This window comes from Hibiscus syriacus, unplaced genomic scaffold (genome assembly GCF_006381635.1).
Source record: "Hibiscus syriacus cultivar Baekdansim isolate YM2019G1 unplaced genomic scaffold, ASM638163v2 tig00117002_pilon, whole genome shotgun sequence".
Lineage (NCBI taxonomy): Eukaryota > Viridiplantae > Streptophyta > Magnoliopsida > Malvales > Malvaceae > Hibiscus > Hibiscus syriacus.
Genome location: NW_024063518.1, coordinates 403,057 through 475,145, shown reverse-complemented (window position 1 = coordinate 475,145; position 72,089 = coordinate 403,057). Strand labels below are relative to the sequence as shown.

Here is a 72,089-nt window from a genome sequence, read left to right as displayed (position 1 = left end):
AACATATATCCAAAGTGCATATGCTCACGTATATCATATCATATAGCTTAGATCATTCTCAGGTATTCATGTAAACATACATATCATATCTTATTCACATATGATCATATATACTTCATATAACACATAGAAACACCTAGAACACTTTCACGTAACTTATATAAATTTTCAGAGTCCTTTCATATTACTTGATAACATATCATATATGTATATAAACTTATCACATCATCTACCTTATACTCCATTCTTTGTATTCCCTTAGATTATATCATTATGTCGTATTTCTAAACATATCATTCAATAGTATTTTATTTATGTATTAATTTAATCTATTTATTTAATTCAATTTCATATATTCATTATAATCTTTTCATATAGCTCCATATATATATTTAGCATATAACCTATCTTACAAATACATATTGTCCCTTTAAATTCAAGTTTCCTAATTGATATACTATTCCCATTTCATTATATAATTCAATCTTATTTAGTTCCCTTAACTCTCATTAAATCAAAAAGCTCTATTATATTAATTCTCATAATGGATCATAACACTATGTACTTATCCAACTCATGTTTCCATTATGCATGTACTGTTACCCATGTTTACCTAGTTCCTTCACTTCTCATGAACTCACTTTCATATTTTCCTATTATTACATATTTTATCTCATAAACATGTATTCACATAGTCTTATATTTCATTATCATAGACTTATATTGTTCTCCTATGACTCTTCATAAACATCTTTCCATTTCATACATCTCTTGCCTTATCTTCTATATTCCTATAATTTCATAACTTATTTTATATTCTCTCATTAACACTTAATAATGTTTTTACATAAACCACATAACACATACAAAAATATCAATTCATATAATCAAACATACATACACTTCATATTATTAACATACTTATAATCAAGACTTAATGAACTATTATTAAAGGAAATATACTTATCACAAGTCCAATTTCCATATAATCGTATACAAATAAGATGCACTCACCTTGGCCTCACTAAGTTCCAATCACTTTATGATTTCATTTCTTCAATCGAATCTTAATTTGATGATCGTTCCAGAACTTGTTCAAGTTCGGTATCTACATAATCATACATTGATACATATTAATATCCAATTGATATATTCTAATCTATCATTTCTTAGACCAAAAGAAATATCTATTTCAATTTCCCCTTGAAGTGCATCGATGCATTCTATAGTGCATCGATGCATTCTTTAACATGTGCATCGATGCATACCCATGCATCGATACACCAATTACATTCGATGTTTTTATTTTAAGGGGATGCATCGATGCACTCCTTATGCATCGATGCACCAATTGCAATCGATGTTCATTTATTTGAGAGTGCATCGATGCACATTGAATATGCATCGATGCACACAACCCATAAATTCCATTTGAGCCCAAAAATTCTTACTTTGACCTCAAATTCTACTTATTAACCCCTCCTTATGCCTTAAAAACTCATCTATACATATGTAAACCTTCTTATAACACTATAACACTTAATCCTCATAATTCACCACAATTCTTGAATCAAAGAATTTCATCAAATTTTCCATGTGTTCTTAATTCATTCTATCACCTCTAACTTCTTAATTAACCCTTTGTCAAGTCAAATTTAACTTCAAATTCTGTTAACTCCTTCTATTTCAATAATTCACTTAAACACTCTTTTTTCTAAATCTCTTATAACTTGTTCATTTTGGAGTTTTAGGTCACCATAACTCTTCCCTTACTCTTTCTTATCACTCAAGAATCAAAATAAACCATAAGATTGAAGAAACAAGCAAATTAAATCCAACTCACCTTATACATGAAGACACGGGAAAAAGAAGAAACTGAACCCATCTCTCCAGAAGTTTCTTTCCCATTTACACGTGGTTATCTCTTTTATAAAGAGATAATAAAAATCTTTCTTTGCAAAGACCAATTTACCCTTACTTCCTTATATAATTACCAAATAGTCTTCAAAATATTCCTAATTAAGTCTCTGAACTTTCAGATCTTTTGAAATTAGACTTCAAATTTTCAAAACTTCCATTTTAGTCACTTACTCTAGTTTTGGGATGTTATAAATCTCCCATCCTTTTAAGAAAATTCGCCCTCGAATTTTCATTGCACATACCAATAAGAACATACCTTTTAATGTTCTCATGTTACCTCGTTTACTTAACCTTTCATTCCTTTAGTTCTTCAACTTCCTTTTTCCTTTATACATTCATTTACTGTCACTTATCATATAAATAATAACCAGTAACTTCATTCCATTTCTATCTTTTTTTTTTCTCCTTCGATTTTTCATTTTCCTTCGACCTTTCTAAAATCCATATAATGTCACTCATTACAGTAACATCCATTTTCATCACTCAACATCATAAATTCATCTCTAACTGCCTTACAATAATAACCAAATTCGTTTTCCATCATCATTTAACCAAAAACACGACCTTAAATCTTCTTCAAATGTAATTAAACATATACTTTACGGAATCAAACAATCTTTTCACATCACCTTGCACATTTTCTTACTTCTATATCAAAATTATCATCTACGCTTCCATATAACCTTTATTGTTTATGATCCTTTAACTCAATCCCTTTCATTTCTTTACTCCATTATTCCTTTATTTATTCCTTATACACAAATCATACTTTTCTTTTCATGTTCACATACTCTTGTCCTATCACCTACATCATCTCTGTGTATCAATCTTCATTGCATACTCATAACTTTGATAACCCATTTACTTATACAGAACTTCATTATTTACTTTTTATACTTGTGTTTTCCTTCCTTAAGGTTTTATACAAATACTTATCTTATTCTCGACATCATAGCTATCTGATCATAATACACAACTATTTCAGATTCACATCATAATTAATTATCAACTTATCTTTTCCTCCAATCTTATAACTCTATCACTTTTACTCTGATAGCTAGTTAATAACATATGTTCAATCTAGGGCACAAGCCCTAGTCAACTAATCATATATCATTTCTAATCGAAATTATCTCAAAATTCGTTTACTTAACTTGTCGATTTCACCTCTATTCTCATACATCCTGAAATTTCCGTTGTTCAAACTCAACATTATGGCTTCCTTTGTCTTATAACTAATATAGATATACACATTCTCAAACTCTTCTTATCAATCCTCAGCTTTACTCAATATACAACTGTATCCAGATCCATTTCATATTTGGTTATCATATGACAACATCTTATAATCTTATACTTCCAGTACATTCCCATCACATATTCTTGTTAGCCAACGCTAACTTTCTCCTTCTATAGTACAACATTATGGATCTTCTAGCGTCCTTATGGTGACACTTGTTCACCATATTCTATCTTATCCACGTAATAACGAACTTCTCAATTTAATTTCTCCACTTTGGAACAATGAACACCTTCTAGCATTATCTTCATATCATTTATCTAAAGGTCTGTAACAACATAACCTTCCTCAAACTTACCCTTGAGCTCGGTGCTCATAACTCTTTAACTATTTCGATACATTCATTCAACATCATGAATCATTCTCTAATTATACAGGCATTCCCTGAGGTGTTTGCTCTTCTTCCTACCTGGCCAGGCAGGTAAATTGCTATTACCTTCAGGTGTATCGACTTCTATTTTACTTTGGAAATTCTCATGATCAAATATCTATTATAACATAACAATTTAACTTTATTAACAAGACAGTACACTCATTACACTATCAGATCAAAAAAAATTTCCACTTTGTGTTGGCATGTATACTTTTTAAAACACTTTTGACTTCATTTTAAACCTAAAATCGACTAAACCATAGCTCTGATACCATTAAATGTAACACCCCAACCCGTACCTGACCCGAATACGAGTTCGAGGTGTCACATTGACCGTTCAAAACTTTTATTTTGACAAAATCTAAAATTCAGTTAGACATTTCCAATAAAATCCAAATAATTTCTATTTTATAAAACATATGGTTTTACAAATTAGTCAGAGCGTATCCAGTACAAATCTTTTATCTTACATGCCAACTACATTTCATATGACAAAATACATATAATTTAAACATATTTTTGATATGAATTGTGGAAAGGAGAATCTGACATGTCTTGCTCCTCTAAACTTCTCTTCTTGCTTTCCGGAACCTACATGTGAAACACTCACACGCTAAGTCTATGACTTAGTGAGACATTAAACACATGAAAGTAAATCTAACTACTTAATCATGCGTGAACATCATATCATCCTATCCCACAAAAATATAGCATTTCATGTAATCAAATGTACACATATACACATCATTCATTCTTTCATCATTAACCTTACTTTACTATAAATATGATTATTATTTATATCTTGTATTCATATCCTTTCGTACTTAAAATTTTAACCAACATGACTCATTTAACCATGCAATACACATATCATCATTCTAATCATATGATACAATTCATAGCACAAAAGCATACAAGTCACATGTAATATATGTTTGTTGTTATTTCTTTATTAGCCCATGTACACATGTGAGAACTATAAATATGTGAGTCTATAGAGGTTGTGCACTAATTCTGTCACCACAGCTCGTATAAATGCACCGAAGTGCTACGTAGAATTGCACCGAAGTGCCGCGTAGAATTACACCGAAGTGCCATATAAATGTCCCTAAGGACCACGTAGAAATAATTCCTTAAGAATCATATACATATACAAATGATCAAGTATGTGTCTCAAAAGACATCACACATGTTCCAAGAATACATATATGTCCCGAAGGACCGCGTAGACCCTCGACTCTTGGCATGCCAACTATACATCTAGCTCTCAAGACACATAACATGGGCATTTCATTTATGTCATTTCACATATTCATATATATACATAGTTCACTTACGCGTAGACATTTTCATATGATTCACATTTACATGTCACATAGCTTATATACTTTCTCACATAGTCACATAGATCCATGTCATATAACATATATTCAAAGTGTATATGCTCACGTATATTATATCATATAGCTTAGATCATTTCTCAGGTATTCATGTAAACATACATATCATATCGTATTCACATATGATCATATATACTTCATATACACATAGAAACACCTAGAACACTTTCACATAGCTTATATAGATTTTCAGAGTCCTTTCATATTACTTGATAACATATATCATATGTATATAACTTATATCACATCATCTACCTTATACTCCATTTCTTTGTATTCCCTTAGATTATATCAATTATGTCGTATTTCTAAACATATATCATTTAATAGTATTTTTATTTATGTATTAATTTAATCTATTTACTTAATTCAATTTCATATATACATTATAATCTTTTCATATTGCTCCATATATATATTTAGCATATTACTTATCTTACAAATACGTAGTGTCCCTTTATATTCAAGTTTCCTAATTGATATACTATTCCCATTTCATTCTATAATTCAATCTTATTTAGTTCCCTTAACTCTCATTAAATCAAAAAGCTCTATTATACTAATTCTCATAATGGATCATAATACTATGTACTTATCCAACTCATGTTTCCATTATGCATGTACTGTTACCCATGCTTACCTAGTTCCTATCACTTCTCATGAACTCACTTTCATCATATTTTCCTATTATTACATATTTTATCTCATAACCATGTATTCACATAGTCTTATATTTCATTATCATATGACTTATATTTGTTCTCCTATGACTCTTCATAAACATCTATTTCCATTTCCATACATCTCTTGCCTTATCTTCTATATTCCTATAATTTCATAACTTTTTATATTCTCTCATTAACACTTAATAGTATTTTTACATAAACCACATAGCACATACAAAACATATCAATTCATATAATCAAACATACATACACTTCATATTATTAACATACTTATAATCAAGACTTAATGAGCTATTATTATAGGAAATAGACTTATCACAAGTCCAATTTCCATATAATCTTCTACAAATAAGATGCACTCACCTTGGCCTCATTAAGTTCCAATTCACTTTTATGATTTCCTTTCTTTCAATCGAATCTTAATTTGATGATCTTTCCAGAACTTGTTCGAGTTCGGTATCTACATAATCATACATTGATATATATCAGTATCTAATTGATATATTCTAATCTATCATTTATTAGACCAAAAGAAATGTCTATTTCAATTTCCCCTTGAAGTGCATCGATGCATTCTTTAACATGTGCATCGTGCACTACCCATGCAGCGATACACCAATTACATTCGATGTTTTTATTTTAAGGGGATGTATCGATGCACTTCTTATGCATCGATGCACCAATTGCAATCGATGTTCATTTATTTGAGAGTGCATTGATGCACATTGAATATGCATCGATGGACACAACCCAGAAATTCCATTTGAGCCCGAAAATTCTTACTTTGACCTCAAATTCTACTTATTAACCCCTCCTTATGCCTTAAAACTCATCTATACATATGTAAACCTTCTTATAACACTATAATACTTAACTATCCCTCATAATTCACCACAATTCTTGAATCAAAGAATTTCATCAAATTTTCCATGTGTTCTTAATTCAATTCTATCACCTCTAACTTCTTAATTAACCCTTTGACAAGCCAAATTTAACTTCAAATTCTGTTAACTCCTTCTATTTCAATAATTCACTTAAACACTCTTTTTTCTAAATCTCTTATAACTTGTTCATTTTGGAGTTTTAGGTCACCATAACTCTTCCCTTACTCTTTCTTATCACTCAAGAATCAAAAGAAACCATAAGATTGAAGAAACAAGCAAATTAAATCCAACTCACCTTATACATGAAGACACAGGAAGAAGAAGAAACTGAACCCATCTCTCCAGAATTTTCTTTCCCATTTACACGTGGTTATCTCTTTTATAAAGAGATAATAAAAATCTCTCTTTGCAAAGACCAATTTCCCTTACTTCCTTACATATTTACCAAATAGTCTTCAAAATATTCCTAATTAAGTCTCTGAACTTTCAGATCTTTCGAAATTAGACTTCAAATTTTCAAAACTTCCATTTTAGTCACTTGCTCTAGTTTTGGGATGTTACAGTCAGGGTTAGAAATCAAGTTTTTTATTTCACCAAAATCCTCTTGTATTTTCGTTTTTCATATTAGTGAAATTCTTCTCCTCTCCCGTGATTTTTCCCTTTTGGGCTTTCCACGTAAATCTTGGTTTTTTTCCGATCATGTTTATTTGTTTGCCGATAATCATCGTTATGATATTATAACAAATTTGTATAAGAGCTTCAGGTTCAAGATTTTGGCAACAATGAAGTATGATATTTCGTTGTTGGATCGAAACACCAGGTTCTCGCTATAGCAGGTGAAGATTCGGGATTTTCTTGCACAGTTAGATCTCGACGATGCAATAGAAGGATTTGATGAGAAGCCGATAACACAATGGACGAATGAGGAAAACGTAAGGATCGTAAAGCTCTTTCTCTGGTTCGTTTACACTTATCAAATCTAATTTTACAGGATGTGTTGAAAGAAAAAACAGTTGCATCTTTTTGTTCAAAATTGAAGCAATATTGCATGCATAAATCATTGACCAGTAAGTTGCACCTAAAACAACTTCTTTATTCTCTCAAGTTGGCGGAAGGTTCGTCTCTTGAAGAGCACCTAACCGCATTCAAGGAAAATGTCTCTGATCTAGAGACTTTAGAAGTGAAGTATGATCAAGAAGACTTATGATTGATCCTCCTATGTTCGTTGCCTCTTTCCTACGCGTCTTTCAGAGATATAATCTTGTACAGTCATGAAACACTCACTTTTGAAGAAGTTTACAAGGGCTTGCACTCGTTTGACAAGATGAAACATCTTGTATCTGGTTCCGATCCCTAGGCAAATTGTCTCATGATGCAATCGACTAGCTCAGATAGTGGAAGAAAAGGCGAGCGTTCTTCTTATAATATTGGAAGGGGTAGATCAAAATCTTCCAAGCAAGGTACAACTTGTCACTATTGTAAAAAGAAAGGTCATGTTAAATTGGAGTGTTACAATTGCAAAATAAAATCATAAAGAAGATAAAGAGCAAAACTATGGGAAATATGGTGAGGTCGGTATAGTAAAGGAGTATGATGACGGAGAGCTCCTAGTTGCGGCTGACGACAACTTTATAACAAGTGATGAGTGGATATTTGACTATGGTAGTAGTTTTCATATGAGTTCTAATCGTGACTGGTTTGTGACGTATGAAGTTGTATCTACATGTGATGTATTTTTGGGAAATAATGTCTCTTGTAAAGTCACAAATATTGATACAATCAAGATTAAGATGTTCGATGGGATTGTTCGAACACTTGGTAATGTGAGACATGTTCCAAATTTAAGTAGAAATCTAATTTTGTTAGGTACTATAGATTCAAAAGGGTACAAATTCTCCAGTGAATGTGGAGTTATGAAAATTTGCAAGGACTCTATTGTCGTGTTAAAAGGGAGAGAAAGACTACCAGTTTTATGTTCTACATGGTTTAACAGTTTTAAATAATGCAGTTGGTGTTTCATCCACCGTGTAAAATAACGTTGTTAAACAAAATAACCGTGGTCAGAAAGGTTATGTGAAGCAGAAAATAGTTTAATTTCGTGAACATAATGAATTTGAAGATATAACTATTGTTGATGATTGGGATCATGTTGTGCATGATATTACTTGTGGTGAAACATTTGTGAGCAAAGTTAGCACTTATGATAACCATGTTGATGTGAAGACTAAATCCAAGCCTAGAAAAAGTTTGGATTCGGTCGGTGTCCATTACTGAAGATTACCCATTTGAGGGGTGTTGTGGAAGAGATGTAGAAATTGTTCGTTGACGTGAATAATTATTTTTTTGTTGAGTTTGAGTGTCACATCGAATTTAGAATTTTTATTTCGAAACCTTTGCACTTTTAGAATCCGTGTTAAGGTTGAGATTTGTTAGAGTTTGACTCGAATTCAAAGTGGTACAAATTAATTATATATATTATTGAGAAAGTAGGAACCCAGTTTGATTAAAAGTAGAAACTTTATTAAAATAGATTTATACTTTATTTAGTTTTCCTTTATAATCAAGTATCTATCCCTATAAATAGATACTAAGGGTCAGGGTTAGAAATCAAATTTTTTCTTTCACCAAAATCCTTTTATATTTCTTCCTTTATATTAGTGAAATTATTCTCATTTGCCCGTAATTTTTTCCTTTTGGGTTTCTACGTAAATCTTGGTGTTCTTTGTTTTTCCTTTTCGATCATGTTTATTTGTTTGTCGATAATCATCGTTATGATATTATAACATATGTTTTGAAGTTTGAACAAAGCTGGAACCACATTGGTTTGATGATAGCATAGAGGTGTGATACTGAATTTTCATCGCTTCTGTTTTGGTATGGCTTTGAAATTCTTTGCATGGTCGGTTATACAGCATTTGAAGCCCCAGTTTTGGCATAAGGTATTACGCACTCGTATAAGCCCCAGTTTTGGCATAAGGTATTACGCACTCATATATATATCGGTTTATGTCGGTGAACTTTTGTCTGAACATTAATTATCCTTTCCTCGATGAACTGATGAACTCAAGTCCAGCTGGAAACAAAAATACCACGAGATGTGGAGCGCGATAAAATAATTTCTCTCTCCAAGCTAGGAGGTTAAAGAGCTGTATTAATAGCTGCTTTAAGTCTTGGCTATTTTATATTAATTTTGATTTCGTATATATTATTAATTTTACAATTTTTTTTAATTTTAATATTTTTATTAAAAAAATATTCTTAACGATATTCAAAATTATAATAAAGTTCGTAAATTAAACATATAATAATTCTATATCATTGACACAATAAATTAGCTACTTGAAATCATACAAGAACAATACAAGGAAAATGTTAAAATTCATATAAAAAAACTCGAGTAAAGACATATACGAACAAATATGAATTCCTTGAAAAACAAACCATAACGTGGATTAAACTACTACAAGACTATTGACAACCGTAAATTAAAATCGAATATCGTAAGAAAAACTATTTACAAATGTAAAATGCGTATCTAATTTTTAAACTGGGTGTCCAAAGCAAGGAATATCAACATGATAATAAATAAGCGTCATCTTGATCAGTTGAGGCGATGTTAAATTCAACCTTAAAAAATTAAATAAAAACAATTACCAAACAACTGATAAAGAAGACTAAAACATACCAAAAGACATAAAATTATGTTATAAACACAAATACATATATGTATATTTATTATTAAAAATAGATTCGTAGTTTAAGTAAAACAAGTATGGACACATAATTTTAGATGAAAAGTGCAATTATAATGTTTTCACCGTCATGAAAGAAACACGAATACGTCAAAAATCTATTTACACAAACTCGGTTTGTTTATTGCTCTATGGGCCTAAGTGGCAGAGGAACAATTGATTGGTCTAGATCGAATATAACAAAACTGTGATAACTAGAAGACTTAATAGAATGGGCCTATGTGGCTAAGGAACAAGCCAATGGGTTAGATGTATTGTTAAGAACGTATTTTAGTAAGTTAAAGGACATAAATCAATATGATATATGTATATTATTATTAAAAATAGATTCGTAGTTTAAGTAAAACAAGTATGGACACATTTAGATGAAAGGCAATTATAATGTTTCACCGTCATGAAAGAAACACGAATACGTCAAAATCTATTTACACAAACTCGGTTTGTTATTGCTCTATGGGCCTAAGTGGCAGAGGAACAATTGATTGGTCTAGATCGATATAACAAAACTTGTGATAAACTAGAAGACTTAATAGAATGGGCCTATGTGGCTAAGGAACAAGCCAATGGGTTAGATGTATTGTTAAGAACGTATTTTAGTAAGTTAAAGGACATAAATCATATGATTTTATTTGTTATATGAAGATTGAGGAGCTTGGTCCAGTGCGATTGATATATGACTAGGAGACTAGTTTTAACATACAGTTTAGTATACACATGGTTTAAGGTGATGAAAGTATCTTAAACTGTAGAGAGATGCTCAAATAAGATCCCAAACGTTTAAACAAAAATCAACATCAATGGACCCTCCCCTCTTTTTTTTTTTCATATCATCACATGTTTCCCACTAACTTTAATTTTGTAGGCCACAACTCAGATATGACATTACTTACAGATTATCAGGCGATTAAGAAGTATTTAATGCTAATAATGATAGTAAGCTTGTTTTTGTGTGAAAACCAATATCATAGACATCAAATCAAACCATCAATACCCCACTTTTAAGGGATCACTTGAAATTCTTTCTTGGTGTTTGATGAGCTTTTGAAAAATTAATGGTTAATCACAAATGAATCTTTACTTTGTTTATGTGGAAGGGAACTTGAACTGTGACGTGAATGTTTTCTTGAAATAAAATTAAGTAAATAGCTGAGTTGGTGAGTTTGGAATTTGCTGAGATGCATATAATGTGGCAAAGTGAAGTGGGCGCTTGTCTAAAGTGGTTGCAAATTTAAATGTCAACGGCTCAATGATTACTAAGGGTTGGTTAGGATTATTATCGTTTCTAACCCTCGACACCATCCGAAATATGCACATATTTAAGAGTGTCATATTTGGACCATTAACGCCATCTATAAATTTTTTTAAAAAACAATTTTAAAAATTTTAAAACTTAAATAAAAATCGATTTATAACAAAACGTACAAATCAAACAGTTTATAACAATTAATATCTACAAGTTAACTGATATACAAATACTAATGATGAATGGATTGAGTCTGTACTCAGTTTAAATGATGGATCTAAAAAGCTAAGATGCAACTGAAGGAAAAATTCCCTGGAACCCAAAACCCAAAAAGTGAAGGGCTAGGGGTAGTGTATATAATTCCTCATAAAAAAAAACATCATTAGTTATTTCTGATTTCCAATCTCTCTTTTGAGTTAGCCAAGGCAAAAGAAGAAAACACGCTTCTCTTTCGCTGCACACATTTCGGAAACACTCGGTTTATAGACTATAAGGAGCGATGAACAGCATACGTTGCTGCATCTCTTGCATTCTTCCTTGTGGAGCGCTGGATGTGGTTCGAATAGTACACTCAAATGGCCACGTTGAAGAGATCAGCGGCTCCATCATGGCCGGCGAGATCATGAAGGCTCACCCTAAGCACGTCCTCAAGATACCCTCCTCTCCTTCCCACCATGTCATGGTCCCTAATATTGTCGTCGTCCCGCCTGACGCAATGCTCCAACGCGGCAAGATTATTTCCTCCTCCCTCTTCCCCCTACACCCCCATAAATATTCCTCCACAAACATGAACAATAGAAGCCAAGACCACACACGACAGTAACGGCCACAGAGGCCGCCAGCATCGACAGAGCCGGAGTTTGTGCACGCCGACAAAATGACAAAACACGGTTTCGGTGGAGAATCTTTCGACAACTGATCGAAGAAGAGGGAGAGTTGGGGTGTGGAGACCACACTTAAAAAGCATCTCCGAGACCCCAAGTGATGCTGGTTGATCATCTCCAACTACGCTGTGTCGTACTTCTGTTATAATTATTAGTTTGTATTACGAATTTGTTGTTTTCAGTTTTCACGTATGTTAATATGATTCACTTTTTTTGTTTTTTGGGGGAGGTGGGGGTAAATCATCCATAGGATTTTTCATTGACTTGTTTTACTCTTCATTTTATGTATATTTAAGCGTAGTAAGAATGCAAATGTAAGAAAGGAAAAAAAAACTTGTTTCGGGATCTTGGGTTTGGTTTACCGAGTTATGTTTATCAATTATATGAGAGGCAGAAAGAAATTAAATTTGGTATGAAATGACTTAGGCTTTGATTATGAGATGATATCGAAATGATGCTCCATGTCATATTCCTTGATGGTTAGTTGATTCTTAATCAATTATTATAATATTTTAGAAATTGTGAGATATAATTAACGTATTTAGGTATATAAAAAGTATATACATGATATTCGATTATAAGGGTTACTTTACTCGGTTTGGGATTAGTAAAAGTTATAAAATAATTCTTCGATTATACACTGTTATTTTGTTAAGTATTCCGACTATTAAAGTTATAAAATGACCACTCAACTATTCATATGTTTCAAACTCGTTCTTTTTCGAGTGGCCGTCTAGGTTGTATGTTAAGTTGTTGACTGTAGTATGATAAAATATGATATCAAAATCATTTAAGTTACATTTTGTGTATCGACACTCCGTTTACATTATATCATTGAGTCAGTGGTTGAAAGCAATGCCACTGCTAGTAGATATCATTAAAATATAATTTTATCATATCACAATCAATATGTTAACGTCCATCTCAAATAGCCGTCAAAATTTAACAAAAAATGATAAGCTTGCGACATATGAATAGTGGAGTGACAATTCCATAATTTTTAATAGTCAAATGATTTAATATAATAACACCATATTATCAGAAAATTATTTTATAATTTTTAATAATCAAGAAATCAACAAAAAAAATGATATAATCGGGACCACTTGTATACTTTATTATTTATATAGCATTAATGAACATAATATCATTTTAACAACTAATTATAGAATTCTATATACTTTTAAAATAAATTATACATAAAGTTTTATACAGCGTAGTTAAACTAAAATATTTTTATAAAATTTATTAAAAATATGATTATTGATAGAGGTTAGAAATTTTATTATAAGGCATTTCGCGCTTCACTTATTTTTCAAATAAGTAACTTAATAATAACATTAATTATATTTTAAATAGAAATATTTAAATAAATATTTAATTTAATTTATAGTATTAGTAATATTAACACAATCATTATTTAGATATTTTTTTCATTAATCTGTGATAAGTATAAAGTAATATTTGTTTAAAAGTAATATTCAACCATACTAAACGCCGGTACTTCTAATATTTATGATGTTCAAACTTGAGATTTTAAGGAATAAAAGCAACTCTTTTATCTCGAAGTCGTTTGTGTGTAATTTTAGATGTTATACATGTGTGTGTATATATATATATATTAAATTTGAACTAAATAAATATATTAATGAAAAGAAATTGAATTTTACGTGTAAATTAGTTTTGTGGGATAAAAATAATGACAATGTAATTTATGGGTACTGTAGTAAATGACGATATATAAGTTGGGAGTTTTGTAGAAGATGCCTTATTTTATTTACCTAAAACAAAAGAAATCTTTCTGATAATATCGTACAAATGCTTCCAATAAGAAAGTGAAGTGAAATTTAATTCTTGCCAGAATTTCGTTATAGAAAATGAAACCCATGGATTGTATAAAGAGGTTTAGTCAATCTCACGTGTCATTTGTCATGAAAGGTGATACTTCGCATATTGACATGAAATATATATACGCGATGTTCCACAATCAAAATCAAATAATTTTACACGATCATATGCTTAATGTGCTGGAGCCCATAAATATTCATGTTCATCGAAACTACAGCCTTTTCGTTTAAAATAACTCAAAAAGTATAATTTCATGAATGAGAAAACAATGAATAAATTAATGAAATGAAAGTGGCTTGGGGGGTTGTGAGGAATAATAGTCCCCACAGAAATACTTTCAACCAAAGAATAATTATAATTGAAAGCATTTTCAGTTGCACTAAGAGAGTGGGTTAGGGATGGCATCTGTTGAACCGTTTTTTGTTCTCTTACAAAGACAAGAGAATCCTGTAAGCTAATAATATTAACAGTAGCGTTTGACCCTTTACATTGCTGCTGGAATTTCGTTCAGATAGCCAGCTTCATCATCACTCTCCTGTGCTCGGTAGCAATCAAGTTATCCCCCATTTCCTACAGCTTTATTCATATACGTACATGTGCTTGTGTGCTACTTAACCCTGATCTGCAGATTTCTTTTTCCTTTATGCCTTTTTGCAGTCCCACCATCTGAGGACAACAAAAAGGGGTGCAGAGTTGGATTAGGATAGATATCATATCATTGGACTGCCATCTTTCAATGGATGCCTTCACTTGGCATCTCAGAATTGCACTTCGTTTATCCACTACTGTTTCAGATTGTCTTTTTCAATTCCTTTCTCATTTATGGATGAAATCTCTTTTTTTCCTGTACGTTGTAAACCATGAAAGGAACTGTTTTAGGCTATCCAACTGCTTTAGTTTTCATGTTTTTTAAGCTTTTGAGATCATATTCATGACACCACAATGTTCAGTTTTGGATTATTTTTGCAATTTGAACGTAAGAAAATCTACCTTATCAAATGATTTTTTTCTCTTGCTTACATGTAATCCACACCTCTTTTTGAACAAAATGTAATCCACACTCACCCAGAGAAAAAGGGTTAAATATAGCACACTTGTTTCTTGAACAAAGGGGATTTTTATACTTTTAAAGTTGACAGAACATGTTGAAGGCCTCTGCAGCATGACAGCATAAGTGAATTCATGAGAGTGTTAGTAATTGTTAGTAATGGTCAATCCCGTGTTGAGTGAGTAAATATTGGGATTGGATATTTAAGACTTTTTCTCCACTTTCTGTTGAGTGATAGAGACCAAGGGGCTTCTCGAGCATTGTCGCCGTGCTGTTCATCCATCTCGTGGTTGGGTCGAGCTTCATGGCTCGTAGCAATACATGTCTTTGACATCCGCTCGGTCTATATTTTAGAAAAAATTCGTCTCAAAGGAAAGATTGTGAAGGAAATGGAACATTCTTCTGGTATTTAATAAGGTGCCCAGAGGTCTGTTGAATTCTATAATTTCATAGGGTAATAACTGTATTGATTTCTGAAATAATAAGTCAAACGTCAGTTTTTAATATTAATCAGAGAAACGTGGATGAACCTGGACTATTTTACAGCCTTGTTACAGAAATTTATTTATGGAGTTACAAATGGGTTGGATTTTACATAATGAATCTGACGTGCTGAGGCCAGGTTCATTGTGTTATTTCAACAGTTTCATATGATTAATATAAGGAGTTACAAAAGTTTAAATTTCTAGAATTAAATCATTTAATTCTGATTTTTCTTAGACGTTTTTACCCTGGACATCCATAAATAGAATGCTCATTTGGCTTCTCAACTCATCCCACAATCCACTCAACATCTCTAAACTATCTCAAAGCTTTCTAAGCTTCTGAGTCTTTTCAACGATCAGGAGCTACTACTAGCAGTCCACTTTGGTTCCGGGTGTACAAAATTTGGAGTGACTGTGCTAACCTTGGGGGACGATCAGCCTATTGGATAGATTACCACATTGGGGCGATTTTGTTTCTAAGGCATTGGTTTTTACCACGACACGGTTTTAGTTGATTCAAATTATTTATTTATTTTTCAGTCAGTGCTAATGGTGTGATTTTGCAGTCAATATTACCAATAATTTAGAAACGAGTTCATATACTGCAAATATGACATCACCTTTGAGAAAGCTGATTCCCGATCTTTCCAAGCTCAATGCACTCGATGGAAGAATTACCGGAGGTGGTCCTAGCAGATACTGATATTCTTCGACAGCTTGACTAGATTACGTTTTTCTCAAGCCATCACCTACCATTCCATTGACCACCTCAGTTACCAGAGACAATACCGATGCGGTCCAGTCTGATGTCGTCTTAGCTGCTGTTGTTGTGACTGCCACTACTATCGAGAAATACGAGAAGGACAATAAAACCGTGCGAGGACATCTTCTCACCACACGTCTAACAAATTGTTTGATATGTTCCTTAGAAAGAAAGAAGCCAAGGCGATATGGGACACTCTGGAGAAGAGTGGTGCTACGGTGTGTGCATAAAGAAATACCTTATCAGAGAATGGCTCAATTCCAAATGACGGATGATAAGCCCATAATGGATCAAATCCATGACTACGAGAATCTGGTGGCCGACATCTTTGCTAAAGGAATGCAATTTTGTGAAGTACTCCAAGCTAATGTCCTCATCGAAAAGCTACCCAAGTCCTGGTTTGACTGTAATTCTCTCAAGCATAAAAAAAGAAAATTTCACTTGAGGAACTGGTGGACCACATGAAAATAGAAGGCCAACCGTCTAAAGGATAAGGTTATTGTCATATGTCTTTTAAATCTAACTTGGTTGAATCTGGTGGTTCCTCAGGGTCTAAGTTCAATAAGACCGTCAAACGAGAATTCGAATAAAAGATGAAACCTCCGAAGGGCGCAAATTTCAAAAAACCAAGAAGGGCCAAAGTTGATGAAAGACGATCAAGTTCTATGTTTGCGGTCTAGTCGGTTACAATGCCTATCAATGGCAACACGCTCATTACCGCCAGAATGACAACAAGCCACATATGTATGTTGCAGAGAACGATGATGACATCATTACTGTAATGGTTTCTGAAATCAAACTGGAGAATAGTTCTGAGTGGGTGGTTGATATTGGCGCTTCCAAACACTTTTGTAATGAAGGATTTTTTCACCGAGTTCGAGGATGGGAACGGAGGTGAATGAGTGTACATAGGGAACTCCAACAGTTCTGAAGTGTCGGGCAAATGCAAGGTTTTACTCAAGATGACTTGTAGTAAAACTTTGGCCTTAAATAATGTTTTGTATATACCTGCCTTACGTAGAAATTTAATAAGAGGTGAGCTTCTGAATAGGGAGTCATTAAGTTAGTTTTTGAGGCACTAAACTTGTACTTTCCTGAAACGGTGATTATGTAGGGATATATTTTTTAAACAGGGGTTTATTTGTCATAGAAACTCAACTTAATGAGAATAAAACTATCACTTCTGCTTATATTGTTGAATCTGCTGATATGTGGCATGCTAGATTAGGACACGTTAACATTCATGCTTTAAAGAAATGATGAAAATGAATGTTCTGCCTAAAATAGACATAACTAGCTTTAACAAATGTGAAATTTGTATAGAAGCCAAGAATGCTAAACCTTACTTTAAGGTTGTTTTTAAGAGAAGACTAAATTGTTGGAACTTCATAATGATCTAGCTGACTTTAGAAACACTGAAAATAAGAGGAAACACTACTATATAACCTTTGTAGATGATTACTTGAGATACATAAAGATTTATCTCCTTAGAACTAAAGATGAGGCTGAAATTTCTTTCTTATTTATAAGGCAGAAGTTGAGAATCAATTAGATAAGAGAATCAAACGACTTAGATTTGATAGAGGTGAGGAATACAGATCAAATTTCTTGAAAGAGGTGTGGAATAATGTCATAATTCACAAAACTTCAACCCCTTATTTTCCTCAACAAAATGGTATAGCCGAAAGGAAAAATAGAACTTTAAAAGAGATGATGAACTCATTGTTGATAAGTTCTGGATTATCTGGTAACATGTGGGGGACGCCATTTATCGAAAAAATCATATTTTGAACCAAGTACCTCATAAGAAATTAGATTATACTCCATACGAGTTGTGGAAATGATACGCTCCAAATCTACAATACCTAAAAGTGTAGGGTGTTGGCTAACGTGGGATTTCCGGATTTAAGAAGTCCATCGGACCTAAAACCGTTGATGCAGTGTCCATAGGGTATGTTACAAACAGCGCCGCATACAAATTCATACTTCTATAAGACTATCTATTTGCGAGTGAGAGATGTCGTTTTCTTCGTGATTTTTCCCTTAAAGAAACCTAAACTGAATGAAGAAATATAAATAAAAACATTTCATCCACTTCTTCTAGTGTACCTGCTAGGTCTACTCAAGAAATTGAATCCGAACCTAGAATAAGTAAAAGACAAAGAACTGAAATCACTTTTGGACCAGATTTCATAACTTCATTTATTTCTAAGATAAATGATTTAGGCTCTCTTTCTAATCTTATAGCTCAAATATTTCTGTTAGATGTGGATCCTAAAACATATGAGGAAGCTATACGATCTATTGATGCTAGTTTTGGAAAAGGGCTATTAATGATGAACTAGAATCGATAATGTCTAATCATACTTGGAATTGGTTACTTGCCTAGGGGATTTAGAACTATCATCAACAAATGGGTTTTCCAGAAAAAAAAGGCCAGATGGCTTTATTCAAATGTACAAGGCAATGCTAGTTGCCAAAGGGTTCACTCAGAAATTCGGTATAAACTTCTTCGATACATACTCTCCCATAACGAAAATCTCAACGATCCGAGCATTATTTGCTTTAGCCTTCATTCACTAGTTGTAAGTACATCAAATGCATGTAAGATTGCATTTCTGAACTGAGACTTAGACGAGGAGATCTATATGGAGCAACCACTTGGTTTCGAGGTGTCTGTCATGGAAAGCAAAGTATACAGATTTAAAAATTCGCTTTATTGCCTCAAACAATCTCCTAAACAGTGGTATGAGAAATTTCACAGAACTATTCTTAGTTTTGATTTTGTTGTAAATAGTTCGGATGCATGCGTGTATTCAATTATATTTGGTGTTGATTGTATCATCATAAGTTTATATGTTGATGACATGTTGATTTTCAGTAACAACATTGAGTCCATATACAAAACAAAATATTTCTTGTCCACTAAGTTTGAGATGACGGATTTGGGAGAAGTCGATGTAATCTTAGGAGTCGAAGTTACCAAAACTGAAAAGGGGTTTTTTTGAGTCAAGCACATTATATTGAGAAAATGTTGAAGAAATTTGACAGTTTTGACGTCGTCCATGTTTGAACCCCTTATAACCCTAGAATACATATCTTTAAGAATAAAGTAAGTTGTGTTTCCCAAACTGAATATGCTAAAGTGATTGGGAGCCTAATGTTCTTGATGAACCATACTCAGCCTGATGTTGCCTATACTGTGAGAAGACTTAGTAGATATACACATAATCCAAGTGGTGAGCATTGGTTTGCTCTTAGACACTTACTCAAGTATCTTAAAGGTATAATAGATTGGAAACTTGAATTTGTTGGCTATCCTACGGTACTGAAAGGATATTGTGACGCCAATTGGGTTTTGAAAATGATGAGGTAAACTCTACGAGCGGGTATGTTTCACTTTGGGGAGCAACAATCTCGTGGAAATTTGTAAAGCATACTTGTATTGCTTGTTCTACATGGAGTCAGAGTTTATAGCTTTTGATCTAGTTGGGCAAGAAGTTAAGTGGCTCAGAAATTTGTTAACAGAAATTCCATTATGGGGAAGACCGACTCCTCATGTTTCCTTACTGTGTAATTCACAAGTTGCAATATATGGCAAAGAACCAAGCTTACAATGGTAAGAAAAGACACATTCGCATTAGGCATGAATTTGTTACACGCTTGATTAGAAATAGAGTACTCCTTAGAGTATGTGAAGTCGGAAAGGAACTTAGCAGACCGCTTACCAAAGGGTTAAGTCGGAAGCTGGTCCTAGATTCGTCAAGGGGGATAGGTCTAAAGCCCATTGGTTGAGGAATTCGTGGTGGATACCCAACTTAGCTATCTAAGTTCAATGTGAAACGAAACCATGGAAGACTCATAGTGTACATTTATCAATCTATCCATATGATGAATAATGTGCATGCCTAGGTTGAACTTAATTGCTCTTAATAAATTCATAGCCCAGACTTTGGGAGGTCTTAGTGAAAAAGACTTGATGAATTAATGATTTTGGCTAAAATATATTCTTAATAAGTCCATAACCTAGAGTTGAATGGGTAGTCCTAATTGATAAGGACAAGATGAACTTACTGCTAGAAAAAGGTTAAGTTTTATGAAAAACTCTTAATGAATTCAAATCCAAAGTTTGGACGGTCCTAGTGAGAAATACATATTGAATTCACAGACTAAAGAGATTGAATATTTATTCTTAATGACTTCTTATCCAGAGTTTGGGTGGTTCATTTATAATGAACTTGAAAAAAATCACCATACCCTCTGTGAGGTTGAGCTGTTGTATAAGTTCTTAATTATTTCATAGTCCTATTAAGAGTAGTTTATGAGATAAACTTGATGAAATAACCTACATAAGTGAGAAAGGTTAGCTACCTTTTATGATAAACGTTGGGCCATTTTTCTAGCACACTTACTAGAATCCTGAGGTAAGATGGCCAAATATATACTTTTGTATATATATATCTTACACATCGATGACTTAGGTAGATGAAGGGGTTAGTTGTGTGTTATAAGTTTACCCTTATCTTAGAAAGTTCAAGATTAGTTTCACTTTTCTAAGAGAATGATTGCTCATCATCACTAATCTCGCTATAGCTATTCTGGAAATATTGTTTTTGAGTTTCAAAAGAATTCTTTCGCATTAGTGGGAGAATGTTAGTAATGCTCAATCCCACATTGAGTATTCAAATACATTGGGATTGATATTTAAGGCTACCATTCTCCATTTTCTTGTTGAGTGATAGAGAACAAGAGGAATTCTGACGCGCCGCCGCCGCTGCCATCCGTCTCTTCTCGTCTCATCTCGGGGTCTAGGCTTCTGGCTCGTTGCAATACGTGTCTTCGACACACCGCACAAATTCTTTTTTTAGAGAAACATTTGGATGAACCTGGACTATTTCACAGCCTTGTTCAAGATAAGGAACAAGCTGTTAATGGGTCGGTTACAAGAGTTACAGAAATTTATTTATGGAGTTACAAATGGGCTGAATTTTAGACATGCTGAGGGCCAGGCTCATTTTGTTATTTCAACAGTTTCATATGATTATATCAGAGTTACTTCCGGGTGTACGAAATTTAGAACGACCATGTTAACCTGGGGATGATCCGTCTATTCTAGCGGTTACATACATCGGGACAAATTCGTTTTTAAGGCAGTGGTTTTTACCACGACACGGGTTTTGGTTGATTCTAATTATTATCAACAGAGAGAACCGTTTGAAATCTGAATGATTGAATTCCTATTCTATTCGGGCTGCACCAACACTTTATAATGTTTAAATATGGTGTCTACTTTAGTAGCGGTTTTTTTTACCATAACAACTAAAAGACATTAAGGATTAAACACGCAACATTTCAGGTCTTGCTGAAGCAGATCCAGTGCCGAAGCAGGTGGGGGAATCAAACACATCTTTTGCATCAGATGGCCCCTTGTCAGAGCAGCTAAATACTGCGTCACTGCATTAAGATTGCCAACCATATGCCAAATAGCCACCCATCAGATCGAGTCTGATTCTAATTCAGTTTCTACGGTAACCTAATATAATTATTTATAATAATTAATTCTGATATCATATAAATAATATTTAGAATTAAAGTAAGAATGGGAAACGGGTGGGTGGAATCGGATATCCCTTCTCTATCTTTATACCCACTAATATTTTCGTTTCTACCATCTACCCACCACCACGACAGTTAAAATTTTTAAAGCTACATCTGCCCACGTCAATATATTCTTAAATTCACCCCACACTCACTATCCAACTAGATACTACCTATCCAGTACATGCTTGTACCCATTTATACATGCCTAATAGAAACCTCACAAATTATATAAACAACATAAAACAAACATATTCACTGAGAACATATAAAATAAAGGCTTATATATAAATAAGTATCCAAAGTATACTCTATTTTTAAGTACCTAAAGTACTTTTTGATTAAAATAAATATCTAAAGTTATCTTTTTAATCAAATATGTACTTAAAGTATTTTGTGTCATAATAGGTACATAAACTTTTCAAATTTTTCATCTAAGTTCTAAAATTATTAACATGTGACATTAATTAAGAATACTTTAGGTACTTGGATGAATTTTTTTTGAATACTTTAGGTATCTATTTTGACAAAAAAAAAAATACTTTAAGTACTTAATTCGACCAAACATACTTCAGGTACTTAAATGAAAAATATGATATACTTTAAGTATTTATTTGTAATATAAGTCTAAATAAATCAAGGATTAATTGAGTTTATACCCTAACATTTAAATTACAAGTCATATCCTATAAAATCTTAAGATTTATAGATTAGTCTTTGAAATTATACCTAAATTCATAATGGTCCAAATTTATATGGTGGGGAAATTAATGGACAGACGGATGTAGGGTGGACGGATGGAGCAACAAAGGTTTTAAACCCATCACCTACCCACTAACCACGACATGTATGACTTTTTACATGTACACCCGCCCACTACCTATTAAACTTGTATTCATCCCTATCCTAATTAAAACAGATTGATGCGAATTCACAAAATTGTACATGTTTGTTGTCCCTAATTAAAAATTTATTTAAAACCTATATATTAAATCCCTGAACACTTTGCATAAAAATACAATACTTACGTAGCCGACAAATTTCCTCCCAAATTTGAGGGGTCAAAATACAGGATAAGGGCTACGTCGAAGATGCACAAGAAGGAGCCTGAAGTTATATTTTGAAGGGGCTAAGGCATAGATTAAACCCAAAAGACATGATAAAAGGACAATAATGGTAATTGGACCTCTTCAAGCTCCATGTTTCTATTTCCCCGTCAAACTACAAATATCGCGGGAGAAAAGATTAAAGATTAGTAGTACTTAGAATAAGCTAAGTGCAATATTGAAGCAGAAGAGAAAACCCAGTTCTGGTCTAATCCTGCTTTACTTGAAAGAAGACACAGAAACAAGAGATAGTTGATGTTTCTAATACCTTAATTAATTACTTGTACGTCCATTTCATGATCATACGTAATGGTAGAAATATAAAACATACGAAAGTATCGATGATATAATCGGAACTAAAAACCGATGGACCCACAGATTTTCTAAGACAGTGGCAGTACTTGTATAGTAGTAGTGCTAAAGTTAACCTCGTTCCTTTGGCTTCTCCCCTTAAATCTTTTCCCTCCACTCTGCCATATTTTGCTCGTTCTGAATGCCGATCATTCTGCACCAACCAACAAAACCCAGAAACGATAAACGTTAGTTCCTGTCATATATATTATAAGTAATATCAATTGTAAAATTTTAAAACTCCAATTTAAGTTAATAAAAAAGATGACACTTTTACTGTCATTGACCCCGTCTCTAACATATTAATCCTTGACAGAGCAGTCCCCAGGGAAATGGAACATAAATCATTAAACCTTGTAATTAACTAGTATTAAGCAACTAAAGCAAATTAGAAGAAATACGAAAAAAATAATCACAGAACAAGTATAATACTGTGATTATTTAATTTAGTTGCGATCTATACTTAACCAAGTATATGCAACTGTAACTAAGATTTAAGAGGTTATTAACTGGCAATCAAAAGATAAACTTTTCTTGATTGTTTAGAAGGATATATAGATGTAAAGAAAGGTTCGATATAAGAAGGGAAATCGAAGCATAAAGAAGAGCACTCTGCAGAACACCAATTCTTTTACACTTGTTTATTTTATGTAATTAGTAGGCATTTTAGAGTCTTTGTGTTGGAGGATGATTTCGGCTTATATACTCTTGTCAAAGGCCTACCAGGCTTATAAACTCTTGTCTATTACAGTATGTGTATTTAGTGTAAAACTCAAAAACTAATTATTTGTATTTCATTAAAAGTGAAATATTTTTAATTACAATTTTATTTATTTTTGAATCTAAAATTACGATTTATTCATATATTGTTAGTATAAATATGTACATGGTTAATAAACAAAATGATATTATATAATTCTAAATAGAATTATATATATTTTCGAAAAGTAGAGTTGTAGTTATATTTTATTTTATCTTTTATGTTAAAGAAAAAAATTATTTATCTTTTATGTTAAAGAAATCTATGTTCAAGCTAGGTTCTTAACAATTCTTTCAATAATGTCATTTTAAAAAATAATTATTTTCATAAATATAAAAGTATACTTTTAAAATTTTATGTCATCGTTCATAGGAACATTCAAGTTAGATGAATTAGAAGAACTGATAATATAGAGGCTTATGATCTTGCTCTGACTGCTTTATCTTTCAAGGATTTTAAGATATGAAAACTTTTTTTCTTCTATTTTATCCTTAATAAGTAAAAGTGCTCGAGTTTCTTTTAAAATAAAAATTGTAATTGTATTATCTCTGTAACACTCCAAATTCTAGACTAATAGTTTTGGGCTAACCCGGGAAGATTTAAATAAGCTCACCAGACTAGTAGAAAAGCTTGGACCAAATCAAGGATGAATTTGGGATGGGTTTAAGCCCAAATGATAGGAAGAGAGGTATTGTTAATAGTTGAATGAAAGAGGAAAGACCAAAAGGGCTATTATATCATTCTGGATTTCAAATTTCAGTAGCCAATTTTGGTATTGATACTCATAGGAGTATCGATACCAAGGGTGGAGTATCAATACTCTCCTTTAGGGTATCGTTACTGGATTATTTTTCAAAACATGGAAGTCAAATTTGGAACTCATAAGTATTGATACTCTAATTAATGGTATTGATATTACGTCTTTTCTTTACAGTTTCCAATAGATGTCAAGATCGATACCACAGGGTGAGTATCAATACCCAGAGGTCAATATTGATATTCAGAGGCTCAAAATTGGTATCGTCGTATATTTTTTTTATAAGAAATTCAAGGAATTTGATAGCGAGAATTGAGGGACCAAATAACACCAGTATTCCACCAAATAAAATTTCAAGTGAGAACCATGATAATATTCAATTACAGCTAGAAACGACATCAGTTAGGATGACATAAAACTAGTCTTATTTGATGTTCGGGAAATAGAAAAGACAGTTGAGTTACTCTAGCAGATGATGATCGTCTTATGATATAGAATATCTGGATATATATAATCAAGTGCGCGAGACACTTCTATGGCTAACTTGGGTGTGAAGTCTGAACACGCGAGGGGTGAGTTAGTTGGGTGTTGTTTCTGATACATAATTATGAATCTCACCCCAGGTAGGTTAGAGGGTGCGAGTCCCGAGATGTCGTAACCCTTCCAACTACATCATGATGTCTACCCTAGTGTAATGTGCAATATATGTATATACTTAATCCCTTTTATTTTTACTTGCTAGCATGAGTATTTAATGAACACTCTTAGTATGGTTTAATTGTTAGTGTAACACTAGGCTAATGAGCTCAGTGTTCAGAATTTGTTTCATGCCCAGGTTCTTAAGAGGAGCATCTGAGAGCTTATCGCGTAGACTCGTATTCCAGACAGTCCGAGAAGCAGCAGAGTATGTCTTGAGTCTATTTCTTTAGTGGGCATGTATTATTAACAGACCCTCTTACTTGAGTCGTAACTTTATTTTGAATACTCGAATGTATTATTTTGATATTTGTATTTTGGGAGCTCTCCTTTGTAAACTTAAATATTTATGTTGATTTACATTTTATGGTATGGTCTTTAAATGACGTCTAACAAAAGTTTTAAAGAATTTTTTTGACTTAGCCACTACAGTGTCTCGTGTGACATTTAATCAATCGACCTCATCTTATCGAATTAGGGTGTTACAATCTCTTCTACAAGTAAATAAAATTTGTTACAGAAATCAAATTATGATTTGAATTAAAATATTAATTAGTATTTTTATTAGTTTGAGGTAATTACAAAGTAGTTTCTATCCTAAAAACTCTCAATCATTTGAGAATGAACACTCAAACATCCCCTCAGAAGTTGTGTTCAAATTCGAGACTTACAATAATAATCTCTTAACCACTAAAGTATATTATTTCGTACATGTAAATAAGTATTTAATTACATGTTTGTTTACGCAATAAATGAAATGTAAGTTTATACATAAGTACTTGTATCTTTTAAGACTTTGTGAGTTTTAAAACTAAAATTTGATATTATCTTAAAATATAAGTCCCAAATCATTTTAATTTAATTATTTACTAAGACCTTACCATTATCTAAATTAAGCAATTTGGTCTTGGTTTCATCCTAGTTTTGTCCCAATGAGGATAATGAGGCCATCTCTAGCCCTCATCTCTACTATACAATATCTCTATATCTACTCTAAAGATAAAACAATAATTCATCTCCAACACTATCTCTACATATAATAACAAAAACAAAAAATCAGAAAAATTACCAAAAAAATGTAGTGCAGCTACAGTGCAACGCCAGTTATAACGTGTACTGTAGCTGTCGCCACAATGCAGCTGCAAAGTGACGATGGGCTGGAGCATAGGATCATCTCCAAAGTGGAGATCTTAGCCACTCTATGACCTGAAAAAGGTAGTTTCTTTTAAACCCATAATTTCCAGCTGTAAAATAGAAACAATGTTATTGCCAATACGATTAATCTCAGCTTTTTGTCCTTTCATCTTTTATCATTGTACAAAAGATTTCAAAGAACAACAAAAACTTTTACTCCTAAGAAAAATATGTGTACTTTTCATCTTCATTTATTTTATTTTATTTTTGTATGAAATTACTAATTATTAGTGTAAAAATTTATATGTTATCAATGAAACTCATAATATATTCATTCAAATTTTTTTTTAATAATATGTGAAAAATATATAATTTCTATACCATCACTACAATAAATAAATATTACATTTCTCAATCACTAGGGAATTTTCTACTTCTTTCTCTCTATTCGTTTTAATCATAACTTGGAACACCATTTCTTTTTCTTTTTTTTTCTTTTTTTTTTTTCTTTTCTAAATTATTGATAAGAATTATGTGAATAAATGCCTAAAATTTATTTTTATCTGATTTTGTTGAGAGTTTCATCATATTTTGTTTAAATAAATTTGAGGTGTCATTCTGCTCAAATTCATTATGTGAGTTCATATAACTAAAACGTTAACATCATATATAGTATTTTTGTGGTGTTTATTCTTAGTTTTAACATTATAATCATGTCCCTTGTACCTGAAAAAAAAATGCACAAAACATCTTTTGATGTAAACTAAACCCTGTAACTTTATGCATATAGGGCAATAAGTAAGGGATATGGTACCGATTGTGCTCCTCCCTCGAACCCCATTTTCGGATTATATGGTTGTATCTTTTCATATTGACGTTTCATTCCTTTTTCAAGATAGGGGACAAATATTAATCTAAATTTTAGAATAGATATGTAAAAAATACACACAATTATTGATGTTGATATTTTAATTCTAGTAAATTTTATAAATTCACATAATAACTTTTGAGAGATGATTCTTCATAAATTTTCTTTTAATAAAGTCGAATAAGACCTGAATCCAATGAGTGATTATGATAACTAAAAAAATTATTAACAAAAATTATGTTATGATTATGAGTGTTTTATATAAAAGAAACAAATTATTGTGCGTATTTGGAGTATAATGCTTGACATGATAATTATGACTCATTGGTTTGCACAATGATTCTAACTGAGCAAGAAAATGGTAGTATATGGTCCGTCCCTTAACAAACACTTTTTCATATAAGATGCTAAAATGATCCAAAAAACCTTTGTTAGGTTCCTCATCATCATATTTAATCTGCTCTAATTCCTAGGGACTCTGGTCTGCTATATATATATATATATACATACACGTATATCTTCTCTTTCCAAAGGCAATAACGAGGGGAAAAAAACTAGTTTTCCTAAGAAAAAAGTTGTTTCTTATTAATCTCCATACTAATCAGAGCAAAGAAAGAGCAGGGAAAAGAAAGGTGGCAGTACTAACATTATTCTCTCTGATATTCCTTACTGGGTTCAGTTAATCAGTTGAACCCAGAGTAGGTAATGGAGTAACTAGCTTTTTAGTGTTTAGAGCTCTTGCCTTTTGATGCACGTGTGTAATTACCCTCTCAACTCAACTTCCAATAGGTCAAGCTAGTTGGCATTCACAGGCATTTAATTTCTTATTAACACCAATCAACACCACTATTATCCCTGTTCATTTTCCTGCTTAACCATTTAAAATATTCCCACACCCAAAACTTGATTAACATCCAAATCCAGAAGTGTAATGAGGTTTCCAAAACCACTATTACAATCCGGACACAGAGGAAAGCCAAGAGATCTGTTATCATCTTCGGTACTTACGATTTTAGTGAGGTTGATTATTGCTTTGGGGTTTGCCTGTGTTTTACATGACTAAGTTTAAACCATCGACATAGCCGAAGTTATTTAAGAATTGAATTCAGAATTTATATTAAATATTAAAAACTTGATGATAAATCTTTTATCATTTTATTTATAATTTAATCGATTTAATGATCAAGATTAATTAATGATGTGTTCCACTAGATTATATATGTTATATATGTTGACGAGAAGTGTAATCCCTTGTAAAACACAATCTATCTACTCACCAATCATCAAACTTTTGATATGCATTATACTATCATTTAAAAAGTCTATAGGCAACGTGATGGCAATACCTTGCTACCACAATCTTTTGATATGCATTCTATTATCGTTAGTTTATAAAGACGCAATCAAAGAAGGGATACGATGACGTACCTAATGTTAAATAAATTATTTTAAACTATCATCTACTATTAGAGAAAATCTAGTGTCCGTATGAATTGGTTCCATTCCACCACTCAAATATTAATATTTAAACTAATTTTGACCATGTTTTCTACGATAAATCACTAAACATATTGATGTTGATAATGTAGCACTCCCATATATAATATCAACATGGACATTCATTTCATGGGGAGCACAGAATCAAACAGAACAGAAAAAGACCCAAAAATAAACAAGGGGAAAAGTAAAGAATTGGGAAATATTTTTGTACGATATTTATTTATTAATTTTGTGTGCATGATAGGGGGAGAGAGAAATAGAGAAAAGACAGAGAGAAGGGTAGGGGTAATTTTTCTCCTCCAATCGACGGCACGCAATAGTAAGAAATGATCGATGGGTAAAAATTTTGAGGTAAAATTACTTACCTCACTTCTGCAATACTGCAAAAGGCCTCCAAGGCCTGAGTTTTAGAATTAGGGTTTTGGGTGTAAAGCTTTTAGGGTTTTTTTACCATCGAAAGAAGATCCTATTACTTAAAATACTATCTTCTTTTCGGTTCTGAGTCGGTCTATAACACTAGTGGTTTCTAATAAACTAACCACTTCCAGTTATTCAAGCAATCTAGTTTTCTTGTTCTTGAAATGTTTTTTATGCAGAAATCTTGTATTTCTTTTTAGTTACTCACTTTTTAATGCAGCTCGCTAGATGGACTTGACTATATTTTGAGTGAAAAAGAGAAACAGAAATGAAGTTAAAATGAAAAGCTAATGATGTGTGTGTATGTATATATATATCGAAGTCAAAAGAAATACCATATATACGAAGAATCCAAAGATCCTAGCTAGGCAGCTAGCGAGGAAGGCTGTTGCTCGGAAGATGGCATAGGCTCATCGACGTTGGGTTTAATTTGAGTCCTCCTCTTCTTCTTCCTATATGGAATCCCTCTGGCCTTAGCTTGACAGTCCCTCACTTCACGCAAATAAACCCGAATTGTTCCGTTTCCAAAAGGGTTAGTCTCCGGTGACCCACCATGCTCTTCATAAGCAGCTCTGAGGCGTCCAATCAGTGCATCAAGGCTGCCCCAGGCTTGCCTTAGAGGACAAGTACATGGAGCAGGCGGGTCGGGTTGTCCGAAAAAGATGCAACCGTGTAGGTGAACCTTAGTCTTCCCGAACTGATCCAGATATCTGAGGAAATCAAAAACATGGTTGCAGTTGCACTGTGATAGTGCAACCGGGGGCCTCTGGTTCTTCAAATACTGCCCGAAAGTATTCCAGTCTCGCCGTTTCTGTGACTCGTAACGGCTCAGCGGAGCCGTCGTCTGAGGTTGATTGTGGCGGTTACTGGAGGATCGTGAGGACCCTTCAGCAGAATCGCTGGCTATATCACCCGACATGATTACTGAGAATTGATGTTCGTTCCAGATGAATTATTGGGTATTTTTGGCAAGAAATGATCATTAGAAATTGAAAAAGTAAAAGGTGGTAAAATAGGGATACATGAGCAGAGAGAAAGATGAAAATCACATCTTTGGGTCTAACTGAGGAGACATGTCATGGGTCCCTTATCGACATGCTTTAATCTATTCCCCTTTTTCTTCGTTAATTTTTCTCCCATTCTTTTGTGTTTCTTTTTTTCATCTATGAAGAAAAAATTACTAAATAACTTTTTAATATAACGTAGAATTACAATTATTGTAGACCGATGCTACTATCATCATCTCTACAATCAGTATCATCATTTTCATTCCATTTTTCCCACCAATATATATATGAAACCTTCACCAAATTTTAATTTTAATTTTTTCTTTCTTTCACTCATGTATATATGAAACCTTTTGGTAACTAGAGTTAGTCGGTGCAAGAAAAATTATTTATAAGCTGTAACTTGGTTTAACCACATTAAACTTTAATAGTAGTTTGATTTCAGTTTTTCTCAGATAAAAAATTAGAAGAGATAAAAACAATTAGCCCGATGGAAGAAGTCGGTGGTGTTTAGTGCGAAGAGCAGTTTAAGAGTGTGGAAGAAATTGCATGGTTGATTTGCTAACGAAAAATTATTACCACATTGCTATTCTATCCATCACCACTAATAAAATAGTAATTATGACTGATGTTTCCTTGATTTATAAATTTAGACGAGATAACCTTCAAGAGTGTGAGTCGGTGGACTTCATAAAAAAATATTATTTAAAAGGACCACTTTATATAATTTTTTTATGTAATATAATAATAATTGACCTTATAAATATTTTATGTTATGTAAAACAAGAAATTAATTAAAAATAATATATATACAAACTCTGTAAATTTTAAAAAATATGATTAATCTTTCAAAACTTTTGAAGTGGATCTCCTACTTTGATAACAGTTTTTTTTTTATATTACAAATTTTATTTATTAATCTCTAAGAAATATAATAAACTATTATTTTTATGCTACATTATGTTTATATTAATTTAATGATTTCATAATATTGATTTGTATAAGATTTCTAAGATCTTTTCTGGACAATAATATTGTGAATTTTATGCTTATTTGGATCTTATGTTATATATACTGGATTTTTATGGAATTAAAAAAATATTTAGGTGATTTTTATTTTTGTAAAAGAAAATTATTGAGTGTATGTTATTTTAAGTGATCTATATATTATTTTTAAGAGTGAAAGTGTGAAACTAGCGTTAGCGATATTCTTAAGAGAAAATCGCCTCAGTGACCAAAAAAAAGTTATAATATACGATTTTAACCAATTTTTTTTGGATTTGCCAAAATTACCAACAAAATCACAACGCGAAATAAAAATCGCAACGCGATCCCCAGAATCGCAAATCAGTTTCCAAAATCGCAACGCGATTCTTGAAAATCGCAATGCGATAGTACAAATTCGCATTGCGATTTTCCAAAATCGCAACGCGAATATGAAAATCGCAACGCGAACACATAAATCGCAACGTGTATCCGTATATCGCAACGCGTATCCGTAAATCGCAATGCGTATCCGTATATCGCAACGCGTATCCGTAAATCGCAACGATAATCCGTAAATCGCAACGAGAATCTGTAAATCGCAACGATAATCCGTAAATCGCAACGAGAATCTGTAAATCGCAACGATAATCCGTAAATCGCAACGAGAATCTGTAAATCACAACACTGAAATTTTGGGTATATAACACTGAAATCATAAACTAAATCCCTAAATCGCAACTCATTCCATCTCCATCTATCACTCTCTCCGGCGACATCCGTTCCTATATCCAACGACATCCTTCCCAATCCGGCAACAAGTTTTAGTTTCGCAGCTCGTCTGTTTAGTAAATTAATTTACAACCATGAAATCATCTAATGTTGATCATGTTTGGATAGATTTGTGTTTTGGAGGGTCATGGGATAATGTTCATGGTGTTTTACAATATATGCCTTTACCCATGAATCTTCAACTAAAATTGTCTTTACAAAAGTTAACTTATGAAACTCTAATGCTACGTGTTTCAAATAAATTGAATTTAGAGCCCCTAAGTGGATTTAGGCTATCTTATCAGAGAAATGGTAAAGTTTATTTGTTAACCGACAATGAAGATGTTGAACGATTCATTGCTTACATTAGTGTTTCACAAGATGATGTTACATTGTATGTTGTTGAACCTAGAAGTAGTATTGTTGGGTCAGTAGCGGATAGTAATCAACTAAGTTTTTCTCAAAACCCACAACCTTTCTCTAATCCAAATCCCAATCACTTTCAGCACCAAATTCCGGTTTTCGTATTGACCAGTTAGACGATGATGAGCCAACAGAAAAAATTGTGAGTACTAGTCAGTATTCGAAATTTGGTCTTGGTCAATATCCGGACTTTGATATTGGTCAATACACGGATTTTGATGATGTTTCAGAAGAAGAAACAGACCATGTGTGTAATGATTTTAATATTGGTCAATACCCGAATTTTGATGATGAAACACCCGTTGCCGAGGAAGATGTTGTTGATGATAATGAGGAGGAAGTTACGACTGTGAATGAACATGTTGAACATCCATTCTGTAATTCATATAATCCTGAAGAAGAAAAAGAAGAAGAAAAAGTCCCCGAAGAAAAGAAAATGCCACGGGAGTATAACTGGAATATGCCAGAATTACTTCAGTTACCGGAAGAAGAGTTGGCAAAGAAAGCAGTTGATTGTTACACAAAAGTTATTCGTGTCAAGAAAGATGATTGTTTTGATACAAAGGAAGACTTGAAGATAGCTTTGTATACGAAATGTGTGGAAGATGTCTATCAACTAAAAGTTAACAAATCAAGCAAAGATCGTTTCGAAACAAGGTGTATGATTGACAAAAACTGTACGTGGCGTATGATTGCAAAGAGAATAAAAGATTGCAAAATGTTTCAAGTTAGGACTTTTATTGATAAACATACATGTTCAAGAACCCAAGTTTTTCCTCACCATAGACAGGCAAACAAAAAGGTGTTGGGTGGTTTTCTGGCTGAGTTAATGTTTTTGAATGGCAGGGTATATCGGGGACATGAAATTATGACTGACATGAATGCTCGGTTCAAGATTAGTATATCATATTCTCAAGCTTGGAGAGCCAAATGTTATGCCTTGGAATTGTTGAGGGGGTCGCCAGAAGCATCGTTTGCCCAACTGCCGGCTTATTGTCACAATTTAAAGCTGAAAAATCCTGGGTCGGTAACTCATATCAAAACAGATAGAGATGGACGCTTTGAGTTGCTGTTTATCGCCATTGGTGCTACGGTTAGTAAATCAATATAATTTTGTTGACTCATTTTTGTTAGTTACATGCATTTCACATTTAAATGATTATATTTCTTGTGTATATTATTTTGTAGATTCGTTCGTTTATTACTTGCATGCGCCCAGTTATTATAGTTGACGGAGCACATTGAAAGGTCGATACCTTGGAGTAAACTTATTAGCAGTAGCCATGGATGCTAACAATGGGATATTGCCAATAGCTTACGGGGTTGGCAAATCTGAAACCTCTGATTCATGGACATGGTTTATGGGGCATCTTAGGGATTGCATAGGTCCTATTAGCAATCTGACAATCATATCCGATAAGGCAAACTCAATTGACAACGCTGTTAGAAGGTGTTTCCCAGATGCTTTTCATGGACTTTGTGGTGTTCATTTGTATAGAAATCTAAAATCAAGGTCTGCTGGTATAAAAAAGCACAAATGGACATACTGGAAGGCTGTAAAAGCTTATCGGGAAGTGGATTTCAATAAGCATATAAATTGTTTAAGACGTGTTTTGCCTCAGTGTGCTCAAACACTAGAAGATGTCGGGTTTGAAAGATGGTCAAGAGTACATCAACTTGGAGCAAGATATGGTTTCATGACGTCTAATAGTGCAGAATCAATCAACGCTCTAAGTCGTCATTCCCGGAAATTACCCATTACTATGTTAATGGAGTTTTTTCGAGCCTCTATTCAACAGTGGTACTACAAGAAAAGAAACCATGCAGGTATTATTTCTTTGAATTCGTAACTTATCATATTTATATATTTTACTAAGTATTGTTTATTTAAATTTACAGGAACATTGGAACATCGTGTTACACCATGGACTGAAAAAAAGATAACGAAACGTGTTGTGAAGTCAACGTCATGGAGAGTTGAACCATGTTCAAACACTTTGTTTCAAGTACTGGATAATAACTTAAATGGGCTAGTCGATCTAAATGCAAAGACGTGTAGTTGTATGAAATGGCAAACATCTGGTTATCCGTGTGGCCATGTTATAAAAGTTGCTCTTCATTTAAACCAAGATGATTCAAGCGCATACGCTATGGATTGCTACACTACAGAAGTTTATCGACAGACTTATGCCGAGATTGTCTACCCTATTCCACATCCTTCTGAGTGGGACATACCAGATGACTTACAAACAGTTTTGCCACCAGCCATGGACAGAAGGCTACCTGGCCGACCAAAAAGTCACGATCGTATACCGTCTAAGGGTGAAGAGAAGAAGAGATCGACATGTAGTCGGTGCAAGGAAAGGTCATACAAGGTTGACATGTGGATCACCAGTGCCATCAAAATCATCTTTTCCTCTACCAAAATATGGATCCTCATCAAAATCCAAAGCTCATATGGTGTCAAGCAAAAGGCAACCATCTTCAAAATCCCAATCACAATTGGCTTCACCTTTTGGGACTGTTAACTTAGGTGATTTTTAAATGCAAACGTTGTATTATGTGGATTTTATGTGTGAACTTTTAACATTTTCAGTTGAATTAATGACTCAGGCCAACCATTTTGACTTAACCAACTCTTGTTATTCAGTTGTTATCACTATTAGGCATGCATTTGACTATCGCAACACGGAAATTACAATCGCAACGAGAGAATCGCAATGCGAAATGAAAATCGCATTGCGATTCTCTCGTTGCGATTTTCATTTCCGCATTGCGATTTTCATTTCGCATTGCGATTCTCTCGTTGCGATTTTCATTTCGCATTGCGATTTTCATTTCGCATTGCGATAGTCAATTTTGCCTTCAACATAATGCAGATTGAAATCAACAAAATCAACCATTACATTTCAATCAATTAAACAAGCACAAATAAGAATTATATTCGCATCAATTACACAAATCAACTTTTACAAATCATCTTTTACAAATCAATTAAACAATCAAAAAATAAGCAATAATTCTTATTTCCGATCATCTACTATTGAATCAACTTTTACAAATCAATTAAACAATCAAAAAACAATCAATTAAACTATTGAATCAACTTTTGCAGCCATACATCATTTTCACGCAGTTCACTTCTGAGATTAACCTGCAGAAACCAAACATTTGCTCAAACAACACTTTCTACACATCTAAAACCTACAAACAGCAAATTATTGAATTCTAGGTACTTAACCAAACATTTTCAAACCAAAAGTATATAAACTTACCAATTGTTATGGACATTTTTATAACGCGGATGCAGGTAGGAAGCGTCTCGTATATATCGATTTAGCCATATAATGCCGAAACCACAAGCCTACTGCAGCTCTATCTCTATCGGTGGGAGGTAGATACTTGATGCTTCCCGTCGTCAAACGCTCCAACGCCAAGCATATGAGAGGACCACAATCTCCTCTGGCTCCGCTCGTTTGTTGTGGCGCGGTCTCGTCTCTAATAACTGTAATATTGAGCTTCTTTGGCTTCTTGTTTCCAGAACGAGTCCAATAATTGATCGCATCCAAGAATTTAGCCAAATGAGAGCTCCATCCCTTAATAACATCTCTTAAATCAGCCAATGATATGTAATTTATCATGCTGTCATACACTATTGTCTTAAGGGATGGGAGCTGAAGCTCGACGAGAATCCAATGTTTACGTTCCAAAACAGGGATAAACACCTGCAATCATAAGTAATAATTCATTCATTTGCGCACTTATTTCATAAAACCTTTAAACTCAATCTAAAATAAATACTAACCTTATCGACCTCCCACCATGCAGGATAAAGTTTAGCTTGTCCATTGCCCAAATCAAATGATTCATTTCGTGCATTCTTCAAGTGAACGGCGTGAAAAGACGTCGGCATAATTGTATATCGTATATTTTTATTTTTCTTAAGTTTTCTTATTATTAGAAGACGTGTCACCCACGCATCGATATGCTGTTTTACAAAAAAAGACATATATTAGTGACTTACATAAATTTAAAAAAAAATTAATCAAATTGAAATATAAGAAAAATATAAGACTTACCCCCCATCGAAATAGCCATTGTCTTCGACCCCTAATAATACGCCCCACCAAGACCGATCAAGCAACAAATAGATATCATCGGTGAGCTTGCATATGTCAGTGAAACACCCCTGGCTCCGCTCATGTAGATAAAAATCAACAGCGGTCTTAGCCCAAAGGGTGTTATCCAGAATTGTGTCCGGTAGTTGTTCCCTCTCCTCTTCAGATACCGGTATGGTACTGGCCGGTAACTCATACAAGAGCCAACTTGAATCCATCATGTCCGGCACGTCAGAGGGTTTCTCAAGAAGCCTACATATGACGCCATGTGAATCGGGCTCTTGAATGGTGGGAGGGACCTCTTCAATGATGACAGTGGCCTCTTGAACGGTGGGAGGGGACTCTCGAGGAATGATAGGGGGGGCCTCTTCAACGATAGGAGTGGACTCTTGAGGGATGACAGGCGAGTCGGGCTTCTTCTTGCGGTGTCTTCGCACTATTGGGGTGTACGGAGACTTAATAGCACGTGCACGCTGTCTGATGCGTGAACTCCGTCGTGCAAGCATAACCCGACGTAAAGCATCCACTCTATCGGGCCGCTAAATAATTAATACAAAAATCAGTAAATAAACAGACATGATATTTAAACAGTGAAAACAAAGACAAATATGTTTCAAACTTGCATTGTATTCACCCAAGTCATTATTCTATCATAGTTCACAAAATGCATCAGATAACAAAGAAAAATATGTTTCAAACTAATACCCTGAAGTTAGTATTTGTCTTTGTTTTGTCTTTTGGTTGAAAGTAAATTTATCCATTCAAGTTTCAATTTGCAGAAGAAGAAATAGTTTACTTTCGCAACGCGAAACTTAAAATCGCAACGCGAAATGAAAATCGCAACGACAGAATCGCAATGCGAAATGAAAATCGCAACGAAAGAATCGCAACGCGAAATGAAAATCGCAATGCGATTTTGGTTTCGCGTTGCGATCTTGTCGTTGCGATTTTGGTTTCGCGTTGCGATTCTGTCGTTGCGATTTTCATTTCGCGTTGCGATTTTGGTTTCGCGTTGCGATTTTAAGTTTCGTGTTGCGAAAGTAAACTATTTCTTCTTCTGCAAATTGAAACTTGAATGGATAAATTTACTTTCAACCAAAAGACAAACAAAGACAAATACTATTTCACAGTGTTAAAGAATACACAGTTTAGCAGAATTGGCAGCAACCGAACAAATTTACTTTCAACCAAAAGACAAAACAAAGACAAATACTATTTCACAGTGTTATAGAATACACAGTTTAGCAGAATTGGCAGCAACCGAACAAATTTACTTTCAACCAAAAGACAAAACAAAGACAAATACTATTTCAGTGTTAAAGAATACACAGTTTAGCAGAATTGGCAGCAACCGAACAAATTTACTTTCAACCAAAAGACAAAACAAAGACAAATACTATTTCACAGTGTTAAAGAATACACAGTTTAGCAGAATTGGCAGCAACCGAATAAATTTACTAAGCAATCTAAGTGAAATGGCTAATCTAAGTGAAATTACGAGTAAATTTATCATTAAGTTAAATATGGAAAATCTTAAACTTACCTCGTTGCGTAGAGTATGAACCTCATTCTGCAACGATACTATCATCTCACGTAGAGCGGCAACCTCACCACGTAAAGTTGACACCTCCACACGCCATGCACCATCGTTATCGCGTAGAGTACCGATCTCCTCACGCAAGGCATTGACCTCATCACATAACTCCCTTGACTCATCCCGTTGAGGTGGAGGTGGAGAACAGGGAGATAGGAGTCGTGGCATCTTTGCCGGTCGCCTATCATGAGGTGATGGTGGAGAAGAGGCTCGATGATGTGACGGGATAGGTGATGGCTCTCGTTCTAGAGGTGTATAGTCGGGTCGATCGGGTGATGGCTCTAGGTGAGGTGATGGCTCTCGAATTGGAGGAAGTGGATGCTGCTCATCATCCGTGCCATCAAAAAAATTCTGACTAGCTTGCCACCAATCAGTGGCAAGCTCTTCCTCCGTGGGTGTCAGTCTTTGTAATGGAATGTTAGCCTCCTAAAATATAAAAACTCAAACAAAGTTAAACGTCTACTATTAATAACTTGTTTATATATTATATGAAAGTATTTGTGTTAACTTACATTATTTATTGTGGCATATGGTATTAAGTCTTCCCAATCCAACAGAGTTTTCCTCTTCCAGGAAATAGCCCTGGGAATATCATTTGACGTTTTTATTGCATATGTACGCATGCTGGGGAAAGCCTCGAATATCCAAATCTACAAACAATATAATAACAAAATTAGTAATTGTTAAATAATTAATTATAATTTTAGAAACATTATATAGAAATTCTTACCTTAAAGGCCCAAACAAAGCCTGACAAAGTGTATTTGGACCCATCGCCCGCAAACTTTTGCGGTCATCAAAGGCAGACGACAACTTAGTCCAGGTAGCTTTCCATATATACGAACCCCACGGAAACAGATTCCATGCATTCAGGTCCTCTACCAATATTATTAGCTCCCGATGAATAGGTTGTCTGGCCTCTCTGCCTAAAAAGCCGGCATACACAAGTAGTAGAAGGCATACTCGGACAACATCGACGTCATCCATCCGAGTGAAACCAGCTTTCTTATTAAACAATTTCTTCAGGTCGTCGACATGTAGGTTCGGCTTCTCCATTGACTCATCCGGAAAAACCCGGGATAACCATGATGGGCGGGCGATATGACGAGTGTACCGGCCTACATCATCGTGTCCGAATCGTAGACCAGTGATTAAGCAGAACTCCTTCCGCCCAAAACAAGTATACGTTGGTGGAAAATGAAACCATATCTCTTCCTCACCACGTTGTATACTGTCGGGTAGATTTGATGTCATGGTCTGAAGCCACAAATGGGTCAAATTAGCATCTCCACCCGGATGCTGTACTCTCAGCCATGGCCCGAAGCAGGTTTCCTCAAACAATTGTCTTTGAGCAGGTGAAAGCTTCTTTGCAATTGTAGTGGCCAGGCTGACTTTATTTCTCAAGGTCAATTGAGCCGAAAAAATTTCTACAAAAAACAATAAACATACCAAGTTAGATATACCAAAAACTACACTGTGAAGATATACCAAAAACAATAAACATAAAAAGTAGTAGTTTATTCTTGAAACTAAAATTTGCAACACTGTTTTGTCTTTTGGTTGAAATGAAAATCGCAACGAGAGAATCGCAACGCGAGATGACAATCGCAACGAGAGAATCGCAACGCAAAATGAAAATCGCAACGAGAGAATCGCAACGCGAAATGAAAATCGCAATGCGATTTTGGTTCCGCGTTGCGATTCTCTCGTTGCGATTTTCATTTCGCGTTGCGATTCTCTCGTTGCGCTTTCATTTCTCTCGTTGCGACAGTCATTCTCTCGTTGCGATTTTCATTTATCTCGTTGCGACTCTTCTGCAAATTGAAACTTGAATGGATTGCATTACTTCAACCAAAAGACAGAACAAAGACAAAGACAAATACTAACTTGAAAATCGGAACGAGAATAGCAACGCGAAATGAAAATCGCAACGACAGAATCGTAACGCGAAATGAAATCTAAGTGAAATGGTTAATCTATTATTGAAATGACCAGTAAACTTATCATCAGTTTCAATATGAAAAACCTACAATAATGCAAACATTTCAAAATAAAAATAATTAAAAAAACTAACCCTCGGAGGTTGATTTTCCATTTCTGAATATTGTGAGGGATTTCTGACCGTGAATGGTTGTGAGGGATTTCGCCGGAGATGGGGACGGAAATCTTCGGAGATGGGGACGGATTTCTTCGCCGTAGAGAGTGAGAGATGGAGATGGGACTGAGTTGTGATTTTAGGTTTTAGGTTATGAGTTGCGATTACGGGATTTTGTCTTAATATTCTTTTTGTAATTTGAAAATAAAATACGCGTAGCGATTATAATGGCGCTTTAAATATCGCGTTGCGATTTACGGATACGCGTTGCGATTTTATGTATTATCGTTGCGATTTACGGATACGCGTTGCGATATACAGATACGCATTGCGATTTACCCATACGCGTTGCGATTTACGGATACACGTTGCGATTTACGGATACGCGATTTACGGATACGCGTTGCGATTTATGTGTTCGCGTTGCGATTTTCATATTCGCGTTGCGATTCTGGAAAATCGCAATGCGATTTTCATATTCGCGTTGCGATTTTGGAAAATCGCAATGCAAATTTGTACTATCGCATTGCGATTTTCAAGAATCGCGTTGCGATTTTGGAAACTGATTTGCGATTCTGGGGATCGCGTTGCGATTTTTATTTCGCGTTGCGATTTTGTTGGTCATTTTGGCAAATCCAAAAAAAGTTGGTTAAAATCGTATATTATAACTTTTTTTTGGTCACTGAGGCGATTTTCTCTATTCTTAATACTTGTCAGGAAATATTTTATGATTTTTGATATGATTGTTTGAAAATTTAGAATAGCGGAATTAGGGTTGTTTGTTTACTTCAGAATAATTAAGCGTTGAATTATTCAAATGCTGAATGATTCAGAGGTTCTGTATTAATTAGCTCTGAATGTGACATGTTGTTTGATAATGTCTCTGAATCATTTAAAATGTACTTATGTGCTGAATCATTCAGCACTGTTTTGTTGAATCAGTAAGCACTGAATCATTCAGAGGTGCGAAACAAACGCACTGAATGGTTCGTTGGATTTATTTAGTGGATTTGTTTGAATTTTTGGTTGCTTTTAAAAAGGGGTAAACTACATATTTAATACCTAAACTATCAATGTTTGTTTAAGTACATAAACTTTCAATTTTTCAAAATCATACCTAAAATTTAGTTTTTGTTTCATTTTAGTACCCCCACCATTAAAAACTTAACACATTTAGTACCTAAATTATTAGTTTGATCCATTTTAGTACATAAACTTTTATTTTTTTCAAAAATTAGCATTAAATTTTGAACACTTGTATTAAAATGAAACAAAAACTAAACTTTAGGTATAAGTTTGAAAAAATTGAAAGTTTAGACACTAAAACGGGCCAAAATTGATAGTTTATGTACTAAACATGTAATTTACCAAAAAATAGCAAAAAGGGCTTGGAAATTGATTCTTCAATGATTTATTTCATTTAATTTTTTTTAGTAATCTGGAGTAAGTATAATGCATTATTTGTTCAAAGATAACTTTCAACTATTTGACATTACACTCACACCCTGACATTCCTGATGCTCGAACTCAGAACTTCAAGGAATAACAACTCCTTTACCGCTGAGGTCGCTTGATTTGTGCTTTTATTTAATTGTTGAATTCAGAGTCTAAGTCTGTTTCTGTTGAGTTTTCCTATTTGAATTAAAGGTAAATTGCAAGTTTAATACTTAAACTATTACTTTTGTTTCATTCTAGTACTTAAACATTCATTTGTTTCAAAACCATATCTAACGTTTACTTTTGTTTCAATTTAGTACCCTTAGTTTGAAACTTAATGGAACAATTACATGTGCCATTTTTTATGGGTAAGTTACATCATTCATCACTTAACTATATTCTCACTCTTATTGGTCACTAAAGTTTAATAATTTTCAATTCAACTAATCAACTTTCAAATTTCTCATGTTTTACCCACTATAATTTATTTTATTAATAATTTTTGTGTCGTGACATTTTTTATTATTATTTTATTAATATAATTAAAAACACATTTGAAAGTTAGAGTGATTAATTTGGGAGTAATTTGAAAGTTAAGTTATTAAATTAAAAAATTAAACTCCAATGACCAAAATAGGAGTGATAAGATAGTTGAGTGATTAATAGTGTAATTTATCCATAAAAAATGTCATGTTGTAACAACTCCACTAAGTTTTTAACCGCGATATACCAAAACGAAACAAAAAAATAAACACTAGATATGATTTTGAAATAAATGAAAGTTTAGTTTACCCTTGAATTAAATGGTCTTGAAATTCTATTTTTTTTAGCAGCGCCACAAGGCTCAACTTAAAAACTATTTAAATGTTTGGTTTTTATTATTCTTAATTTTAAGACTAAAAGCTTTTGTACCGTAAACTTTGGGGTCTTTTGTTTTCCTAAGCCTAAGACCTATCTTATTTATTTGAAAATATATACTCTATTAAATTAATTAACAAAGGCTTTGGTGGGCAATTACAACATCGATAATGAATCAGACTGTTTACAATCTCACCTCCTGTCCTGAGGGGAGGGGGATTTTATGTTGAGGGCCAACTTGAATTTATAAAATTTTAGGGGTGAATTTAAACTTATAAAATTTTAGGAGGCGAAAACAGATTTTCAATAAAAAGTACATAGAAAAAAATCCAAAATATAAGGTAATTTTAAAATTTCAGGTGGACGACCGTCTCTAACGGCCCCGGTCCATCCCTATCCCTATCCTTTGAATAGCTGGAAATTCAGGAGGTTGAAATATGTTATGGTATTTTGATAAAGTTTAAGATTTCACAAAAGTGATTTGCAGCAGAGCCTATAGTGGTGGAAGAACGATAAAAGGAGCCTCTAGCAAACATATATTAGTGCAGCAAAGATTTGGAAGAATTTTGGCAACTATTTTCCATTGCAATTATACTTTTAGAACAGTGGCAATAGCTCGATTTCAGGGTGCATCTTAAATTATTGGCTCCTTTGTATGGTTTAAGGAAAATACTAGGCCGAAGGCAATCAATTTCTAGGACGATGACCCACTCCCCTTGCCCAATGGCCATGAATGTTCCTCATTAATTAATACCAAATGACAAAGCTGTCAATCTATGTTTAAACACCCAAGTTTAACGGGTTTCGCTGGTAAACATGACAATGAAATATTGACAAAATTTTATGATTAACATTATAAAATTGTACCCAACAAGCAACAACCCACTCTCCTTGTTGATGAATAGCTGTTATATATAGATTTTTAAATTTTATCATGTCGAATTTATTAAATCTAAATTTTATGACTGAAATGTTTTGTATATTAATTTTATGGTTTATAATTAAAATTTATTACTGAAAGAATAATGTCTAACAAATTCCAAGTAGAACTAAATTACTATAAGTTGATAACAGGAGAACATGATGAGACCTACTTTTGTATGATAATGAATGAAATCCCACATGTGGGCAGTGGGGACATATGTTTCAAAGTAGGGAAGTCTTTGAAGGGGCAGCCAATAAATGTGCAAATATTTAGCCGCCCGTGAGGAATCCTACCACCCACCCTATTTAATTCTTCATAGTCTTTTCTACTTCCAGTCATCTCTTATTCTCAGTCTTTTTTAAAAAAGTAGTATTTGTGATGCATTTCTGCATTTTCGTCAAAAACATGCATAAATTTGAAATCTATTTGTCAAAAATAAAAGGGTTTTATATATCAAGTAATATTTCCTTAGTATGCTGAATATAGATATAAATCAGGTAGTGGGGAGTGTATCAAAGAGTGGAAAAACTTGTACAATTGAAGGGTGCGAAATCAACGAGTTAGTGAATGAAAAGACAAGAGGTTATTCTCCACCTTCATCAGTTATGCTTTCGTCCAAAAAGTTGTAGCCCAGATGTCTGTGGAGGGGTGCATTCTTTTATAAGTGGGCATCAATGGTCCAGCCAGGTGCTTTCTCTATCCCTGCCCGTATCTGCTTTTATATACTAATACCTATTACAATTAATAAGAAACGATTGACATGTTTGAGAATGGAGGCAAATTTTGAAATGAAACAAAACTGTGTTCTCTCGAGGGGGCATGATTGAGGCCAATTAGCAGAGTTTAGTCATTCAAAAGAAAAGGCTAAACCCGACTTTCTGCTCAAGCTCAACTTTGTGTGACAATACATCTATAACACTCGCGGCTGAAATTCATCACTTTTATAAAATCTTATGTGAAATTATGCATCGGCTTTTAATTTCCCAACAAACCTTTTAATTGCCTTAACCTAGTACCAGATATTCCAACTTCTTCGCTTCCCTCTCTTTTTAAAAAAAAAAAATTTATATAACAGAATGACCAGCCGATCCACGTGAATGGGACCATCCCCTTCACCAAATTGTCTTTGAGTGCTCGATCGTGGACCCTAAGTATATGCAATCCAAAGCATGTGTTGTAATTTTTAAGACAAATTTAGATTTACTTTTAGTATATGCAGTCCAAAGCATATGTTGTAATTTTTGAGACGAATTTAGATTTACTTTTAATATCTTTCATACTCTGACCAACCATCAAGTTTTAAGCTCGGGTGTGAATGCAAAATGTAGGCACATTAGCATCTTAGCTTCACTGGGCTAGAGAGCTTTCGGCAGCAAGGCTAGCGTCGGACCGTAGGGCTCGGCCCACCGAAAGTGTCTCAGTTTAGTAGTGAAACTCTACCTACTCTGAAATCCGAATTTATTTATATTAATTCTTCATCTTACTGAAAGTATTTACTCTGAAATTTTATTACCTGAAATTCTAATTTTATTTTATTAAAAGTATTCACCCTAAAATTTTATCTCATATGAAAATTTTCTATCATTAATATATATGTATTCATTCTTAAAAATATTTCTAGATTCACCACTACCTAGGATGGGCATCAAGGATGGGTATGGGTTGGATCGGATCAGATATTTAATTTATTTGGCTCTGATCCAAAAAATGTAATCTTCTACCTATCATCTGACCCACTTCTGGTTTTGAACTAAAAACCCTATTCAACTCGACTCTGATCAATCTCAAATTTCTCTCGTTTTCATTTTCCCTTTCTTTTCTCATCATTTCTTCAACTGTCTTACTAACAAAACAAATAAATATAAAAAGAAAGTTTACAAAATAAACTGAAAAATCAGAACTATGAAAAAATCTGAATTTTTTAAATAATCCTAAAAAACAAAAGAATAAAAGAATAATTTTAATTCTTAAATAATACTTGTAGTCTTTGGATCTTCATTAAAATTTCAAAACGCTCTTTAAAATTTTAAAACTCTGTTGTAGACGTGAGATAGGAGAGACGAACATATAATTGTTGCCAACTATAGTTAAAATCATAACAAACCTCTTAATAGCAAAGGAAAATTGAAGAACAACGAAAGAAAATAGAAAACAAAGAAAGAAACTAAAGAACAAACGTAGAACAAAGAGAAAGAGGGATAAAATGGAGCAGCAGGCAGCAGCCGTAGATGAAAGGTAAAGTAGGGAATATGAATTGAAACCAAAACCCTAAATAATATATATGATGACAATTTTGTAAATATATTAAAAATTATTTTATAATTATATTGAGTCGGATATCTTTTACTTTGACTCTGACCTGAATTCGATCTTCTCACAATACAATCCGACTTAATCTGATTTCGATTTTAAAAAAACTCGACCCTATAAGATCGGGTCAAGTCGAACTCATGTTAAATGTCCATCCCTAAGTAGACCCAAATATGAAAAGAAATGAAGCATGAATGATATGTCTTGTTATCTTCGACATGCAATTCCATGGACATATCACTTTTATAAATCGCTCTATGATATTTCACACCACTCTACTTAGGGATGGACATTTGACCCGAGTCTGATAGGTTTTGACTTAATCTTATAGGATTGTTTTTTTTAAATAATTGAGAACGAATTGAGTTACATACGAAAGAATGTGGGGTTTGAGGTCTAAAGTAAAAAAAAATATTTATGTACCATCATATATTACTTAGGGTTTTGGTTCCAATTCATTTTTCGTTTTCCACTTTCTTTCATTGTTCTTCAATTTTCCTTCGCTCTCAAGAGGTGTGTTTTATTTTAACCATAGTTAGCAACACTGTATGTCCGTCTCTCCCATCTCACTTCTGTAACAGTTTTTTAAAATTTTTATGAGCGTTTTAAAATCCGAATGAAGATTCAAATATTACATGTATTATTTATGAATTAAAATTATTCTTTTCATTTTTTAAGATTATTTTTTTAAAAAAGGTAGATTTTTCTCATAGTTTTGGTTTTTTTTAAAGTTTAAATTTATATTTGTTGATTAGTAGGAAAGTTAAAAAATGATGAGAAATGAGAGAGAAATATTAAAACAAGAGAAATTTGAGATGATCAGGTAAGATCAGGTTGGGTAGGATTTTTATTTTAAATTTCGAGTCGGATGGTATCTTTCAAAATCGGAGGCAATTGAATGATAGATAGAAGATAACACTTCTCAAGTCAGAATCGAATAGATCGAAAATCATACCTAAGCTGTCACATGCCCATCACTAACTCTACCTCGTTTCTTTTACTTATATTTTCTAAAGTTCATATAATAAAAATCCTTAAAAATGCGTTTACATTATTACGGGAGTATTAGGTCCATGATATCTGAAAGTGGGCCAAAAAGTTGGGCCTCCTGAGTTTAAAGCATATCAAGTCCGGAAATCTTCAAATCACTCAATTCCATTCATTGGACAATTAATGAAAGCTTTTCACATTTCCCATATTAGATCAGGTTGCATTAAAGAATCTGCAACATGGACCGCATCTCTGCACATCATTGGCTGCACGTTCACTTCTTCACTTAATTGTCAACCCTTGTCCTCTTCTATCGCTTCAATACCGTTGGCCCAATCTTCTTTTTCTTTTCTCTAATAGAAATTACACAACATTTTGTTTAAATAATATAGTTTTTTTTAATAAAACACACACACAGAGCGAAAATGACCTATTGGCAGAATGGGAGGGAGTCTGTCTTAATTATGAGGCGAAGAATGTGAGATACATACAAGGCTACATGCTAGGGAAGATGGGTCTTGTTTGTTAATCTAGGCTACAGCTCGAGCTCGATTATGATGCTTCTTGGTTTTTCCCCACTTATCATAAAACAAATTCACTTTAAATCAAAATATAAATGAAATATAAATACAAAAAAAGGTAATGGGTTTAGTTGAACGCAATAAAGATGCCAATGTTTACTTAAAAATACTAATTTTAGCGTAGTCTGTCTTAATTATGAGCGAAGAATGTGAGATACATACAAGGCTACATGCTAGGGAAGATGGTCTTGTTTGTTAATCTAGGCTACAGCTCGAGCTCGATTATGATGCTTCTTGGTTTTTCCCCACTTATCATAAAACAATTCACTTTAAATCAAAATATTAAATGAAATATAAATACAAAAAAAGGTAATGGGTTTAGTTGAACGCAATAAAGATGCCAATGTTTACTTAAAAATACTAATTTTAGCGTATTTTTTTATAACCAGATAAAAAAACTTGTGATAATTCTCTAAATGGTCCAAACTTAAACTTATTAGTATACCATCTATCATGATATTAATGAATCGTCCTAGCTTTACATTGATGAAACTCATTTAATTTACGGGTCCATCTCTATTTGATGCTGTTCCAAATAAAAATGCATTTTATTTTTTCATTAAAAAAAGGGTTTGGATCGAATCTCATGCTCAACTTGGTACGTTGGAGATTATTTTATACGGAAATGCTCACGTGCTGTAATTTTTATATATGGTTAAAAAAAGTGTTGCCGATTTTATTATTATTTAAATAACAAAATCAATAAAATATGACCGGAAATATTATTAGACGCTATAGGTTTTGTTATTATTGGTGTTTTACCATATTTGAAAAAATTAACCGAAAATATTATTAGACGCTATCGATTTTATTATTGTTGGACACTTTTACCGAAAATATTAAAATAATGATGTTTTAAATAATAATAATAATATTTTAAGTAATTTTTTTTACTGATTTTATTATTTAAACAATAACAAAATCGATAACTCTTTATTTTAAGGGTAAAGTATAGTAATAGTCACTGAACATTTCCAAAATTTACATTTAGGTCCCCCAACTTTTAAAACTTGCAATACAGTCCCCAAACATTTAATCCGTTTGCAATATGGTCCCCGCACCTATGAATATTAGGGTAAATTATATAAATGGTCACTAAACTTTTCAAGCACTTAAATTTAGGTCTCCCAACTTTTAAAAATTACAAAACAATTCTCAATTTCATTCTAAACCACAAATTCCAAAGTAATTCAATTTCATTCTAAACCCTAAATTCCAAAATAATTCAATTACATTCTAAACCCAAATTCTAAAATACTTCAATTTCTGTCTTTTTTTATAAACGACGCCAATGTCACTAAATTATTAATTAATTTACTTTTTATATTTAAAAACATATGATAATTTTTTAATATTAATTTAAAGACATGAAATTTTTTTCAATAGTAAGAATATATGATAATAATTCATTTATTTAAAAATAAATATATTTCTGATTATTTGTGTATGTTTTTATATCTAATCATACGTGTTAATATATTTTATATCTTTCACATAAATATTAAGACTACATAAATAGCAGAGTCAAAATTTATATACGAGTTATGTTAATTATAGTACTGATGTATAAATATATTTTATTTTTATTATTTCTATTATAATTAAAATATAAATATTACCATGATAATAAATATTTATTTACTTATTACATCGAATATTTTTTGTAGAAAAATTATTTAATAAAATCATAAAAAACACAATAAAAAATAAACATGAAATTGACTACTTCAAAATAAAATAAAAAAATCAATAATTTAATATATATACCCTAAGTTGATGATAACAATCACTCAAAAGAGATGGGGTTTGTGCCATGTTTCGTAACATACGTAAACTTTCTATTTCATGGTCACATATTCTTTTAGTTCTAGCACGATCTATTTTTTAATTTTCTAATATAGGTAAAAAAAATGTTATTTTCTTTAAAAGTTTTAAATTCAAACAATTGTGTTTGTAGGGTATATCTATATTTTTAATAAATTAATTTTTTTGAATAAATACTATCTTATAATCACATCAAACTATTAAAAAAATTAAATTATAATTGAAATAAATAAAAATTATAAGGATGTTAATTGGTGATTTTGATTCTTAATTTTTTTCATTGAGAGATTGTATTTTTTTTATTCAATTTCTTCCATAATCATTTTTTATATTTAAATTATTGAAGATCATTAAATTTACATTTACGAGGAGGGAGTGTATTTTTTTATTCACAAAAGTAAAAAAATCAAAACACTATCACGTTCTTAAAGATAATCTATTATATTTCTCCTTAAATTGAAATATTTTAGAATTTGGGGTTTAGAATGTAATTGAATTAATTTAGGGTTTAGAATGAAATTGAATTACTTTGAAATTTGGGATTTATAATGAAATTGAGGAATGTTTTGTAAGTTTTAAAAGTTGGGGGACATAAATTCAAGTGCCTAAAAAGTTCAATGTCCATTTATATGATTTACCCTAATTTTCATAGGTGCGGGGACCATATTGCAAACGAATTAAATGTTTGAGGACTATATTACAAATTTTAAAAATTAAGGGACCTAAATGTAAATTTAAGAAATGTTCAGTGACCATTACTATACTTTACTCTTATTTTAATATTATATTAAAGTGTTGTATGGTAAAACTTCCCTTATTTTATATGGTAGGCAACTGCTTTTGAGTTTTTAATATGAGTAGTCAGAGTACGTACCTAAACCTAAAACGGTAAGGGTGGAAATAAAATATAATATTACACCGTGTTTTGATCCAACAACGTAATTGCTCTGCCACGCATATTGTTAATTTTAGGACATTTTTTCACCTTGGGTCAATGCTAAAGACTTACCCATACTACAAAATCAAGACAAGTTTAAGTTTACGATGAACTTAAAAAAACATTACTTTCGCGATTATTAATATTAATAATTAATTGATTTAGTAAAATAAAATAATATATTTTTATTAACAACTAATTAATCTAGTGAGATGATATATTATATTTTTTGAGTAAGGTCAGAAGTTTTAATATTGATGATTGCGAATGGAGTAAATTAGGTTGGGCAAGTCGACCTTGCCTCTACAATATCTTATTCGAATTAGTTGATTAATAAATCGGATACCGGTAGTTATTAAAAAATAATATATTTTTTAACTTTATATAATGAAAAAAATTGAATCAAATTAAATTAAAACATGTCTTCTTAATAAATATATATAATAATTAATTTAAATTATTTAATTAATAAATTAAATATTAACTACATTAAAAGTGAAATTTCCGGTATTCTTAGAGATCAAATATTGGTTTTGAAATATTATGAAGATGAAATTTGCTTATATACATCTACAAAAAAATAGAAGTCCATATAAAGCCGCCTCTCATTTCTTTATATTAACCTAGTTTTACTTTAATAATTTTGTGTCGCTTTCCTCTTTTTCTTTGATTTTTATTTTGTTGACGCGGCATCAGTCTTATTATTTATTGTTGACCATAGATTATTATTAGTTTTCTTATTTTTTTATATTATGTCTTTTAACTTTTTTATCTGAGTTATTTTAATTTTAAATAAGATTATATGTCGTTGTGACACGTTTTTTCTCTGCTCATATGGCATGATCCTCATGGTTGTTAGTACATTTTTTGAATAACTTTGAGGTCATTTTGGTTCTCGAACAAAAACAACCACGACATTTATTTTCTGATTGGTTAGTCGGTGGTCACGTATAGTCAGATCCCCTTTTTTTGAAAAAAGATTGTTAGCCGATATAATAAGATTGTGTAGCGAAGCAGCCTACTAGATTATTTGATTCGCTCTCTACTCCTTTATCACTACATCAAGCGTTTCATTCAACAGAGACAAGAACTTTTCATGGAGGCTATTGGGTTTTTATGTTGGTCGTCATTCTCATTTGTCGTCATTCTCATTGGAATGTTTTAATTTCCTTTGTATCCTTAGTTCTAATTTTTACTTTTATATGAGTATTTTGGTAACTATTGTCTGCCAATTTATCTCTATATTTTGATGCATTATAATTTTGATTCATTCCATTATTAATAAAATTTAGTTGCGAACGTTAAAAAAATGAAATATTAAGAAGTTGAAATATAATAACAAAATATTGTTCTTGGTGAACTGTAGGAGAAATGTGATTGGGTAAACTTAAATTTCCGTAATCACAATATCTTTGAAATTCTAGAACTTTTTAAGAAATTATTTAGAAAATATATTTTTTAAATGTTTAAAGAATGTCATATTATAGAACATAATTATTAAAAAAAATTAACATACCAGTGGGGAAATGCTTGAAATATTATGTTTGAAAAAAAAACTCCCAAAATAGTTTACTCCATCAATTATTTATCATATTAGGGTGTTTTGTACAGTAAATTTAGGAAGCTTCAAGATTACTACACGTCTTCAAATTCACTAATTATCTTTTTTTGTTTTACAAAGTTAAAGACGCATGATAATCCATGCATCTTTCACCGAAAAAAATAAAATTGTGTGGTATACTTCACGCTTTTTTCCTTGAATCTGTAGCAATGATCTTAGTTCAAAAAATAATACAATGGATGCTCTACATGAAAAAATATTTTTTCCGACTATCCTATATGGGCGAGGAAGCTCATACCGGCAGGCATGTAGGTGGTAATGTCAGTCAGAGTCTAAATATGCTTTATCAAATGACATATAAACCTAAGATAAATTACTGATGTATATTATCTCTATTCATCGGTCGTTGGCCAAACGATTGTCACTTATATTTTGTCATATCTCATTAACTTTATCTTCTTCTTTTTCTTTCTTTCCATATTTTTTTTATTTTTTACATATTTGAATTTTGATTTTTATTCAATAAATCTTTCATCTTTTAATATAAATATTGGATTTTTTTAATAATAAAGAGATAAAATTAGGACCAACAACTAGCAGTCCCTTTCTTGCATCATACGCTTTTGAGCTTCGTCTTTAATAACTTCTCGCAGTTCCAACGGTGGTTCTTGGAAAAAATGAATGCCAAAGGGTCGATTCCATGCGAGTCTTGCTCAACCATATACTACTTTGTTGTTTTCACAGGGTGTAAAGTTGAAACACAACTCCAATTCAGCCATCCACGGGTCTCCGCCCAAGCCTGAATCACCTTTCATCATGATAATGCCTCTTTGCCATCGGTTTCAATAGTAATTCTTCGAAAGTTCAGATTCCATGTCATCTTTAAACCTTCAAAGATACCCCACAATTCAGCATCAATTATAAAAAAAATCCCTATACTTTTGGTGAAACCCATTAACCAATGTCCTTAATGATTTTGAATAACCCCGCCACAACTCGAAAACATATTGTTGGTTTGCATGCACCGCCATCTATTTGGCGGGGGTTTCCAAGGAAGAAAGCGATTGACCAGCTGTGCGCCTATTCCCAAACCAGTAGCACGTAGATGAAACGCATGTGTTGCCTCCATTTGAAGTCTACAGCTTTGTTGAATCACAGTACCATCAACTTTGTATTCCGAATCAAACGAAATTTGGGTTTTCCACATCTAAAGACTACAAAGACGTGAACCGAAAAGGATATTCCAATCCCTCACATCATTTAGAAAGTAATGAGTCTGAGTAATTTTCAGCATAATCCACTGCCCCACTTCCATTTGTGAGAATTCATCATACCTTAATGGAGAAATTAACATGCTCCAAGTAGCTCAAGTAGCCGGATAGTCCCTGAATAATACGAAATGAATTCGTTCATGGCTCCACAAATGGTATTCATATAAACAAAGAACATAAAAAAACATAAATGAACGTACATAAACAAATGAATTATTAACTGTTCACGAACGTAAATGAATGAACTAGTCCTTTGTTTGTGCTTGTGCATTTAATTAAACAAACATAAAACTTGTTCATTTTCGTTCGTTTAATATATAAACGAACTTTCCGACAAACGATTCACGAACAGTTCGCTGAACATTAGATTCGTTTATAGGACTACCTAAAACCCTTTATAAGAGCTCTGTCCATTTTTCTCTTCGCATATAAATGTAAATGCTAAACTGAAAACTTCAACAAATATTAAAGGTGTAAAAAGTTTAATATATTAAGTATTAATTTGAATAAAATATTATAAAACTTTTTTCAATTTTATTTTATTTTTTATAATACTAAAATTTGAACACTAATTTATATTTTATTAGGAATTTAAAATAAATAAATAAATAAATACTAATCAATTAAAAAAAAGTGATGGTCCCACATTCTTCTGAACCAACACTACAGCAAAACTGGTTTTTTACGGCGTTTTTTGTTACCTATAGCGGCGCTTTTAAGCACCGCAAAAAACACCTGTGGCGTTATAACAAACGCCGCAAAAAGCGCTGCTAAAGTTCGTGGCGTTTGTTAACAAAAAAACGCCGCAATAGGTAACGATATATATCGGCGTTTGTTGAACAAACGCCGCAATAGGTTCTGATATTTAGCGGCATTTGTTTTAATACGCTGCAATAGGTTTTGAGATTTAGCGGCATTTTTTTATACAAACGCCGCCAAATGTCTGGTATATAGCGGCGTTTTTAGGATACAAACACCGCTAAATGTCTGGTATATAGTGGCGTTTTTAGGATACAAACGCCACTAAATGTCTGGTATATAGCGACGTTTTTATGATACAAACGTCGCTAAAAGTCTGGTATATAACAGCGTTTTTAGTATACAAACGTCGCTAAAGGTTGATATATAGTGGTGTTTGTTACAAAAAAACACTTTAATTGGTGTTAATATTTTGATATATTACAACGCTTTTTGTTAGAAACGCCGCTAAATAACACAAAATTTAACAAATTAAAAAATATTATCGATTACCCCAAATCTGTTTTTTCAACTTTCATTATCCAACAAACATGACAACAATAACATCAAACTCTATATCCATAGCAATCAACGTCAAATCCAAAATAAAAATAAAAATTTTCATTAGCGTAATATAAGTTCAGTTAAACAAGGTTCAGTAACATTAACAGAATGCTGATAACATAAATGAGTCGTTTTTCAAATTCTTCACATATCTGCTGATATGTTGCTTCTCTCTGTGTTGTCGCTGCTTCCATTGCTTCATTTTCCGATTTCAAGTTAGCCATTTGTTGATTCATCTTAGTCAACTTTTGTTTTAAACGACTAACTTCTAATTGGGAAGATTGAGACTGTGATGACGTGTACTGTGATGAACTGGATCCAAAATATTTTGTGGGAGTAACAAATGATCATTGACAACGCACCAGGGCCATATCTTTCAGGACCCAAAATGTCATTAATAGCTTGGTTTTCAATGTCATCGTCATTAACAAGACCTTGACTCAAACCAGTAGTATAATACTCCGCCCTTTTCTTCCTCAATTTATCATAGCAATAAGGTGAATAATTAATTAAAATAAAAAAATGTCATGGCACAAATATAAATAAAGTCAGGTAAATTTAAAACATCTACCCAATAAGCGTACCATAATTTCTACAGCTTCAGTAGTCATAGGAGTGCCATCATTTTCGTATGTGTCATGTCGAATAATTGGATTCGACCAACTTTAGAACCGGATGTATTTTCCTACAATGTACCATAATATAATTATGATAAGTTAGTATGTACATGGAATACAAAAAACAATGTCAATAATCTATAATACCTCCTCATTAGCTATACAAAACAAAACTCTTTGATCCAGCCGTGTGCGAAAACTTTTGATGTTGCCTGCTAGCAACACCAACATGCTCTCGGTCCTACAATGTCAAACAACCACTTTTAATGATAATTTATAATTCCTTACAATTATTTCTGAAAATACATCATACCTGCCCTTTTTATGAACTCCAAAATTTGACTGCATCTTCCCATTGGTACCTGAGCATTCCAGGTGTGACTGTTTGCAGCTTCTCTTCAAGGCTGAGATCATTCTTGAAGTATTTCTTCTTTAAGGAGCTCTTGTGGTCCCTCCATCTCTTCCCTAACGCTTGCTTCACATAATCGTCAGAGACCTCTAAAGAAAATTTCTCCTATACAGCAAATAAGTGTGCATCGTAAGTATACATTAGTATTGAATTTTTATAGAGTATATACTAATAATGACATTATTACCTTAACAAAATCCAACGCCTAATTTTTGTTACTATTAGGCATTTCACGCCATGACTCATAATTGATCGGTAACAGATTCGCATTACGTCCAACTATGCCTAATTAACCTGTTAGAAGACGTGCTTCTGGGCCAATAGGTTGACCGGCATCGTTTCTTGAAACTTTGACATGATGCCCACGAGGAAGTTGATATAATTCCTTCAAAGTTGTACGTCCTCGAGTCTTGCGTGTTCCAGCATTTTCAACTATATAAGAAATTATTAAATGTCAGTTTTGAAAATGAATATTGTAGTAAATAAAGTTTCGAAGATTACCTTGAATTTTTACTTTTTCTTCAACAGTTTCAGGAACTTCGGAAGACTCAAGTGCATTTGATTCATCGTTATTTCTTTCTTCATGGTCTTCAGAAGCTTGAACGACCCGCAAATCAATTATTTTTCTCCTCGGCATGATATATGTAATAAACAAACATATGTAATAAAAAATGAATTAATTAATGAATATATTGAAAGACAACATGTTAAAGGTTATAACATTATAAATAAATAAATAAATGAATATATAAAATTATATGACATTATTATGTAATGTCAGTTGTCATAAATATCTTCATCAACGTCCTCCCGAACACATTGAAATTGTGTTGTATTTATGATAGTTTCATCTAAGTTTTGTGGTAGTAGAGGTAAACATTCTGATCTTGTTTCAATTTCATCTCTACTTCCATCCCCGATGTCTATCAAGTCTCTGGGAGTATTTCGGAGCACAACATACCAACCGCCATCCATTGATCGTGACAATAAAATACTTGTTTCACTTGAGAAGAAAAACATATGGTTCATCCATCAAATGTTGACCCGTATAAATTAATCAAGAGAAATTCACCATTGTAAACTCGAATTTATCTCTTTTTATGCATCTGTTTACATCAACCCAGTCACACCGAAACAACACAACCTTTCGTTTTCCATAATAATCTAACTCAATAATGTCCTTAAGATTTCCATAATAATCGACCTCTCCCTCATGTGGATTATTGTCCCTGACACTAGCATAACTTGTAGTTGACGAAGTAACTACGACTCCACAATTTTGTGTCCTCCTTAATCTTTCACGAGATTTCTTGTGGAACATGAACCCATTAATGAGAAAGGCATTATATCTTTTAACTATTCTATTCGGACCTTGAGAAAGCCATTTAACATCTTCACTAACTTCTCTCCCACTCCAAACCTATTACACATGAATGATGAATTAATTTGCATTGATTTCGATATAAAAAGCAAGACATATATTATTTATAAGTATGTGGAATGATTTAGTTGCTTACCGTCTGGCCTAACCATTTATGAAAAGTTTCTGTGAATAACTTATGTATCTCTCGCTGTTGTAATCTTCGGAGCGTGCACGAGATCTCAACACTTTTTTATACTCACTATAAAGTATTATGTTGTTAAAATGATTTAGCATAAAAAATAGATTTCATTAGGATTGGGTCCGAAAGACTTACGTGCGAAAGGGATCAATTGAATCGTGATGGAAAAGAACATATCTGTGAGCTTGAACCCAAGACGTGTCATCTAAGTGTGCAATTTCAACTTTCCCTAATGGTTGACCATAACTTCCAAACAAATAATGTTGAGGTAATTCGTTAGTACTTAACACGTCATTTCGATTTGGTTTATTCCATATTGTTTCAACATCTTCCAAATATCTAGAGTAAAATGTCATATATTCCTATGCCAAATACCCTTCAGCAATTGATTCTTCCGGATAACGCTTATTACGACAGTAAGACTTCAACTTGCCCAAAAACCTAAACACAAAACAACATAGTATGTAAATACATTTTATTAAAATGTATAATCAGTAATAATTTGAAAAGTATCATTCAATTAACACCTCTCTATAGGGTACATCCATCGATAGAAAACTGATCCACCAACTCTTGCTTCGTGAGGAAGATGAATTAGCAGATGCACCATAATTGTAAAGAATGAAGGTGGAAATATCTTCTCCAAGTTGCATAAAGTCAAGGTGACTCGATATTGTAGTTTATCAAGTTCTTCAACCATTAGAACTTTCCCACAGATGGCTTTCATTATATTAGAAAGTTCAATGATACAAGACGTCACCTTACTAAACATGCAACCGTGAACAACTACTGGCAGTAAATCTTGCATTAATATGTGATAATCATGTGACTTTAAACCATAAAGTCTTCGATCTTTAACACTGACACATTGAGAAATGTTTTATGCATACCCATCTGGGACCTTTACATCCTTCAACACTGTGCAAAACACTTCTTTTTCTTTCTTCGAAAGAGAAAAAATAGAAGGCGACAAGAAATATCTTCCATTCGGATGTAATAGAAGATGAAGATCATGCTGAATTCTCATGTCCACTAAGTCAAGTCGACTCTTAAGATTATCTTTAGATTTTCTGCCATCATTCAGAATGGTCCGATAATATTCTCACAAACATTTTTCTCAATATGCACTACATCAAGATTATGTCTTAGAATCTGCTTCTTCCAATAAGGCAACTCAAAGAATATACTCATCTTTTTCCACAAGTCTACCTCATTTGGATCATCCTCTTCATCAGACTTATCATCACTATGTTGGTCAACTTCAACCTCTTCATTGACCTGCTTTGCCTTTTTCTTTGATCGTGTACTACTTGGTTAATTCATCTTTCCATAATTAAAATTGATATTTTTCAACATTCTGAATATTTCAGACCCGGTTGTTTGGTTAGGAGCATTTTGAAACTCTTCATCACCATCAAACATATTCTTTTGACATCTAAATCTATGATTATCAGGTAACCACCAATGATGTCCCATATAAGAGAACTTCTTTCTATTAACCACCACTTCAAACATGTTTGTGCAGCACAACAAGGACAAGCATAACGACCTTTGGTACTCCAACCAGATAAATTTCATAAGCTGGAAAATCATTAATTTTCCATAATAAAGTCACGCGTAAATTAAAGTTCTCTTTCGTCAACACATCGTACGTTTCGACCCCTTCCTATAACTGTTTTAACTCAGCAATAGCGGTTGTATAAATATCAATATCATTTTTGGGGCCTTTCTCGCTAGGGATTATCATGGATAAGATGAAAGGTAATTGTTTCATGCAAATCCAGGGGGCCAAATTGTATGGAACAAGTACAACATGCCAAGTACTGTACGAAGTACTCATTATTTTGAATGGATTAAAGTCATCAGTTGCAAGACCGAGCCTGGCATTTTGAGGATCTCTGGCAAAACTTGGATACTTGTTGTCAAATGACTTCCAAGTTAAAGAATCTGCAGGATGCCGTAATACTCTATCATCGGTTCTGCCATCATGATGCCACCTTATAGAGTCAGCAGTCTTTGAGGACATAAACAATCTTTGTAGCCTAGGTATTAGAGGGAAATAACGCAGAATCTTGACCGTTTCTGTCTTGATCGTGCTTAAGCTTCATCCTCAGTAATATTTTCTGCCTCCCTAGTCATCCATCGAGATTTTCCGCATACATGACAAGATTCATGATTTTTTCGATCACCCCAATACAACATGCAATAATTCGGACAACTATGAATTTTGTCATATCCAAGACCTAAATCTTTTATCATTTTTTCATATCTTTGCATGATTGAGGAATTTTTGAAAAAGAAAACACTTCTCCTAGTAACTCCAACAATTGCATAAAGGAGTTTCCAGTACCCTCCCAGGCATTTTAAGTGGAAAAGACGAATGCAGAATGAAAGCTTTGAAACTTTGATCTCTCATAAAGTTGTTCATTCATTTCATTCAGCAACTTGTAAAACTTTGCCGCTTCTCCATTTGTCTCTTCATCATATCCAATTCTTCCCGTCTCAATGAAATCATTAGCATCATCCTGACAATAATTTTCTGTAACATACTGTAACATCCTCAATACCGGGTTAATGACTAAATTTTAAAGTCTCAGAATTTGGTAGTTAAAATAAAATGAATGAATAGTATAAAGATTTATATGTAAATTATTGTGTAGGATGGAATTGAAAGGAAGAAGGAATAGAAGGACAATATAGTAATTGCAAGGAAAAATAATTAAAGAAAGGATAAGTATAGATATAAGGATACACGTGGGTGGAAGGGGAGAAAACACCCAAGGCTTCCAGAGTTCTCTTCTTCTTCTTTCTTCCTTGTGCGTGTGAACCAAAGCAAAGGTAAGACTTCTGATTATTGAGTTTCTTGTTAAATTTAATATTGGGTTTTGATTATTATGATAACTAAGCTTAAAGAAAGCTTAAGTTATCTTAACATCAAAGGATGATGGAGTTAGGAGAGATTTAAGATTGGAAGTTCTTAAATGAAATCTTAGAATAGAGTTCATAACTAGAATTGAAAGTTAAATTTGACTTGTCATCAATTTAGTTAAGATATATGAAGTGTTAAAATGGAATTCAAACATGTTGAATTATTGATGTAATTCTTGAATTTCATATGAAGGATAGAATTGGAGGTTTAAGATGAAATAAATGAGTATAAATTGGTTTAAGGATGTGTACTATAGTTAAGAATGAAAAAGAGGATTAAACATGAAGGATTTAATCCTAAATGAATAAATTTTTGGGTTCAAAAAAAGGATTCTGGACAGAGTGCATCGATGCATATTCATAGTGCATCGATGCATCAAGGTTAAAACCCAGAAAGTGTTTGAAGGTGTATCGATGCACTGGTAGTGCATCGATGCACTCTTTTAAAATAAAAAGATCGAATGCAATTAGTGCATCGATGCATAAGGCATGTATCGATGCATCCCATTAATAATAAAACATCGAATGCATTTTATGCACCGATGCACAAGTAGTGCATCGATGCATACCTTCATTAAAAGAGGAAATTGGCATTTATCTTAATCTAAAGAGTGAACCATTAGAGTATATTAGCTATAATACTGATATAGATCCATGTGTGATTATGTAGATACTAAAGTAAGCTTATTCCGGAACGATCAAAGGATTAGAATCGAATCAAAGCAAAGCTAAGGTGAGTGCATACTATATGTATAGTATAATGGAATAAGACTTGTGATAAGTCTAATTCCTATATTAATTTTCATAGTACAATAGTTGTGAACATGAATACATGATAATTATTGTAATACATGCATAAGGCATATATATGTTCATGTGATTGGATAAATGATGTATATATATGAATAGATTCAAATACACATGTGATATGATACGTGATATGAGAACGTGACATGAGCTACATGATCACAAGAGAAATGACATGAGCTATATGATCACAAGAGAAATGACATGAACTACATGATCACAAGAGAAATGACATGAGTACATTAACATATGAAATATAAGAATAATGCCCATATTATACGATATGAAAGTTATAGGTGTAATTGGCATGCCAAGAGTTGATGGTATAATAGTCATTCGGGACGTAGTTCTTCGGGATGTAGTGGTCCTACGGGACATATATGACAGTCATTCGGGACGAATACTGAACTAAGGTTCGGTGCCCCATGAGGGAATTGATACGAGCTGTGGTGACAGCATTAGTGCACAACCTCTATGTACTCACATACCTCTATTCTCAATAATATACATGGATAATTGAAATACAAAGTAAAGTGAAAGTGGTACAAGAAGGTAAGTCTTGTACATGCATGATATGATTATATATGTTATTGTGTAATAGATACATGCATATTGAAATGTCATGAAGAAAATGGTAAGAATGCATATTCATGAAGATATTGTTGCATATTCATTTATTGCCTCACTAAGTCTATGACTTAGCGTGTAAGTGATTTATACGTAGGTACCAAGAAATAAGAAGATTCAGAATAGCAGTGGCATGGACATCAACATTACTAAGAAATCATATCAGAAGTAATTGACAAAGTATGTATTTTATTGTGTAATAAGTTTTGGTATGTAATAAGTGGTTAATTACGAGTGCTCTGATCAATTTTGTATTAAGTGGTCTCTTTTATGTACATTAAAGTATTTTGTTTTAATGAAAGTTTTAAATTCCCGAGATTTTTCTTTAAGAATCAAAGTTTGAAAAGTCAATGTGACATCTCGGACTTGTATTCAGGTCAAATATGAGTTAGGGGTGTTACATTTAATGGTATCAGAGCCAGGTTTAGTCAATTCTCGGCATAAACCGGAGTCAGAGTGTCTGATAATGTATACATACCAACAAAATAGTAGAAACTTCTGATCTTATGGAATAGTAAGTATGTTGTTTTGCTAATAGAACTATATGATTGTATTTTTATAGATGTCCGGACGAGGTAGTTCTAGGAATGAAGCAGGAGATGATATACCCGCTGAAAGTAGTAATTCACCTGCCCTGGCCAGGCAGAGTGAAGAACAGACATCCTCTGGAATGCCTGTAAATGATCAAGATGTATTCTTTAGAACGTTAGACGCGGTATTGACGCGTTTCCAACCTCCTGTTACTTCAACTCCAAAAATGAATGTTGCGAAAGAGTTGAAGGGATTAGGAGCTCCAGAGTTTAGAGGGGAAGCTGATGAAGGTCCTGTTACTGCGGACCTTTGGCTTAATGACGTGAAGGTCATGCTTACGGGACTTCATTGTTCCGATGCTAAGAAGCTGGATGGAGTAATTTCCTTGTTGAGATGACAAGCAAAGATCTGGTGGACCAATGTTACATTGAGGATATCTAATGCCCAAGTAACTTGGTCATTATTTTTAGAAGAATTCAAGCATAAGTACATTGGAGATCAATTTGTTCGTCAAATAAAGCAAGAGTTCATGAATTTGAAGCAATGGAATCACACTGTATATGAGTACGAGTGTGAATTCAATAAGTTGAGCCGCTTTGCTGCCGAGTTAATTCCTACGGAGAAGGATACTTGTGAGTAGTTTATAGAGGGGTTACGTCCTCGGTTGAAGGAAATGTTAATTGTCTTGAATTTATCCTCATTTAAAGAGGTAGTTAACCGTGCCAAGGCTCTGGAAATAGCTCAGAACGAGAGGTTTGAAAATTTGAGAGCTCAGATAGTCAAAAGAACGGGTGCTTCTTCGAGTTCTGTACCATCAAAAAGGGGTAGAGATGCTAGTTTTCGACCCCAAGTTAGATCAGAGTCAGTGGCATCCTCCACTAGAGGATCAAATCAGATAAGAGGTAGACAAACTCAGTCAGTGGGATCTGGAGCTGGGAGATCTAATCAGAGTCGAGCCAGACAATGCTCACATTGTGGAAAGAATCATTCAGGGATATACCAGATGATTTCTGGAGTTTGCTTTAGATGTGGGGACGGTGGGCATTTTGTTCGGGATTGTCCAATGTTAACCAGTGAAGCTACACAGCCATAGAGATCTATTTCTGCAGGCCAGAGAGGAAGAGGTGGAGGCAGAGGAAGAAGCCAATCGAAATCCTCTGCTCAACAGGAGATACACTCCACTGCTCGAGCGTACAACCTCAAGACCAATGAGGATTGTGATGACCCATATATTATAACATGTACCTTTCTATTGTTTGACAAAGGTGTAGTTGTATTGATTGATACGTGGTCTATATATTCATACATTACTAGTAAGTTAGTGAAAGAATTGAACATTCTGTTAGAAACTACTAGCAATGAGGTAATAGTGACGAACCCATTAGGGCATATTGCTCGAATAAATTTGGTGAGCCGATGGTGTCCCATACAAATTCAGGGAATTGAATTTTCTGTTAATTTGATGAAATTACCTTTCGACGAATTTGAAGTGATACTGGGAATGGATTGGTTATATCATTATTACGCTAATGTTGATTGTAGATTGAAAAGAGTAACACTGAGAAGTCCAAAAGTGGTAGATGTGGTGGTATTTAGTGAAGGATGGAATCCATTGGCAAATGTAATTTCAGTAATGTCGGCAAAGAAGTTATTGCTACAAGGATGTCAAGAGTTCATAGTTAATGTGCTGGATATTAGAACCAAGGAGAAAGAGATTGAAGGAATTCCTATAGTCAGAGAATTTCCCGATGTATTTCCTGCAGAGTTACCAAGTTTACCTCCGGATAGAGAGGTAGAATTCCAGATTGAGATAATACCGGGAACATCGCCCATTGCAATGGCACCATACAGGATGGCTCCAAAAGAGTTGCAAGAATTAAAGATTCAATTACAGGAGTTACTAGACAAAGGGTTTATTAGACCAAGTGTATCACCATGGGGAGCTCATGTTCTATTTGTTAAAAAGAAAGATGGATTAATATGTCTTTGTATCGATTACAGACAACTCAATAAAGTGACCATCAAGAACAAGTATCCACTTCCCCGAATTAACGATTTATTTGATCAATTAAAGGAAGCTTCAGTGTTCTCTAAAGTTGATCTACGTTCGAGTTATCATCAATTAAAGATTCAAGAGAAAGACATTTCAAAAATGGCGTTTAGAACAAGATATGGTCACTTTGAGTTTATCGTGATGCAGTTTGGAGTTACGAATGCACCAGCTGCTTTTATGGATCTAATGAACAGGATATTCCAACCTTATTTGGATCAGTTTGCTGTGGTGTTTATTGATGATATTTTAATATATTCAAAGTCAGAAGAAGAGCATAGTTCACACTTACAGTTTGTTTTACAGATTTTACGAGACAAGAAGTTTTATGCTAAATTTTCTAAGTGTGAATTTTGGTTGAATGAAGTGACATTCCTTGGACATGTAATTTCTGCAGAAGGAGTTCGAGTGGATCCCCAAAAGATTAAAGCTATTCTGGAGTGGGAAGTTTCAAAGAATGTATCAGAAGTTTGAAGTTTTATGGGGTTAGCTGGTTATTATCGAAGGTTCGTTAAAAACTTTTCGATCATAGCATTACCCCTAACTAAACTGTTGAAAAGGAAGTAAAATTTGTTTGGACTCAAGAATTTCAAGAGAGTTTTGAAAAGTTAAAGAATATTCTTACAGAAGCTCCAGTGTTAGTTCAACCTGAGTCTGGAAAGAACTTTATAGTGTATAGTGATGCGTCTCATAGTGGTTTGGGATGCGTATTAATGCAAGAAGGCAAAGTGGTGGCCTATGCTTCGAGACAACTAAAACCGCATGAGAAGAATTATCCAACACACGACCTAGAGATGGCGGCAATAGTGTTTACTTTAAAGATTTGGCGTCACTACTTGTATGGTGAAAAGTGCTACTTGTATACGGATCACAAGAGCTTAAAATAATTGATGACACAGAAAGAGTTGAATTTAAGACAAAGAAGATGGTTGGAACTTCTCAAGGATTATGATGTTGTGATTGATTTCCATCTCGGAAAGGCAAATGTGGTAGCTGATGCCTTGAGTAGAAAGACGTTTGTAGCGTTGCGAACTCTTGATGCTAGATTATCGTTAAGAGAAGATGGTGCAATTTGTGCAGAATTGACTGTCAAGCCAGCATGACTAGATCGAATTAAAGAATTGCATGCTAAAGATGAAAAGTGTTTAAAGAAGATCCAACAGATAAGAAATGGAGAGGGTACGGATTATGAGATTAAGTCTGATGAGAATTTGTGTTATCGAGAAAGATTGGTAATTCTGGATGATGATGAATTAAAGAATGATTTGTTAACGGAAACTCATTGTAGTCCATTACAATGCATCCAGGAGGGAATAAAATGTATATGATCTCAAGAGTCGATATTGGTCGGAATGAAGAAAGACATTACGAAATTTGTATCAAAGTGTTTGACTTGTTAATAAGTCAAAGCTGAGCATCAGGTTCCGTCAGGATTGTTACAACCAATTTCAATTCCTCAATGGAAATGGGAAAACATAACGATGGATTTTGTCACGGGGTTGCCTTTAACTCCGAACAAAAAGGATTCAATCTGGGTGATCGTAGATAGATTGACTAAGTCAGCCCATTTTATTTCGGTACGAACTGATTTCTCCATGGATAAGTATGTGGAACTGTATATTAGAGAGATTATACGTTTGCATGGTGTACCTATTTCCATAGTTTCTGATCGAGATCCTATATTCACATCACAGTTTTGGAAGTCATTACATGGAGCATTGGGAACTCGGTTGAATTTCAGTACATCATTTTATCCTCAAACTGATGGTCAATCCGAGCGAACTATTCAAATTCTGGAGGATATGCTAAGAGCTTGTGTCATTGAATTTAAAGGATCGTGGGAAATGTATTTACCACTTGCTGAATTTGCATACAACAATAGTTATCAGTCAAGCATCAAAATGGCTCCCTATGAAGCTCTATACGGAAGAAGATGTCGTACACCCTTGAACTGGTATGAACTTAAGGATTGAGAAGTTATTGATCCTGAGTTGATTCAGAATACGGAAGAAAAAGTTCAAGTAATTCAGAATAATCTGAAAGCTGCATCTGATAGACAGAAATCGTATGCTGATTTAAAAATGAAAGAGATTGAATTTCAAGTCAGAGATAAAGTGTTCTTGAAAGTGTCTCCGTGGAAGAAAGTATTGAGGTTTGGACAGAAAGGAAAGTTGAGTCCTCGATTCATTGGACTTTACGAGATTACTAAGAGAGTAGGACCAGTAGCATATCAACTAATTTTGCCACCTGAAATGGAAAAGATACACAATGTCTTTCATGTCTCAATGCTTAGGAAATATCGATCTGATCCATCCCACATTGTGACTCCTGAATAAATTGAAGTTCGATCAGATTTAACTTATGAGGAAGAACATGTTCTAATATTAGCTCACGAAGTCAAGCAACTAAGGAACAAGACTATTCCATTGGTTAAAGTCTTGTGGAGGAATCACAAAGTAGAGGATGCAACATGGGAACGTGAAGAGGACATGAGGATTAAGTACCCTTACCTCTTTGCATAATGAAAATTCGAGGAAGAATTTTCTTAAGGGGGGAGAGTTGTAACATCCTCAATACCGGGTTAGTGACTAAATTGTGAAGTCTCAGAATTTGGTAGTTAAAATAAAATGAATGAATAGTATAAAGATTTATATATAAATTATTGTGTAGGATGAAATTGAAAGGAAGAATGAATGGAAGGACAATAGAGTAATTGCAAGGAAAAATAATTAAAGAAATGATAAGTATAGATATAAGGATACAGGTGGGTGAAAGGGGAGAAAACACCCAAGGCTTCCAGAGTTCTCTTCTTCTTCTTCTTTCTTCCTTGTGCGTGTGAACCAAAGCAAAGGTAAGACTTTTAATTATTGAGTTTCTTGTTAAATTTAATATTGGGTTTTGATTATTAGATGATAACTAAGCTTAAAGAAAGCTTAAGTTATCTTAACATCAAAGGATGATGGAGTTAGGAGAGATTTAAGATTGGAAGTTCTTAAATGAAATCTTGGAATAGAGTTCATAACTAGAATTGAAAGTTAAATTTGACTTGTCATCAATCTAGTTAAGATATACGAAGTGTTAAAAGTGTAATTCAAACATGTTGAATTATTGATGTAATTCTTGAATTTCATATGAAGGATAGAATTGGAGGTTTAAGATGAAATAAATGAGTATAAATTGGTTTAAGGATGTGTACTATAGTTAAGAATGAAAAAGAGGATTAAACATGAAGGATTTAATCCAAAATGAATGAATTTTCGGGTTCAAAAAGAGGATTCTGGACAGAGTGCATCGATGTATATTCATAGTGCATCGATGCATCAAGGTTAAAACCCAGAAAGTGTTTGAAGGTGCATCGATGCACTGGTAGTGCATCGATGCACTCTTTTAAAATAAAAAGATCGAATGCAATTAGTGCATCGATGCATCCCATTAATAATAAAACATCGAATGCATTTTATGCACCGATGCACAAGTAGTGCATCGTTGCATACCTTCATTAAAAGAGGAAATTGGCATTAATCTTAATCTAAAGAGTGAACCATTAGAGTATATTAGCTATAATACTGATATAGATCCATGTGTGATTATGTAGATATTAAAAGTAAGCTTATTCCGGAACGATCAAAGGATTAGAATCGAATCAAAGCAAAGCTAAGGTGAGTGCATACTATATGTATAGTATAATGGAATAAGACTTGTGATAAGTCTAATTCCTATATTGATTTTCATAGTACAATAGTTGTGAACATGCATACATGATAATTATTGTAATACATGCATAAGGCATATATATGTTCATGTGATTGGATAAATGATGTATATATATGAATAGATTCAAATACACATGTGATATGATATGTGATATGAGAACGTGACATGAGCTACATGATCACAAGAGAAATGACATGAGCTACATCATCACAAGAGAAATGACATGAACTACATGATCACAAGAGAAATGACATGAGTACATTAACATATGAAATATAAGAATAATGCCCATAGTATACGATATGAGAGCTATAGGTTTAATTGGCATGCCAAGAGTCGATGGTATAATAGTCTTTCGGGACGTAGTCTTTTGGGATGTAGTGGTCCTACGGGACATATATGACAGTCCTTCGAGACGAATACTGAACCTAAGGTTCGGTGCCCCATGAGGGAATTGATACGAGCTGTGGTGACAGCATTAGTGCACAACCTCTATGTACTCACATACCTCTATTCTCAATAATATACATGGGCAATTGAAATACAAAGTAAAGTGAAAGTGGTACAAGAAGGTAAGTCTTGTACATGCATGATATGATTATATATGTTATTGTGTAATAGATACATGTATATTGAAATGTCATGAAGAAAATGGTAAGAATGCATATTCATGAAGATATTGTTGCATATTCATTTATTGCCTCACTAAGTCTATGACTTAGCGTGTAAGTGATTTACACGTAGGTACCAAGAAATAAGAAGATTCAGAATAGCAGTGGCACGGACAACAACATTACTAAGAAATCAGATCAGAAGTAATTGACAAAGTATGTATTTTGTTGTGTAATAAGTGTTGGTATGTAATAAGTGGTTAATTACGAGTGCTCTGATCAATTTTATATTAAGTGGTCTCTTTTATGTACATTAAAGTATTTTGTTTTAATGAAAGTTTTAAATTCCCAAGATTTTTCTTTAAGAATCAAAGTTTGAAAAGTCAATGTGACATCTCGGACTTGTATTCGAGTCGAATGAGTTAGGGGTGTTACACATACGGCTGTTGATTGTGCATATTAAACGCATCTCATAGCATCCCTTCTATGTCCTCTTCTTTGAAAGTTGGATGGTGATAAGGAGCAGGATAAGTCGAATAACTCGTGGAATCATATCTATCTGATACAAACTCTCCATGAAAGATCCATTTTCTATACCACGAACAAATCCAAAAATAACTAGATGCTCGTACACAACTTCACGAATGTGCCAATTAATGTTCACACAATTCTTACAAGGGCAAAGAATCATATTCTCTTGGCTTGCATTCGCAAAAGCTAAATTTAGAAAGTTTTCGACTCTATTTTGATATTCGACGCTTACCCTTGAGAAATCCATCCAACTCTTATCCATTTTGTATTTCTGGAGTTTCAATTTAAATTGTTAATTGCTGATATTATAGATACATTTATAACCTAAACATAAGCATTAAACTATCAAATATAATCCATAATAATTTAAAGCCTAAATTGGAGTTGTTCAACTCAATTAGAAGCTACAGAGATAATTCAAACCGATAAAAGTGTATATCAAAATATGCAAGAAAATATCAAATCTAAACAAGAATACTTTAATTTCACTCATAAGCACACATAATTTAATTTCACATAATAATTTAAATTCACATTTATTTGCTAATACTATAGAGAAAAGTAGAACGTAAACAGAAGTTATAATTCAATTTTTAATTGTTCAATATAAATCGACATCATAATAAATTTACACTAGTGGAATAACACGCTTGGACCTTTATATATATAATGCAATCATAATAAGTTTATCTCTTAAAACATTACTTCATTTGTCTCTTAAAACAACACTTCATTATTTGTCTCTTAAAAACAACACTTCATGCATCCTATGCATGAAGACATCTACCTTTAAAAACTCTCTAGAAGTGCAACTAAAATAATTCGCTCCTTGCACCATCTAAAGCTTTGTTTTATTCAAAGTTTGAAATGTTTATGCATTTAAAAATCATTAGTAATTAAAATATTTTGGTTGTACTACTGAGCCTTGCTGTCATTGCTACTCATGCTCCATTGCCAGCACATAGTAAAAATGTTAGATTATTTTGGTGGATATATTCTTATTCAATCATTTTTAACCTGATAATTTTAATCTTAATTCGAACATTAATAATTACGTTTATTAACTTGAATTCTGTTATTTGTTCATGTATTATGTATAAATTGTAGACTGTATTGATGTTCTTTAGTTTTATTAAGTCCTATGTGCAACAGGTTTTAAAAAGCAGTCAACAATTGTGTAGCAACCCATTCCCTCCAACAATTCTAAATTACGACGAGCACAGTAGAAACCTTAACAAAAGTAAATAACCAAAAACAATAAACATTCCACCATATACATCTTTGCAACAGGTAATCCACTGAGAGTGAATCTTAGCTCGACAAAAACAACTTAATAATTATTCAACCATATGGAAGTTAAGGGAAAATGTCACAAAAGACTAAAGGGGGTAAAAAGAGTAAAAGGGATGTAAGGGAATAATACAGTAAAGGTAGAATCACCAGACTGAAGATTATGACTAAGGGACTCGTGATGACACTACAATGTGTAGAATCTACATGCAACAAGGGTTGCAAATGAACTTCAAACTAACACCATTAAAGAAGAAATTGTTGTTCAAATTTGGATAAATTATGTCAAAGATTACCATCTATGCAAGGAAAGAAACAACAAACAAAATTGCAAAGCAACCACAATTTGATGTTTGAGCCAATGTATTACTTTTCATAAACTCTTAAAGTTAACTGATCATGAGGACAACATTAGAAACTCAATGATGCAAGATACTACATAAAGCAAAAGCAATTGAATTTTCCCTATTTCTGGACGAATATTGGCAAACATAAACCCTGCCAAAGGATCTCATTCAAACAAGCATATATAAGCTATAACATGGGAGAAATTTGAAACTAATAGCTTACTGAATTGGACGTTGAACAGAAATAAAGAAGCTACTGGAGTGGAATGTAAACAGAAATGTTCAAGTTTCAAATCTATATTGCCCTGACTCCTAATTTCTGTTTAAAATACATGTCCAACACATTTTTGGAAACAAGTATCGAGATATTACCCCCAAAAACCAATTTCCGGAAACATATAAGAAATTATTAAACTTACATACAAGTACCAAAAGTTATAGGAGAAAAACATCAAAAACCTGTCAACAATTGGACATCAAAATCATAGTTAATCCAATTTTAGCAACAAATCATCACTCTACAATTCTGAATACTAATAGTTCCTAAAGATGAATGAGAACGCAAACTATCAGAATTTTGCAAACCCAAAATGACATTGAAAAGATTTTCTGCATGCTTATTAAAATTCAGATTCTTTAGTGCTTTAATGCATACATACATACCATTCGTTTAGTACCAAAAATTACATTGTTGAAAGTAAAACCCATGGCGCAATTACAAACGGTGATATATATGGACGAAAGCAGCAGAGGTTTTGTTTATGGATTGATGGAGGCGCGAGAGTCAACAGTGATGTCACGACACTGGAACCGACGGCGTGAATGGTGGCCACTGCAAGGCCGATTGCGACGTTTTGTTTGTGAGGGAGAGCGGAGGAAGATATGAAGGATAGATGGAGATGAGAATAGGGTTCATGATTCACATCAATTTTGGGGATTTAATATCAATTTGCGATGTTTGTAATCCAAACACCGCTATAGTTATATTATATCGCGGCGTTTTCTATAAACGCCAGTACAGTCCATATATTGTGGCGTTATTGTTTAAAAATGCTCCAAAAGTACAAATATATTGCGGCATTTTGTGAACAACCGCCACTATATCTTACACCTATTGTGGCGTTTACCCAAAAACGCCGCTAAAGTACTATTCTATGTTGACGTTTGTTATAAACGCCACTACTGTCCAAATATTTTGCGACGTTTGAGTTTAAAAACGCTACTATATATTACACCTATTGCGACGTTTGTACAAAAACGCCACTATAGTACAATTCATTAGCGGTGTTTTTATACAAATGCCA

The 72,089-nt window shown here is 33.2% G+C and overlaps 1 protein-coding gene and 1 pseudogene across 1 annotated transcript; both read right to left on the bottom strand.

Annotated features, from left to right (window-relative positions):
- LOC120194856 overlaps positions 1-9,424 on the bottom strand; it is an 18,593-nt pseudogene extending 9,169 nt beyond the window's left edge.
- A 14,226-nt stretch (positions 9,425-23,650) lies between these two features.
- On the bottom strand, positions 23,651-30,788 carry LOC120194821 (protein LIGHT-DEPENDENT SHORT HYPOCOTYLS 10-like). The gene is made up of 2 exons (XM_039197009.1): positions 30,109-30,788; positions 23,651-23,795 (listed from the first exon to the last, which is right to left on the bottom strand). The coding sequence occupies exon 1, from the start codon at positions 30,690-30,692 to the stop codon at positions 30,138-30,140; it is 555 nt and encodes a 184-aa protein (XP_039052940.1). The 5' UTR covers positions 30,693-30,788; the 3' UTR covers positions 23,651-23,795; positions 30,109-30,137.
- Positions 30,789-72,089: the final 41,301 nt, after the last annotated feature.

Excerpts from the sequence above, each read along its gene's own strand:
- LOC120194821 (XM_039197009.1), bottom strand. The coding sequence starts at position 30,692 with ATGTCGGGTGATATAGCCAGCGATTCTGCTGAAGGGTCCTCACGATCC.